This window comes from Onychomys torridus, chromosome 6, assembly GCF_903995425.1.
Source record: "Onychomys torridus chromosome 6, mOncTor1.1, whole genome shotgun sequence".
Lineage (NCBI taxonomy): Eukaryota > Metazoa > Chordata > Mammalia > Rodentia > Cricetidae > Onychomys > Onychomys torridus.
In genome coordinates, this window is record NC_050448.1 from 37918886 (window position 1) to 37983786 (window position 64901).

General features: G+C 42.5%; 1 protein-coding gene across 1 annotated transcript; it reads right to left on the bottom strand.

Annotated features, from left to right (window-relative positions):
• Positions 1-25294: 25294 nt before the first annotated feature.
• On the bottom strand, positions 25295-59395 carry Mindy4b (MINDY family member 4B). The gene is made up of 12 exons (XM_036189955.1): positions 59289-59395; positions 59030-59063; positions 57139-57306; positions 48983-49102; positions 47858-47949; positions 45703-45868; positions 45013-45078; positions 41792-41862; positions 39678-39750; positions 38893-39054; positions 27067-27247; positions 25295-25437 (listed from the first exon to the last, which is right to left on the bottom strand). The coding sequence occupies exons 1-12, from the start codon at positions 59393-59395 to the stop codon at positions 25295-25297; spliced, it is 1383 nt and encodes a 460-aa protein (XP_036045848.1).
• Positions 59396-64901: the final 5506 nt, after the last annotated feature.

The window sequence follows — 64901 nt, forward strand, 5'->3', positions numbered from 1 at the left end:
TCTCCATTTCCCCATGGATAAATCTGCCCCAGATTTTAAGGAACTTGGCATGGGAGTGCAGTGATGTCAAGTGGCAGATGTACTCCACAATTGCACCCTATCCTTGGCTCTCCTTCCTTCCTCATGGGCTCCCCTTTGTCCCTTATTCCTGATTTGTGGAGTTATACTCCCTAATAAAAGAAAAATGTGTAATGTTCTATCTGTGATAGTTTGCTGTGAGTATTTGACTTAATGACTTATAGCAATGCTCATTCAGCAGAAGCCATATTTTGCAAATTCCAATATTTTCCTGTCCTAGCGTTTTAGGGCATGCTGAGTTCTTCTAATGCTGGGTGATGTCAGTATTTGGCAGCTCCCAGGAAACCTCAGTCATCAGTGTCCTGTGACTCCACAGTATACTATGTCATGAAGTTCATTCATTGCATTTGTGACTTACAATGTCTTCAGCTTGCCAGGGGTTATTAGGATGAATGTAGAAGTGCATCTGCTAGGCCTTTGTCTTGTAGAGTCTCCTTTGGAGAACAATGCTTCCTCAAATCTCATGGCCATCCTGTCAGCCACCTGACTCCATTCTCTTCTGAGTTCTCTCCACAAAAAAAGGCACGGTGGCAAATAAGGAACCACATGAGTACTTCTTTCTCTTTCTCCAGAGGAAGCCTTAAGTTTTGTAAAGACAGAGAAGCAGAGCATTTCAGGAAGCCATTCAAGCACACATTTCAATTTAGATCTCATTGATCCCATGTTAGCAAGCAGGGAGAGAGTTATTAGAGTCTGTGGCTCAGTGCTTCCCGCCCTTGCCTCTGTCATAGAGGACCTTTTGTGTGGGGGAGTGGACAGCCAGGTGGACACAGGTATCAAGCACTCCTGATGACTTTCAGGAGTTGGAGACAAATTTTTTGGCATCAGGTTAACATCAGGAGAGAAATTCCCTCTCCTGCCTCACTCCACAGACATTCCCCTTCAGTCAACAAAGAGAACAGGCTCAAGCTTCATAGGACTGTAGAGCTCCCACTTTAAAGAATACTCAAATGAAATGTCATTTATCACCTGCTGACTAGTCTTCTTTTAATCCAAAACACACATGACCAGATTTTAAGAAAAAGATAAAAGATCAGCTGTAGTCATATACACCTAATATGGTTGCAGGGACTTCGCGGGAAGCTAGGGTAGCGAGCATGGTGCTACCGCATCTAAAACTTTGAGGGTCCTGTTTGTGGCCGTGCTGTTCTTCTCTGTGCCATTTTGATTGGCACATTCATTTCACACTGTCTCCTTCCTAAGTCCCAGGTAGGCGTGTGCACCCTGAGCCTCTTCCTGCCTTTCTCTTTTGTGCCTGTTGTGAGTTACATTGCACAGTGAAGAACAGTCTGAATTTCCTCATTCCTCATATCTCAGAGGTTGGAAGTGATTCTCTACAAACAGAAGGGTCTCTCTTAAGTGGATGCCTTCATTAAATCCTTTCCTTCAGGGCTCAGGAAACTGTGAGGAAGAGGAGGCAGAAAGGTCATAAAAGACTGAGGGAATGAAGGATATCAAGGAAATAGTGTCTTCCAGACATAACAGGGCTCACACACATATAAGATTCATAAAAACTGTGGCAGATCCAAACCAGACCAGGTCCCAGTGCTAAAATGGGGAAGTAGACACAAGCTCCCATCCCAGCCAAGAAGTGGTCTCCAACTGACAGCTGCTCACCAACGAAAACTTAATTTCCCATTGGAGTCTCACTGGGTTTATAAACCACACTCAAGGGCAGGCCCCAAGCGCAGCAGTAGATGGCCAGCACAAGACAAACTCAAAGTTGTTTTTGGAGAATTGTTTTTATTTTTATTTTTCCTGTCTCACATTGCTTTGTTTGAGCTATTTACTTACTTTTTAACCTTAGTGGCCCTCTGCTTGTACATTATGATTTCTGATTTTGAGTTTTTATGGGTTTTGTTTGGGTGTGTCTGCATTTTTCCTGCTCTTTCTAGCATTAAACCTAAAAATTGTGATGAAAAAGACCAGTTCTACAATTATCCAATTAAAGCAAGTTTCATTAGGTATTGGCCAGGAAGATGGACACTGGTAAGGTCCATACCCAGTATTTCCAGAGAATGATCCCGATATAGGTCAGTCAGGTGATCATAAGGGAAAACCCCCACAAGGCTATTGTACTTCCTGCCTTCATCCAATCAGGGATAAGCATACATCCTAACATACTTCCTGCCTACATATCTTCCACCTACGTGTGATCAAGCACATCCTGTGCAGTTGGGGAAACCACCCTTGTTTAGTGAAATGAATACACATGACTTTTTATTTCACAAGAACCACAGCCCCTAGCATTCCAGAAAGTTATTTGTCCCTGGGCAAGTGGGGCTTACAGGTCAACTTTTGCCTTCACACCTCCCCCACTTAAGTTATTATAGCGGTTACCTGCTTTTGGATCTAATAACCATCAGTTTAATGGCACCCAAATGGAATTTATGTATCTAGTTAAGGCTTTAATGATGCAAGGGCCAAGTAATGAGTAGAAAGAGAAGGGCCAAAGGCCCTGTGATGGCTGACATCCAAGTTACTATGTGTCTTACTTAGGGTTTCTATTGCTGTGAAGTGACACCAGGACCATGTCAACTCTTAGAAAGGAAAACATTTAATTGAGGTATAAGCTTATAGTGTCAGAGGTTCAGTCCTTTATCATCATAGTGGGGGACATGGCAGCTGGGAATATGGCATCACACAGGCAGACATAGTGCTGGAGAAGGTGTTGAGAATTCTTACATCTTGACTCACAGGCAACAGGAAGTGATCTGAGACAATGGGCAGTATCTTGAGTACACACACACAGATACATATACATATATATATATATATATATATGAGACTCTAAAGCCTGCCTCCATAGTGACACACTTCCTCCAACAAGACCACACCTACTCTACAAGGCCATACCTTCTAATAGTGCTACTCCCTTTGGGGGGCATTTTCTTTCGAACCATCATACTATGATGTTGGGGCCCAGCCCTGACCTATCAAAGGGTCTCTAGAAGTGGGGGAGTGAGGAATTCAGAAATACTAGGAAGAAATATAGGCATAGACAAAGAGAAAGACAGAGACACAGGATAGCTTTGGAAGGGCCCTGGGTCAATACCCAGCAGCCTCGAGTTTATTTCTAGTGGAATATTTGTGTACTAGCAAGGGGAGAAGCAAAAGACCTCCTTTCAAGATTAAAGCACAACATACAACCAAGTATAGACCTTTTAAAGCACCTGGTAATCACACCCCAAGGCAAAGCATCTTGTGATTAGGCCTTGAAGTATGAGACACCTGGTAACCGGGCCTTTGCACCCTATTATGCAGCCTTGGAGAGCAACATAAGCTCTGACCCTCTGACCTCGAGTCAAACCACAAGTTGGAATCTTTGTGGGTTCCTACACTATGAGAATGGCAACTAGTGTTTTTCTGCAATGTTGTTTTTGAAAACAGCCAAATTATCTTTAATGCTTCTTAAGTGATTTGCATAGAAACAACAGTTTTCTCATAGAGCCATATAATATCTCCTGTTCTACATAGGGCAGGTCAAATGCCCCATCGCATTATAGAACTTTTTCAGCTAGGGAATCTACCTTTTGATAGATTTGGGCTTATTTGGTTTCTACAGGTACTTTTCCTGGTATGCCAATAGGGACTATAGGTAGTCACTTTGTCTGCTATGCCAGGAAGTTTCCTTATGACCTAATATTACAGCCTGTTGAGAATATGAGGTGGCATACTCTCCTTAACTAGTTCCTGCTGAAATTAGGACATAGTTGTTAGGCTCAGGAAGGCTGGAATGCTAGTCAAAGGCTGGGAGGGAATTATTCAGGCATTGAGGCATTCACCAGGAGCATCTGGTTCACTGACTCAGCTGAAGAGACAGGGAGCAATCATATTGGCTAGATGGATTCATATCAGCTTTCAGAAAGTCCAGGACTCACAGCCATTTGGAGTAGTTTGTGGTCTGCAGCTGACTCCTGGATGGTGTCTGTCAGCCAAATGGAAATCTGCTGAAACAGATATAGACTAGAGATAGAAGTTAAAGAAAAATCATACATTTGGAAGTTTTAGGTCCATAGTCCTGTAGTTGGGGAAGGAGAGGAGTCTCAAGACCAGGGGGGTGAGATCATACCCTCAGGAATAGGCAGGTGGAGAAACTTAGGCTGTACTAATCTGGAGTCTATTTGACTTATAAGAGGTAGAATCAAATCTTATGACTCCCTTGCCATCCTCTTCCATGAATTTTCTGTTTAAAGGAGAGATTTAGATATGTTATGTTAGCATTACCATCCTTTGTAATCCGTACTGAAATCCAAATTGTAGAAAAGCAGTTAACAGGTGTCATGCCTTTGAGTCATAGGAGAAGCTTTGGGTTAAAAGCATGAACATTTTCCCGTGCCCAGAGAGCTGGACATGTAGATTTGATAGGGATGTTTTAAGCATGACGAGAAGCGCCTTCAAGTCTATACTTGGAAAACAACCAAAGGAAATGAAAAATCTTTAGTTGTGACTGACAATAGCAGTCAATGCTTTGTCAGCTTATCAGACTCCATTGGTCACCATTGAAACTCCAACCCTTCAAAATAGTTGTTATGATATTGGGATATCCAGGTATGAGCCAATGGAGGGTGTGCCTACTGTATGCATGTTCTTCTGGCCCAACCAGGTGGTGATTATGTGCTGTGCACACATTGTGCACTCAGGTAGTAACGCTGATGTACTGCCCACTCAGTTCGTGATGGTTGGGCCTCTCCGTGTGCACCCTGGTTTCTGCTTTGTCAGATGCTAACACTGACTGTCTAGTGGTTGTCACTCCTGGCCAGTGCGACTACCCTCCAACCTTCCTGGTACTTTCCTGCTACTCTTTGTCCTCACATCTACACGATCAGCTCACAGCTTTGTCACGGCGCAGAGTTAACTCTGTCATAACCACCAAGACATAACTGCAGGCTTTCTTGGTTACCTCATACTTATCTTCTTGTCTGGGGGTGGTCCTAGGTAGAAGCTTCTTGTTGGAAGCCATTCTTACAGCTTGGTCTGCTACAATTAGTTGCTTTAGAAGCAAGAGTATGTGAATGGGCAATAGTGCAGTATACTTGTTTCTCAAAGGCTTTTGGGGGCCCATCTGGCCTGCCGTCATTGGCCCAGAGCCCTGTTACCCATCTTTTATGTTTAGCTTGGTTATCTTACACCCAGATACAAGTCCTCTTTTGTCATCCTCAGAGTTCCAGAGTTTGACAAGTCAACCCTTAATCTTCCTTTTTACTCCATGGAAGCATGAGTGACGTGTGGTTTCATATGGGCTGTCTTCCCTCTATCTACAGAGAGTTGTCTTCTGCACTAGTGGTAAGACCTTCATGCCATATGTTCATCCCATGCTCTGCTGCACAGAGAGGCCTTACTGGGCTTCTCATCCAATCTATTATCAATCAAGCCTATGCAATTAAGTGCCCATAAAATCCAGAAGGAACAGTGTCTGGTGAATTTTCAGATAGCTAAACATGGATGTTCTATGCCTCTCCTCTCATGCCTTACTCTGACAAATTTTCATTTGTAGTGATCTTTATAATAAATTGGTAGATGGCAGTAATTATTCCCCTAGGTTCTATGAGCTGATTTTTTTTCAAATTAATTGAGCCCATAGAGCAGATTGTAGGACCAATGATTTATAGCTAGTTGGTCATAAGCACATGTAGAAAAATCTGAGCATTGCAACTGGCATCTGATACCAGATCCAGGAAGGTCCTGTTGGAAAAGACTGTTGTTAGTGTTGCACAAAGACAGACATGACCAAAATGAAAGTAACTGGGCAAGGCATTTTTTAAAAAGAGTACGGCATGACCCAAATGAGGCTAGCTTGCACCCTGAGCCAGTTCCCTTAAGTTTTTGTTCTAATGCAGGTAGCCACTATGTCTCCTTACACTGATGGGAGCTTCACTTCACTGTCTGATGTGATTGGCTAATCAGTGTTGTGGAATATTCCTTTACACTGTGTGAAGATGTGTCACTGTGGTTGATTTAATAAAAAGCTAAGCAGCCAATAGCTAAGCAGGAGGGATTTCTGGACAGAGAGACCTCTGGGAAGAAGAAATGGAGCATTGCCAGCCAGATGGAGAAGAAGAAGGATAGGGAGTATAGAGAAAAGGTAGCCAAGCCACATTAAAGAATGTAGATTAAAAAGTATGGGTTAATTTAAATTATAAGAATTAGAAATAAGCCTATGCTAAGGACAACCTTTTTTAATTAATAATAAGTCTCTGTGTTGTTTTGATGAGCTGGTGGCCCAAAGAAAAATCAGACTATAATGGCACCCAACATCCGGCCATGTATATCCATGTAAGGCCTGAGAAAGCTTTAAAAAAAGTTCAGAAGACAGTGTCAAATGCTTCCTAATGACCACAATCTCTTGGGTAGGCTTAGCCTACAAAGACTAGAGAACATGATGCCCATATTCCTAAGAGGTGGGGTGGATAGTTTTTGGTCATTTAGTGGGTTATGAGTGTTTGTCATTGTTTAAGGAGTTTGGTTTGGTTACAAGTTGGTAATGGTTAGCAAAAAAAAAACAAACAAAAAACCCAAAACCCAAAACAAAAAACTAAACAAAGGAGAATAAATTCAGGGATCTCTTTCTGAAGCAAAAAATGGGGGATATAATATAGAAATGATGAGATAAAAGGGTGGATTATTGAGTCTACTTTTGAATAACCACTAGTCTCAAGTATTTTACATTGGTATGGAATTTTGTATATTAATACATATTAAAGGTTATTTTTGTTAGAACACACTGTATATATATTTATACTCTTGTTTAAGGTATTGTACCTATGCAGCTCATTTAAAAATACAATGTAAAGTTTTAGTCCTTGAAAACTATTTAGGATAATAGAAAAATATAGATTAATAGTTGTCTATAATAATCAAACTATTAGTCATGTTAGGTATGTTTTCAAGGTCATATATAGATATATTTTTGATAGGTGATCTTCAAACACTTCAGAGACCTACAGAATATGGCCTTTAAAATGTCTTAATAACATAAGGCTTTTCATGACAGTGAGACATGCCTGCTCCTGGCCGCACAAAATTACTGCATAAAAGGATAAATGTGCCTGGAAGAATCTCCATATGGAATTTACTTTCTTTGTGGCAAAAGCTAGCTATCTGGGCAATAAACTACCCTTGCCTCTACTGCCAACAATATGCTATCCAAATTGGACAAGCAGGATGCAAAAGAAAGCAACTGCCAAACATTGCCAAGACAGGGTAGAACAGTTCTTCAAAAATTCCTGCTTCACAGAAAAGTCTAGATCTGTAGGTTGAAGATGGATGCCCCAACATTATAGAGGGACCTTGGGATAACTGTCCAGGTAGCCAGCTGTTTCTGTTGTTTCTTAGTTTTGGAAGTTGTTTGCTCTGCACTTCCTGTTTACTCAAATAATATTTTATCCTTGGATCTCTGATGGGGATTGAAGACTAGATAGTTATAGTTGTACAGTTTTCCTTGTTATCAAATTCAAAAAGGAAAAGTTCATAAGAGATGCAAAGTTCATAAAGTTGAGAAACATAAAAGCTTAAGTTGTTTATCTAAAAGGATGTTTTAAGGTTTAAGAAGATATTTTAGTGTTGCTAGAGTTTTCCTGCCTGGCCCACAGTCAGGACAAATCTTTCTCACCCACCAGGCCCATAGATACTCAGAACCAACCAAGTAAACACACAGAAACTTATATTGCTTATAAACTGTATGGCCATGGCAGGCTTCTTGTTATCTACTTCTATCTTAAATTAACCCATTTCTGTTAGTCTATACTTTGCCACATGGCTTGTGGCTTACCATTACCTTACATCTTCCTTGTCATGGCGGCTGCTGGCAGTGTCTCCCCCCCCCCCAGCCTTGATAAAAGAAAAGGTTGAGAGAGATTTGTCCTGACTGTGGGCCAGGCAGGAAAATTCTAGCAACAAATGGCGCCCAACAGGTTGGCAAGAATTTCCACCTAAAACCTGACAAAAAAAAAGATTCTAAAATGGAGCTAAAAACAGCTTCCTAGTTGTCTTTCTCAAGTTAGCAGCAGCCTGCCAATTTGAGCTACTATGGTGGATTCCTGGCATGCGCCTTTGACCAGCAGTATGGCGGGAATGAGGCGTTTGCAAGTGGCACATTATACTGTGTGGTGGGTTTAGCCTTTGCTAGTTAAAAAAAAAAAAAAAAAAAAAGGTTTCTGGGTTATGTGCTGCTTTGATAGAACTGCTTCTGATAGTTGATGGTACACATGGCTCCAGACCCAGAGCTGGCAGTAAACTGTACCACCACCACTTTGGGAAGCTGAGGTGGGTGGTGTCAGTGCAGTCTTACAAAGATGGATATTACACAAAGAATCTGGTTTATGTTGTCTTTGGGATTTTTAACTACAGAAAAAGATTTGGTGTGACAAGCCAAGACCCCCTGAAAGGTCTCCAATGACACCATGGCCCAGATGATCCAACATCCAGAATGGTTTCAAGGCAACTGGCTCAGAGGTTTACCCTCACAGACTACTCCATAATCCTAAAATTTTCTTTGTGTCCCCATAAGATACTGCACCCCCCCTCCAGCAGGAAGTAGTAAGAAAAACTACATCCAAATTCCCAAAATTATCAAGCTGGCTTTGGAGATGGAATTGGCTCACTCCTTCTCTAAACCCAGGCATACTGGGGGGAAAAAAAAAGGTTGCGAGATTCTTTTGCCCCATTTCAGAAGAACCCTCTGGTATGAAAACCAATATTTTTTATTTAAAACACATTGATTATAAATGCAATCTCTTTCTAAAGATAAAAAGGGGATATAGTATAGATATGACAGGATGAAAGGGTGGATTAATGAACCTACTTTTAAAGAGCAACAACTTGCTTGAAATGTTTTACATTGATATAGATTTTAGTTTATTGATACAAACTTAAAGTTAATTTTGTTATACTGTATGTATATTCTACTCGGTTTAAGGTATTATGTTTGTACAACTCATTTAAAATTGTAATGGATAATTAAAAAATAGATTAATAATTAGTCATCTATGATACTCATACTCGTAGCCATGTTAGTTAAGTCTTCTAGGTATACATAGATATATTTTAGATAGATAGGTAATTTTCACATACTTCAAAGACCTACAGAATATGGCATTTAAAATATTTTTAAAAATTTAGACTTTCTGGACAGTGAGATATGTCTGCTCCTGACAGCACCGATTTACTTCAGAGAGGAGGATGGGCATTGAAGACACTTCATATGGAGTTTATCTTCACCTTGTCAAAAATAGCCATTTGGGCAAGAAACTGTTCTTGCCTGGACTGCTTGATCCACTAGACATGCAGGACCCATAGGAAGGTAACCACTGACCTTTGCTTGACAAAATGGTTCTTGAGGTTCCTGCTTCACAGAGGAAACTGCCAGACATTCTATAGGACACTAAGGAAAGTGACCAAGAGACTCTAGCCCTGTGGACTGAAGACAAATGCCCCAACTTTACAAAGGAACATTAGGTGACTGTCCAGACTGCCAGCTGTCTCTGTCTACCCTGCAAGACTCCTGAAGTTGCTTGCATCCTTCTCCCAGTTCTCGGGTAATATTATATCCTTCTGAGGTCTTTGATGTGGTTGAAGACTAGATAGTTATAATTTCTTCAGTTATGATAAAAGATAAGTTAGATATAAAACCTTAGACTCACAAATATAAGATAAATAGGATATCTTCTTTAATATTGTAACTGTATTTCTCGCTTGATAATAGTTTTGTTATATGAAATTTTACTATATAAAAGCTAAAACCTTGCTTTTTGAAAAAAGAAAAGGGGAAGTGCTGTGGGATGTTCTGTATATCATATGTGTTGCTCTGATTGGTTAAAATAAATAAAATGCTAATTGGCCAGTAGCCAGGCAGGAAGGATAGGTTAGGTGGGACAAGGAGGAGGAGAATTGGGGGAAGGCTGGGTGGAGAGATACTGCCAGCCGCTGCCATGAAAAGGAAGATGTAAGGTACTGGTAAGCCACGAGCAACATGGCAACTTATAGACTAACAGAAATGGGTTAATTTAAGATAGAAGAAGTAGATAACAAGAAGCCTGCCACGGCCATACAGTTTGTAAACAATATAAGTTTCTGTGTGTTTACTTGGTTGGTTCTGAGTGTCTATGGGCCTGGCAGGTGAGAAAGATATGTCCTGACTCTGGGCCAGGCAGGAAAACTCTAACTATATTTTAGCCAGGTGGTGGTGGCGCACACCTTTAATCCCAGCACTCGGGAGGCAGAGCCAGGGGGATCTCTGTGAGTTCAAGGCCAGCCTGGTCTACCAAGTGAGTTCTAGGAAAGGTGCAAACCTACACAGAGAAACCCTGTCTCGAAAAACATATATATATTTTAGGATGGTAATACAAGTGACTAAGATAAGATAGATAACGAAGTATTTTCTCTAAATTTTCCAAGAACAAATAGACTGGACCTGTAAATGTGATTCTTACCTGATAATTGTTCTTTTTGTATATAGTTTTACTGTGTTGGAGTTACAACCTTTTTTTTTTTTTAAATTTAGACAAAAAGGGGGAAATGTTGTGGGATATTCCTTTACACTATGTGAAGATGTGTCACTGTGATTGGTTTAATAAAAGCTAAATGTCCAATAGATATGCAGGAAATATAGGTGTGACTTCTGGACAGAGAGAGCTTTGGGAAGAAGAAAGGTGGAGTTTCCAGCCAGTCAGAAAGGAAGCAGGATGGAGGATCCAGAGTAAAGGTAACTGAGCCACATAAAGAATGTAGATTAAGAAATATGAGTTAATTTAAGTTATAAGAACTAGTTAGAAACAAGCTTAAGTTAAGGCCAAGCTTTTATAATAAAAATAAGTCTCTGTGTCATTTCTTATGAGCTGGCTATACAAAGAAAAATCCATCCTCAAATCAGTCCAAAAGGGAAGGATGTGATAGAGAATGAAGTCTCAGGAATGTCTAAGGGCTGGGAAAGAATATCACAAGATGGGGAAAGTTTATAGAATATTGGTCTTTGGCAGGCTACCTAACTTTGATAGAAAAAAAGAAGAAAACATTTCTTGCAGTAGTTCCAGAATTAATCAGGATCAGAGAATTGAGACACAGAAAAAAACTGCTCTTGTATTGAAGATTCTATCAGGAAAATTAACTGGTTTGAATTTCCATGACTATGGAGAGTTAGAATGTTAGTAGTTCAGAGCCAAGTTCATTGCCCACCTCTATGTTTGACCTAATATCCATTCTTGTGAGTGTAAGGTAAAATTCTTTCAGAATATACAAATGGACCATTAGCTTCCACCAACCCAATGGTTAAGAATGTCATCATATAGCATTCGAGGCCACCAGTAGGGATTTTCCTGCTTTGCCAGAACTGACCTACTTGATATTCCCACCATTGTTTTTGAGAGGTGCCTTTACTTATGACTTTCTTTTGTTCTGTTACCATGTTGCAACATAGTATTTGGAATAATCTGAATCCATGTCTCTAGTCCATAGTCACTTATATTTGGCACCACAAAAAAATTTATATTCCCTTTTGTTCTAGTTATGATTTCTATTGCTGTGAAAAGACACCATGACCACAGCAACTCTTATGAAGGAAAACATTTAACTGGGGCTGGCTTACAGTTTAGTTTAGCCCATTGTCATCATGGTGGGAATCATGGTGGCATGCAGGTAGACATGGTGCTGGAGAAGTAGCTGAGAGTTCCACATCTGGATCCTCAAGAAGCAGGAAGAGAGTAATACTGGGCCTCATTTGAGCATTTGAAACCTCAAAGCCCACATCCAGTGACATACTTCCTCCAACAAGGGCACCCTTTTTAACAGTACCACTCCTGATGAGCTTATGGGGGTGGATCATTTTCATTCAAACTACCACACTTTTGAAGTGAGATCAGTACTTTTCATCAATGCAGGACACCTAATCTGTATGTTGCTGTAAGAAGGATTACTTACCTGCCAGTGGGGAGAAGTCCTCACTTAATTGGTGTCAGGAGTCTTCTGTTGACTGTGGTATGAAAATAGAGGAAGAACAGAATGCTGCTGTGGATATCGCTCTGTGTAAATAAAGTTCTGATTGGCCAGTGGCAAGGCAGGAAGTATAGGTGGGACAAGAGAGAAGAGAATTCTGGGAAGTAGAAGGTTGGAGAGAGACACCGCCAGCCGCCGCCATGAAAAGCAACATGTAAAGACACTGGTAAGCCACAAGCCATGTGGCAAAGTATAGACTAACAGAAATGGGTTAATTTAAGATAGAAGTAGATAACAAGAAGCCTGCCACGGCCATACAGTTTCTAAACAATGTAAGTTTCTGTGTGCTTTCTTGGTTGGGTCTGAGCGACTGTGGGACTGGCGGGTAAGAGAGATTTGTCCTGACTGGGCCAGGCAGGAAAACTCTAACTACAGAATGCTGGTTTTTTTGTTTGTTTGTTTTTTTGTTTTTTGTTTTTTGTTGTTGTTGTTGTTGTTGTTCTTGTCACATACTTTATTTTCTGGGTCTGTTAAGTTTGTGTATAACTAAGTCTATTTCTTTACTTGTTCCATCAGCCTACACCTGAGAGCACAGGGTAGAGGGCCAGTCATTGCCAATAGCAAAAGGTTGTTTGCTCATGAAACATTACTACGTCTTTGAAAAAGAAAATATCAGTCTATGGAAGAGATGCCAGGTTGGTTTTTAATGTATATGACTATCACTAGGGCCTCTACAAACATTGCTGGACAGGTATTGTGGTCTTGGTACATAACACATTCTTTCTATTGCCTGTATGTTCTGGCTTTGGAGTATGGCACATCAGTGAGCAACGTAAGGAATAAAAGTATTCTAAAGGCATTCCTGTGCTCCTCCCTTTGGCTGTCAGACAGTGAAACAAGTCCAGGGAATTGGAATTTCCCCCAACAACTCATGTTGGGAGAAGGAATACATTGAAGCTTGGCTCCAGCTAGAGGAAAAACTTAACTCCCAAAAAGAGATCTCATGGTGCCACAACCTGGTAGACCATCTTGGAGGATGAAACTCAAGTCTAGATAATGATATGTGTTATGTGGTCATGGGAGGCAACACCATGCTTTGACTGGGGCTTCTTAACTCTGCATAACTCTAGCCTTCTACTTAAACACTCACCATATCCTATGTTAGGACTCAGAGGATGGACTTGGGAGGCAGCAAGATCTCTGTACATTTCCATAATGTGGATTGAATAAATCTCCATTTTTTCTACTGTTAACTATTGAATTGACTCTTTTTATTGGCATAGCAAAGATGAGTGTGACCAAGCCTGGGTCACAGGGATTCCAGGGGCATGGACTGACCCTAACTCCTGGAGTACATCCATGCTATTCTAAATAGGACAGTCAATCTGAACATTATTCATTACATGCATACATATACACACACTATCCTGTGAACCATCCAATTGCTCACCATCCCTAAGAGGCCAATTAAAGATATAACTAATCGGGAAAAGCACAGAACAGAGATCTATACACTGTGGTCACACTGGGAAGAGGAACAAAGAGGTCCAGTGACTCTCTAAGATTATCTTTGGGGTCCTGACATGGAGTTTAAGTTGGAATAAAGGGCAAGTTGTTAATAATCAAGCAGTCCTGATTAGCATATGGTGTCACTAGTGACTGATCCATCATTGGTCCTGCTCCAGTCTCTCAGTCACAGTGTTCTGAAAAGTGCTCAGGACTGTGGGAAATCTCTTCCTAGGAGACAATTTCCTCTTCCGGCTGGCACTGGGATTCAGCATTTTTCTTCTCACAATAGTGAGATTCCTAGAGAAAATCTAGTTTCCTGGGATCTATTGTTTCAATAGTCTGATAGCCATAGGTAGGGGTACAAGTGTCTCCCTCTCGAATATTTTCACTCCTGCTAGGATGTTTCTATCAGCACCTTTCAGAAATAACATAATTTTAAAAAGATTTATTGAAATATAATAATTTGCATTCTTATAAAATCACCTCTTTAAAATGTACTGTCTGATGTTTGGAGTCCTGAAATCATTATCTTAACCCTATTTTATTTTTTTCATATATTTTAATCATGTTTTCCCCAAAGTAGCCAGCCACTGTTCTCAGAGGTCAGTAATTACAACCAGTGTAAAGGGGAAATATAGCCCTAGACATTGGCATGGAATGCTGCCCTGCGCTTCTTCTTCCCTCCCTTTCTTTCCTATGCAGTCTAATGGCATGTGCCAGCTTCTTTCTTCTCTTCAAACAAACTGGTGCAGACCCATGTCAGCCCTGTGCTTGCTACTTCAGTCTCTATGAGGTCACGTGAGTCTTGTTCAGGTTTTTTTTTTTTTTAATAGGGATTTGCTCTCTTGGTGTCCTCCATCCCCTCTGGCTCTTGCACTCTTTCCTCCTTCCCTTCTGAGGGGTTCCCTGAGCTCTGAGGGGAAGGATTTGATGGAGACACCCCATTTAGAGCTGTGCATCCCAAGGTATTTGGTTTTACCCTAGCCCTCTGGGCTACCTAGTCTCTGGTTCTTGGTGTCAGGTATGGGTTCTATATTGTGGAGTAGGCCTTAAGTGATTGGTTGATGACTCCGACAAGTTTTGTGCCACCATTGCCTTAGCGTATATTGCAGAAAGGACAGATTATGGATGAAAGGTTTTGTGGCTGGGTTGATATTTACATTTCTCTTTTAGTAACCTTCAGAGTACCCTCCCGTACCAAAGATATTAGAAGATAGAGTGAATGTTCTATGTAGGCAACAGCTCAACCTCTCTATGTTTGATGGATTGTGTGGGTATTGTTTTCAGCAATGGGGCCTTGCTGTCCATTTGTGGAGAAAAACCTGTAATGTTGGCAATGACTGTGTTGTTTATGGGAATTCCATGAAACCCCTTTGGCCAACAACTCAACTGGATGTAACCCAGTTATGATGCTGGAAGCTCCATTTGGTGACAAGAGATGGCCAGCTGGGACTCTATCTCCTTCATTATTTGGAGACTTCATTGTGATTGTTTTCATATATTTTAGGAGGTTTCTACTGTACTAGAATTCCATTACCACTCCTCAAATGTCCCTCAATTCCAGCTGTCTCTCCCCACATTCCAGAATCTCCCTCAATTTCATCTCCCCTCACCACCTGCTCCTACTGTTCCCCTTACCCCTATCCACAGTCCACCCATAAAACCTATTCTAATTCCCCCTCTCAGGGAGGTTCATGTGTCCCATAGTCCCTCTATATCTGACCTCTCTGGGACTATGGATTGTAGCTTGGTTATCATTTATTTAAGAGCTAATATCTACATGTAAGTGAATATATATCATATTTATCTTTCTGGGTCTAGGTTACCTTACTTAGGATTGCTTTTTTTTTTCTAGTTCCATTCATTTGCCTGCAAACTTCATGATGTTATTTTTTTAACAGTTGAATAATACTCCACTGTGTAAATGTACAACATTGTTTTAAATTCAATCTTCGGATTATTATTATCCAGTTTCTGGCTGTTATGAATAGAGCAGCAATGAATATGGTTGAGCAAGTGTCCTTGAGGTAGGATAAAACATTCTTTGGGTATATGCCCAAGAATGATAAAGTTGGATCTTGAGGTAGGTGATTCCCATCTCTCTGAAGAACCACCACACTAATTTCCATAGTGGATGTATGAGTTTGTTCTCCCACCAGCAATGGATGAGTGTTTCTCTTATTCCACATCCTTGTCAGCATGAGCTGTCTGTCACATGTTATTGATCTTAGCCATTCTGATAGGTAGAAGATGAAATCTCAAAGTAATTTTGACTCCCAGTTCCCTGCTATTAAGGATGTTGACCATTTCTTCAAGTGCTTCTCAGCGTTTCCTCTATTGAGAATTCTGCTTAGATCTGTACCCCATTTTTAAATTGGATTATTTGTTTTTTGATGTCTAGTTCTTTGAATTCTTTATATATTTTGGATATTAGCCTTCTATCAGATGTGGAGTTGGTAAAAAACAAAACATCTTTTCTCATTCTGTAGGCTGCTGATTTGTCTGAATGATGGTGTTCTTTGATATGTAGACGCTTCTCAGTTTCTGAGCTCTCATTTATTTAATAGTTGTTGATCTTAGTGCCTGGGCTAACAATGTTCTGCTCAGAAAGTCCCCTGTGCCAATGAGTTCAAGGCTATTCCCCACTTTATTTTCTATCAGGTTCAGTGTATGCAGTTTTGTGTTGAGGTCTTTGATCCATCTGGAGTTGAGATTGGTGCAGGGTGATAAATGTGGGTCTATTTACATCCTTCTATGCACAGACATTCAGTTTGTCTAGCACCATTTGTTGAAAACGCTGTCTTTTTTTTTCCAGTGTGTATTTCTGGATTCTTTAGAAAAAATCAGGTATTCATAGGTGTGTGGATTTATATCTGAGTCTTCAGTTTTATTCTGTTGATCAGCATATCTGTTCTTATCCCAATAATATGCTGTTTTTTATTACTATAGCTCTGTAGTACAACTTGAAGTCAAGGATGGTGATACCTCCAGCGTTCTTTTGTTGTTTAGAGTTGTTTTAGCTAGCCTAGGTTTTTGTTTGTTGTTTGTTTTTCCATTTGAGGCTGAGAATTGTTCTTTTAAGAACTGTGAAGAATTGTGTTGGAATTCTGATGGTGATTTCATTGAATCTGTAGATTGCTTTTGGTGGGATGGCCATTTTTGCTACGTTAATCCTACTATTAACTCAACTCCAGATGGATCAAAGATCTCAACATAAAACTGCCTATACTGATGCTGGGTGGTGGTGGCACATGCCTTTAATCCCAGCACTCGGGAGGCAGAGTCAGGAGGATCTCTGTGAGTTTGAGGCCAGCCTGGTCTTTAGAGTAAGTTTCAGGACAGGCTCCAAAGCTACACAGAGAAACCCTGTCTCAAAAAAACAACAACAACAACAAAAACAACACAAAACAACAACAACAACAACAACAAAACCCTGCAGAACCTGAAAGAAAATAAAGTGAGGAATAGCCTTGAACACATCAACACAGGAGACTTTCTGAGCAGAAATCCTACACTTTTACTGTGTTAATCTCCTTGCATGACCATGAAAGATCTCATGATTTCCCATCTTGTGATCTTTGATATCTTCTTCAGTTTCTTTCTTCAAAGACTTGAAAGTTTTAGCATATAAGTCTTTCACTTGCTTGGTTAGTTACCCCAAGATATTTTATAATAGTTGATGCTATTGTGAAGGTGTTGTTTCCATGATTTCTTTCTGTCTGTTTGTTGTTTGTATCTGTGAAAAGTACTAATTTTTGTGAGTTAATTTTGTATCCAGCTACTTGGCTGAATGTGTATCAGCTGTAGGAGTTTCCTGATAGACTTTTTAGAGTACTTATGTATACTGTTATATCATCTGAAATAAAGATGCTTTAAACTCTTCCTTTCCAATTATTGCCCCCTTGATTTTCTTCAGTTGTCTTACTGCTCCAGCTCAAATTTCAAGTACTGTATTAAACAGATATGGAGAGAACGGACGCCTTGTCTTGTTCCTGATTTTAGTGGAATTGCTTTGAGTTTCTCTTCATTTAAGATGATGTTGGCTATGAGCTTGCTATAAACTGCCTTTCTTACATTTAGGTATGCCTTTGACCTGTATTTATTTTCCTCCTTCTATTCCTATTATTCTTAGATTTGGTCCTTTCATGGTGTCCTAGATGTTTTGTGTTAGGAGCTTTTTAGATTTAACATTTTCTTAGATCAACATGCCCATTTCTTCTATCGTATCTTCAATGCCTGAGATTCCCTCTTCCATCTCTGGTAGTCTGTTGGTGAAGCTTGCCTCTGTAGTGCCTGTTCGAATTCCTAAACTCCATTTCCAGAATCCCCTCAGTTGGAGTTTTCTTTATTGATTCTGTCTGCATTTTCGGGTCTTGAACAGTTTAATTTTGTTTCCTTCAACGGTTTGTGTTTCCCTGGATTTGTTTAAAGGATTCATTCATTTTCTCCCACTGTTTGTATTTTCCTGGATTGCTTTAAGGCACATATTCATTTCTTCTTTAAGGAGCTCTATCATCTTCAGACAGGCTGTTTTGAAGTCTTTTTCTTGTACTTCAGTTATGTTGGAATACTCAGGGCCTGCTGTGGTAGTGTTGCTGAACTCTAGAGGAGACATACTGATCTGAGTGTTTTGATTGTGTTTTTATGCTGGCGTCTAGGCATCTGTGATTGGGATAATTATAGATCTAGGTGCTGATTTCTTATCTTGTCTTTTTTGGGTGGGTGTTTTGTTCCTTGGTTTCTGTTTTCTCTCTGGAGAAACAGAGAAACAGTTTAGGAGAATGTGATGGTTGTGTATTGCCTGGTAGGAAATCTTCTGTGAATCTGATAGCTATCAGGTAAAATGTGTTTCTGGGTATTCCGGGATGACACTTAGGAATGGGGATAGGCTGGATAGACTTCCTGGAAAGGGTCATTGGAAGGAGGAGGGTGGAGTGTTTAATCATGATCTGCTTCTTTAGTCTCCTAGGAAAGGGGGTAGACAGTGAAGAGGTCACTCCAGGTCAGCTACATGCTGGTGATGAGATTGGAGCATTGCATCTGTCCCCCTGCCCAGCTGCTGTGTTCTCAGTGAATACCTGCTGGTGTTGAAGACTGGGGTAATGGGATGAGTTGGGGGAGGGAAGGCTGGTGGAGAAGATTCTTGTGATTCATTGTGGATGAGGTCAGAGGGGAAAAGGAGACCACAGAAGATGTTCTCTATAGAGATGAGACAGTGGAGATTGGGACTGGAAGAGCAGAAGGAGAGGAGAAGATTGCAGGTGTCTTACCTGTTTCCCTGGCAGGGTTGGCTTTTGTGTCAGTGGTGGGCGGCTGGAGTTGGGGAAGGAAGTTAGGAGGGGTAGATCTGTGGGATCCACATGATATGGGGTTTAGGGGAAAGGAAGCCTGGGCTAGGGGACAGATCCAATGCTCCAATCTCGTCACCAGCATGTAGCTGACCTGGGGTGACCTCTTCACTGTCTACCCCCTTTCCTAGGAGACTAAAGAAGCAGATCATGATTAACTTTTGTTGAAGAGCTTGGGTTAAGAGTGAGAGATTGGGTCTGGAGGAACAGAGGGAGAGGTGAAGGTCTGAAGTCTGTCTACTTGGTTCCCTGGCAGGGGTGGCTTTTGGGTTAGCTGGGAGAGCCTGCTGGATGTGGGTCACAACCCAATTTTAGAGCATCATGGTCATCTCCCAAAGAGGCACTACCTGCCCCTATCTTCCCGCCTTTCACATCTCTGACCACCCTCCAGACCTAGGAAACAGACAATCAACTTTTATCATCCACTTTTGTCTGTTACAGTGATTTGCTACACACTAGCTTGTGTAATGTGTGATCTTTCACTTGGCGTAACTTTTTCAAGTACATCTATGGGATATCCAATTATCATGTGGTCATCTATGTATGTTATTCCTTTTTTATTTCCATTGCATATTCCATGTATGGGTATATTGCATTTTTAAAACATATTTATCGTGTGTGTGTGTGTGTGTGTGTGTGTGTGTGTGTGTGTGTGTGTGTATGTGTGTGTGTGTAACTTGCCCACCTTTACTTGGATTTGTAATACAATTGAAAATGTCACTCTTACAGCTCCACCTTGTGGACAGTAGTGAAAATACTTTCTTTGTTGTTTGGTTCAGTCACTGAAGGAAAGAAAATGATACGAAGTTTTGCAGACATTTATCATTTACCGGCCACCCCAAGTCCTTATTGGGCAGAGATTTGAGATGAATACTTTAAAGTCGACTAAGCTATGGGGATAGATGGTGATGCTCCACTGTAGGATCCAAAGGTCAAGGCTATCCTCAGCTACAAAAAGATCAAGGCCAGCCTGGGATCTGTGAGACCCCACACCTCATCAACAAATAAGTTAGCAAATGAATTTAGTGAAACTGGATGCTATGAAAATAACTGGTTAAACCCACTCAAACTCGGTCCTCTCTGATTTCCAACACAACCATTCACTAAAATACCTTTATTTAGATTGTTTCTGGTGACCACTACTAATGCCTTAGGGTTTTATGACATGATGCATTACCGCAGTCCAGTTTTTCATTTATTTTCATGAGATCAGGCTCTTTTAGTTTCCCCTGAGTGCTGGGGACTGAACTCCAGGCTGAGTTCACGTGAGGCGAGTGCTCCACCACTGACCTACACCCCAGACGCAGCTCAATGTGTTTGTTAATAGCAAGCCAGGTGGGCAACACCTGGAAGAGCATGGCTGCTGCACTTGGGCTTTGTTGACCTCATCTTGGGTCTGGGCTGCTTTTCTCCATCTTGTTTTCTCTTTGACTAGTGCTGTGTGTGTCCCTCGCTCATGTCCTCTAGGTGGTCACTCATGCTCTGTTCTTCAGACTGGCTTCTGTGGGTATTTGGAAAGTGTTTTCTCCATGTGAAATTAGTCAAGCTCCCTTCCCTGCTCCTTCCCTCCCTCTCTCCCTCTCTCCTTCCCCAAAGAACAGCAGACCAGAATATCTAAAAATTTAAACACAATGCAATTACCATGCAGGAAACACCCATATTCTACTTGAGGTCTGTCTTCCTCTGAGAGGTCCCTTGGACTTCTTACATCATTGCAAGTCCCAGGTATGTTGCAGGCATGTGTTGGTCCAGGCCCTGTGCAGTCCAAACCAGTTCTAGCCAGTGGGGAAAGCTTCTCTTTCTTCCTCTCCTTCTCTCCTTGCTTACATCCACCTCCCCCTCTTCGGGGAGGGAGCAACCTTTCACCAGTTACCAAACCAGAAACTTAGAAGTCACTTCTCTTCCATCTTTCACTACTTGCCCTCCCCATGCAGCCTACCTCAGCTTACTCCTTCTGTGTGCATTCCTCAAGGGACCCACTTCAGTCTCCTGTGGCTGCCCTCAGTTGGCTCTAATCATCCTCACCCATCCTCACCCACGAAGCCAACAGCCAGCCAGCCAGTCTGGGCACGCACTCCAGGCTCTTGCCAGTCTGTTTTCACACCAAGGCATTTGTTCCAAATGTAAATGCTGCCAGGCCTATTAAAAATCCTTCAGGATTCTAATGCCCCCTTGTGCAGAATGCCACCTGGTGGGCCCTCTCCTACCAGTCCAGTTCTTTCTCACCTGCTCTTTACCTTGTTCTCTACCCTTCAGCCCTCTGGCTTCTCTGTTCTTCTGGCAACCCCACCATGGAGCTTCATACCCACTTGTTCGTCTCCCACTCACCCAGTTACCTCTGCTCAGCCTTGCCACCCCAGCCTAGCTGACTCTTCCTCAGAGATAGCTTTCCCCAAACTTCTTGTAGGACTGGCACACCAGACTCCCTTCCCTGTAAATACTGACCTCAGTTTTCAACTTAGAATCATTAAGGCGGGTTTTTGACTCATGCCACCTCACCTCCTCAGTCCCTGAGAGGTGGGAGGAGGGAGGAGGCCTGCTGATCTTACTGTGTGTTTGGAGCTGCAGCACAGTGCCTGGGGCACGGGGTGGCATGGTCCCTATAGAGCCCTGTTACACACCTGGTCCCCAGCTGCTGATGCTATTTGGGGGTGTTCTAGAAACTTTGGGAATTGAAATCTAGGTAGATGGACTGGGTCACTGAGGATGTATCCTTGAAGCTATATGTTGCCCTATCCCCCTTCTAGTGTCTTGTTCACTATGATATGAACTGCTGTGCTCTGGTCCATTGAAACCTATGAGCCAATAGAAAGAATTCCTTTAAGTTGTTATCAAATATTTTGGTCAACGTGACAGGAATACTAGAAAAGTTGAATGAATGAATGAATGAATGGATGGATAAATAAAAGATGATGTCTCGCCGGGAGGTGATGGCGCATGCCTTTAAGCCCAGCACTTGGGAGGCAGAGGCAGGCAGATCTCTGTGAGTTTGAGGCCAGCCTGGTCTACAAAGCAAGTTCCAGGAAAGGTGCAAAGCTACACAGAGAAACCCTGTCTCGAAAAACAAAACAACAACAACAAAAAGATGATGTCTCAAAGGCAATTATGACAGTTAATAATATTGTTTGTTATTCATGTGTAAGTAAGGTCAGATCCAGGTGTGACTGAAGGTTGCATGTGGTCTGGACAGCTCAACACAATTCCCATCCAGTTATTTCTGCAGGATAAGGTGCAGGAAAGCCAGGCTTGCCTACCTCTTGCCTAGTCCTTATACTTAAGCTTATACTTGAGAAAAAAAAATAACCGGTATTTCTCCTCTGATAATAAACTATTATTCTGAGGAATATACTAGGCTAGGTTTCTCTTAGTTAGGGTTTATATAGTTGGGATAAAATTATGAGCATAAGCAACTTGAGGATGAAAGGATTTATTTTCATTTACAGCTTGTAATCCATTACCAAGAAGTCTGGGCAGGAACTCAAGTAGGAACCTGAAGGCAGGAGCTGATGCAGAGGCCATGGAGGAGTGATGCTTATTGGCTTGTATCCCATGGCTTGCTTAGCCTTCTTCCATAGAGCACTCCGTACTACCTGACAAGGGATGGCTCCACCTATAATGGGCGAGGTCCTCCCACATCAATCAGTTATGAAAAGAAGGCACTAATAAGTGTGTACATGCAAAGCTTAAAGAGATATTTTCTCAATTAATGGACCCTCTGCCCAAAAGACCCCAGCTTGTGAAACACTGACATAAAACTCTCCAGAACAAGGTTGATATTTCCAAAAGAAAATATTTCCATCTCCTTATCTTTTCATTCCCACTTAAAGGCATGGTCAGTTTAGGTCACTATTCAGAAAAGTTAATACATTCATCTTCATGGAAACAGTCTTTCCCCTGTTTGAGAAGCTCATGGGAAAACAATAAAGTCATTTCCTTCAAAACACAAGATGTTTAAAGGTAAACTGATAGCTCAGGAAATGTAGAGCTTGTGGGGAGGATGAGAAGCCCTGAGTGAATGGAGTTCTGAGTCAATGTGTGTTGTTGACATGGGCATGATCATGTAAAGGACCACAGCTTTAGACCAGAAGAAAATGGCAGAGCCTCCCCACCCACTTAGGGTGAGGCTCAGAGAGATGGCAAAGTCTTTCTGTGGTTGGTATGTGGATGTCAATAGTGTAGAAATTGCCCATCATGCTTTTTCTCCCCTAGATACTGATGGCCTGAGACCGCTCCCCTACAGAGACTGCTCCTACCTAGATTGGCTAAACCTGTCCCCTTGACCAGCTGTATACCATAAACCCCACCTTCTCATTTATCAGGGCATAGTAACCCTGCCTCCTTGTTCAGCTGTGTGTAATAACCCCACCTCACTATTTCCCTGTGTGTAGCAAACATGCTGAGCTTCCATACTATTGAGGTTCCTCTATCCAAGAGCCCAGTCCACCCATCCCAGCTTTTCTGTGTGTCTGTCTTCATTTCTCCATTTCCTCACTACCACAGTCAGATCCATCCCTGGAGCTATACTGGGTGCAGCAATAGCTAATTCTAAATAACATATCTCCATCTTAAAAACAAATCCAAATATGAGTGGGTGCTTCACTTCAAGATGAAATAAAAACTCATTTACACAGAACATTGACATGGCATACAAAGTGAAGAATACCTTTATGTATAACAATTTTTACCTTTACGTATAAACATAGGAACTTAATCTTTCCTTCATTTATTAACAGAATTTTGTTCCAGAGATAATTTAACATAAGTTACAACATATGAAACATGGCAAACTAATATAGTTATAAAAAAGTAAAAATTCAAAGACCACGGGGAAAAAAATCAAAGAATAAAGTCATGGGAAGAAAATAAAGGAACTGGGCTATTTCCAGCATGCTGTTGGAAGGAGTGTTTTGAATGGAAGATGCTGGTATTTTCTCAGTGGTCATCACTGCCTTTCCTTCTGCAGAACCCTGCATTTGTTTGTGTAGCAAGTGTACCTGTGCCCAGCCATACAGGAGGGACCACAGTTGATCTCAGAGAGTCATGAGCCCCTTGAGGATCTAGACTGTTCTTGAGACAAAAGAATGTCCTTATTGCTTGGGACTTAGTGGTATCTCTTGGACTAGTTGCTTCCTGACAGTTAGAATACTTTCTAAATATGCCTTCAAGCTTTCCAGTCACCAACTCCCAGAGAGACAACTCCTATAACAAACTGAAATTTTCTTTAGACCCAGACTTTCCCCCCAAATACAATGTTGTTAATACCAAATGAGACCAGGGTCTGTAGGGCTCCACTTACTTGTATGATGTATTTAAAATTCTGGATGAAAGTACTAATGATGAAGATACCATGATCAGCAATCTGAGCCATTGGCTTCCTCTTTTGACACAATTTATTACTCACTTTGAAGCTTTCTTCTCCAAATTCATCTCAGGTTATATACTATTCTTGAATCAAATGAAAGGGCATTTAATAAATTAATGTGGACACTGAGTGCAGAGACATTGTTCCTTAGAATCTGACCTTTGGTTTCCATATCCAAAGCCCTAAATCTGTGAGCCAGGAGATAGGGTGTGGGGGTGGGAAATTGTCTAGAGGCTTCTCCTGTACATCTTCTAGAAAGAATATATGTCTAGTCTGTGCATCTCTTCAGAAAATGTGTAGGCATTTAGCATAAGAGAGAAAGATCACATTCTTTAAGGAATTCTTTTCTCCCTGAATGCTGAGATGAGATTTTATTTTTGTACAGTCTTATTTTGTGTAGGAGCAAGACTGTCTCAACCTATGTTTATTGTTACAATTTATATCTAGTTTAGGAGAAAGAAACAAGCAGAATGCTGGTAGGAAGAATGTGTCTCTCTGCCTGATGACTTGACTGCTTGAGTCTTCAACCCCCACCCCCCAAACACACACACCCGCCAGAGCTCCAGCCCACAGGGATTAGCCCCCTCTCCAAGCAGGAGGAAGCTCATCTCCACTTTCCTAAGAAGAATCAGCTAATGTGGCTGTGTGAGGTATGCCCTTGGAAAGGAACCCGCCCTTACCGGGAAGCCTTGAGGAGACTTGAGCTCTTGCCATTGCTAAAAGCTGATGACATATTCCTGATGACTTCATCCCCAAATGAAAGTGAGCTCCCAGCTTCAGTCTTAGTGGAGTCTCAGAAAAAGAGCAGTTTGGAAAACACGAAGAGGAGAGACCATGTTTTCTCTTCTGAATTAAATGAGGGAAGCACTATGCAGACCCTGGGATAAAAACATTCTCATCAGCACTCAGAACGACTGCAAAGGACAGCCAAGAGAAAAATGAGAAACTGCCAGCAGTATTTTTCAGTGGTGCTCATGAAAGGGGAGTGTAGGGATTAAATGCTCACCCCTGCACTGGGCCCTGTCATTCCATTTGTTCTGACTGGTCAGACAAATTTCTAGTTTTCTTTTTAGAAAAAGGGAATTGTTCCATTCCAGTCGATGGTAGCCTCTCTCCATTTAGTCCTGATTGCCATTTCCAGGGGAGAAAACCGTCTTCCTGATGCATGTTTTTCCTCATGGTGCTCCCCTTCCCAGTGATGGGAGTGAGTATCTGGGGATGGAATGGCAGCATTGACATCCAGGCCCATTGGTCTATTCCCAAAGCACACAAGGAAAGGAGACAAGGTGGGTGGAGCTGGCCCAGGAAGCTTTAGAACTGACTAAATGGGGGAGATTCTTGCAGATGGTGTGTCAAAATACCTATTCAGAATTCATCTGTAGGAGCTAGGCTTGCTGTGTGCTGGGATGTGAATATTCATGTCATTTAATGCAACATGATGTGACACATAAGATCAAGCATTTGTCACTGATATTACCAGGAAACAGGTGAAAGGAAAGCTCCTCGCTTTTTAAGAAGAGACGTTCACCTGGGGGTAGAGTCTAGGAAGGGAATCTAGAAGTTGTTTTCGAGGCCTAGGTTTGTCTCATATGAGCCAAGTGACATTTGAGGAGTACTTAAAATACCATTGCTGTGCTTCATTCATTCATCTAGTGGCTAAACATAGCAACTGCACAACTAAAAATAGATATTAGAGTCTTGCTTCATATGGCTATTTAATGCTTGTGTTGCATACGCCCTCAACACAGTACTCAGAATAGAACACGTGGGATGTTTGTAAGCTGAAAAAATGGAGCTTACTTCATAGGTAAGATAAAGTAAAAATGGTAATAGATATTATGTAGCCAATGTCACACTAAAGTAAATGAGTTAATAATACGCATTTCTCATAATTAAAGAAAAATAGGAGCTATACAAATGTTTTTAGCACCATTTCTAAATGAAGTGAGAACAACAGAAAGTGAGTTGACCCCAGGCTTATGATGCTAAATGCAAAGTCAGTCATGGACAAAATCCCACAAATGGAGCCAAGGTTGCTGGACAGAAGTCAGGTTTGTCCACTGTTACAATCTTGTCAAAGGTGCCAATATTTAAAGACATCTTAATGTTAATCATTTTTCCTCATGAATTTAATGAACGGGAGTTGTAATTGAGACAAAAAACAAATAAACAAACAAAAAACAGTCTGTCTGTCTGTGTTTCTCCCAGGACCTGCTAAAGGTTTGCTAGAAGTTATGTGCAGGGGATTCCCTGCATCTGGCTCATAGTTTGCCCTCAGAAATGTCTTTTGAATTAATATGAGCAGAACTGCATTCTTACTTCAGCTGCTCATGTCACTGGATGATTGCCTTGTGTTTGATTGTGTACAGGATTGGCCATGTGGAACTGTGTCTCTTTGTGTACAGGATCGGCCAGATGGAATTGTGTCTCTTTGTGTACAGGATCGGCCAGGTGGAACTGTGTCTCCTTTGTCTTTGTATGCCTTTCCTGGGGCGTTGGACACCTCAAACTTAAAGACAGGGCCCCTGGAGAAAGATTTCTGGAAATCTGACTCCTCAACCTTTATATTTTATCTTATCTAGAATTTATTTTGCCTTGTTCTTTCTAAGGCTAACATATGCGCGCGCGCGCACGCACACACACACACACACACACACACACACACACACATTTTAAAGCCCCCTGTGACAATAGATTTAGGCCTTGGCTGGGGCTTCATTTTAGAAACTGAGTCTAGGTATGTCTTGCAGTGGTAGCACAAATAACCACACAGCTGTTAAACAACGACAGCCACATCTCCGAGTGCACTAAAGCACACACTTGGGAGTCTCAAGTGCTCACCTATTGTAAGACGCACAGGCTTTTTCAGTGAGGGTTGCCCACTGTAAAAGTGCAGATCAAAGACACGCTCCATTTTCCAGTCTGATAAGAGCTGCCTGTTTATGCAGAAAAGGATGCTGTAATTTCCACTGATGTTGCACAGCCAAATAGGAAATGTGGGAGTCTTCAGCATGCTGCCCACCTGGTAAGGGAGAGGAGAATGCAGATGAACATCTAGATCTTTCTGAATAATGAAAGATGCTGACACCTTCTCCTGGTTAAAAAGAAGTTCAGAGCTTCTTGTTGCACATGTAGCTTGCAGGCCATTGTATGTGGTATAAAATTCAAAACCAAGGCTTTATAGAGAATAAATTTACTCCTATAAATGCCTCACTTTGCTCTGAATGGACTGTACTGTTTAAAATGCAGTGGCCTCAGGGAGGAGGCAAAGCTTTTCTAGTTTGGCTTTAAGGTGAGGTAATGTAAAGTGAACTATAACTATAAATGTGGTAAATGAGAATGCCAATTCTGTCTGTGTCATTGGCTAGTGTAATTGCTCCCAGTGTAATTCCCAAGATTGGGTGATGTTCCATGCAGCAGACATCAACTTTCTGGTAACACTAACCATTTATATTGAAGGGAAAAAAATCTTCTAGGAAATGTAAGAAAGACACACTTGTGCACACATAGACCTACAAGTTGGCCTATAGATTACTGGTGAAGACACATACAGTAGAGTATACTGTTGGTGGGTTGGAATTGAGAACAGTGAAGAATTCATCCAAGTTAGATAAGAGTAGAAAAAGGCAAGCTTAATGCAGTGGCAGTGGGCAGAGCAGCGACAGAATGGCCTGACATAGGATAATGGACTGTTCCTGTTTGTATATGGGAGCCATTCTCTTTTTGGTTTCCTCCAGCTTCCTGCTATGCAAATAAGGGACCATGCATGGCAGTTCTTATTGGTCAATACTTGGCTCTAGGGTTTACAGGATAGCAACTCTGTTATAAGGACATGGTTGATTTTGACTGGTTTTTTTTAAAGTGGTAAGATAGATCCTCCAGAAGTTGATACCAGTTGTAATATACAGTTCAGTAGACCATGACACTGTAACATGTTGCACTGTTGATGGCCTAGAAAGTTTCCAGTTGTATTTTATGAAGTCAAGGGACTCCTCTAGTGTCCCAGACTTGTTTGTTCTCCACATTTGTGCTTGATAGAGTAGGAAGGCCAATCTTGGGTGTTGGGACTGAGAGTCTTTTCTTAAGGCTGAATAGGTTTGTATTATCACTGTTCTACCTACTGTAGCCATTCTGTCAGGGCACTGTGGGAGGCAGTCATGAAGGGGAAGTTGGCTGGTCCACAAATAAATGCCTGCTGGCCTGTTCTAAAGGCCCTGTTGACAATGGATTGTCTACTGGTATTGGCTGGAATCCATGCCTAAGCATCATCAGGACCTAGATTTGTTTGATTCTAGAGAAGACAAATTTGACAATTCAGTTAAAACTTTGAGCACCAGACACAGGGATCAGGTAGATGGCAGCCAGTGGTTTCAGAAGAAGGAGTAGCCAGAGGAGCCATTCAAAGTGTTTTTCCCAAGACAGCCAGCCCTGGGAAGCTCTCTTTCCGATTTTAATGGCTTGGCTTTTGAGTCTTTCTTTTTTACTATATCTTAAACCATTTTTGACTTGTGTGTATAGTCTAGAGCCAGACAGATGCCTCCTTGAGCAGCCATTACTAAATAAACACCATAGCAGTTTAGGGGGAGGATGGACCAACTCAGTCCTGTATGTTTGAAGAACATTTGAAATGTAGTCTAGAGGGCAATTGAAGCCAAAGGTCAGAGACAGGGACCATAAACAGTTACTAGGTCTAAGGTTCTTGACAGATAGGTCACAGGGCAGGTGGCTAGCACCAGCACTGGGAAGTTCCCCTTCTTTTATGACCTGTGAGGAGAAGGGTTTTCTTAGGGCCAAGGGCAGTGGCTAAGGCCTATTGGGGGAGACTGTGAGCATTATCCATACTGAGGCCTGATTTGGAGACTGCTCTTCTGGACCATGTGAGGTTTCAAAAAGAGGTTTAGCCACAAGTCCACACAGAAATACAGATCTAACAGTCAGTACCTGCCATTACCAGAAAGGAACACAGTTGTTATTTATGCTCATATCTGAGGTTGATTCTTTGAGGTAGTTGGACAAGTGTCACAGAACTGAGAGTCAGGATGTACTTGGATAAAGAAGAAGACATCCATGAAGTCTGGGACTAAACCAGGAAGTTCCTGGGTATTTGTCCTGAGAGAGTATAAGATTTGGTTCAACATGATATTGAACAGCCATGATGGCTCTAGGCCTTGTCCAAGTTGGTTGAGTATCATCAAGCCTTTGTCTATTGATGTTTCCAGGATTTACAGTGGCAGTGTAGGCTGGAGGCCAAAAGTTATGAAAAGAGGCTATGGCCATCACTGGGCCTCAGTGATGGGGTATTGGGAATACCTAGAAAAGGAATTAAGAACTTTGAGAAAAACTTTCAGGGGTTTCAGACAGCATCATCCAAGCATAATGATATCCCAGACCTTAGGGAAAGGTTTGAAAACTGACTAGATACTTGTGTATCTGTATTGCTGTTTCTGAGAAACTTCACATTCAAGATTATTAAAGTAACTTGGAGTCCTTGTAAAATCTAGGAAACTAGAAAGGGGTCACAGGTGTTGGGGAGGGGGAGACCAGAGGCAGTATGAAGTGAAAAGGGGAATATTGGGGATGCAGGTGTAGGTGGGGAGAGGGGTGGGAGGGTATGGTAGAAAAGAGTGAAGGGGGGTAATCAGGGATGTTTGAAAAGGTCCATATGGAAACTATTTTATAATATATGCCCACATATATGTATGCTATTACAATTGCTATTGGATACCCACCATAACTTAATGGTGAGAGCCTATTGCTTGAAGATACCACATACTTTGGTCACAGGACATAAAAAACATTAAGTTAGAACTGACAATAAAGCTTCCTCCCTGATGGCTAGCTTTTATAGTTTTGGAAGGTATTTATGGAGGCTTCCAGTGGAGTGGGGGATGGTCATTAACAGTTCTACCTAGATGTGAACCTGTGGGTTTCAGTAATGACTCAGGTGGCAAGATATCTCAGGTATAATAGTGGCATGAGTGTTATATGGTTAACTAACGACTTTCTGATAGGATTTAAGGCCTGCTCCACAAGAGGAAACACATGCCTGGTACTTTAAATATGACCATGAACCCATGGTTGGAAGCTTGAAGCCCATGGAGTGAACCAACTGCTATTATTTTGCTAAATGGTCATAGTATCAAACTGTCTTCTAAATTCGTAACTCTACACCCATAGACGAGTGCAGATCTCAGACATGGTCAGAAAATTTCTTTGTAGAGAGGTTGGTGATTAATGCAAAAACTTACAACTTACCAAAGCACAGAAAATAAGTGTCACTGGAGTGCTCAGCCACCAATGAGACATTTGTGTCATCTCTCCCTAGCCAAGGCTCAGGGACCTTTGAGGAAGGGGTGGAAAGATTGTAAGAGCCAGAGGTCAGGGAGGGTTCAATGGAAACAGTGTCTTCTGGACATGACAGGACTTCTGCACTTATGAACTGACAGCGGCAGTAGCTGCCAGGAAAAGATCTGCTGAAGATCAGGCTAGTCAACATTATAGCAGGGAGAGGCTCATGAGCCCCAGCCCCTGACTGAGAAGCTATTGATAGTTGATGGCTTCTGGGGGAGGGGCAGTCAGTTTTCTTTAAGGGTTTGGCCTCTAGTAGGTTGGCCATACTCCAGTGGGATTAATCAAAAAACAATATTTTTAAAATGTTTCTAAGGGCATAATTTTTGGAAAGTAAAAGTAAGTATGCTGTGGAATAATCCTTCTGTATACTGTAAAGATTTGTTACTCAAATTGGTTTATTAAAAAGTTTGACTGGCCAGTAGCCAGGCAGGAAGTATAGGTGGGACGACCAAACTAAGGATGCTGAGATGAAGAAGATGGAGGAGACACCACCACATGCAGAGAAAGCAGGAAATGTAAAAAATGAGGAAACAAGCCATGAGCCATGTGGCAGAGGGTAGATAAGAAATATGAGTTAATTTAAAATGTAAGCATTGGCTAGTAACAAGCCTGAGCTATCAGCTGGTCATTTGCAATTAATATCAAGTTTCTGAGTGATTATTTGGGAGTAGCTGCTGGCACAGGAAAATTCCACCTACATAAGTATACCCTTACATGTTTTCCCACTATCTAAACTTAGTTGCAGAAGAGGTAACTTCATGGCCTCCCAATTATATACACAGCTTCTCCAGAGATGCATAGTTGTGTTTAAGAACCTGGCTGCATCTGAGTCAGGCCTTCAAGTTACATAACCTGCTGGTGATGACCCTGCACCTTCAACAGCCCCTGGGTGTCATAATATTATAGTGCATTTCATAAATGATGTCTGTCATTTTTAAAGGTACATTTTTCAAAAGAAAGCTTTTCATCATTAAGATTTAAATATTAAGGATGATTTTTTTTTTAACTTGAGGTGGTGGCACATCAAGTTATAATTATAGTACTCAGGAGGCAGAGGCTGGAGGATCACAAGTTCAAGATCAGCCTGGGCTGCACAGTGAATCCTAGACTAACTTGAACCATAGAGCCATGTTCTTAAAATAAAAACAAGGAAACAACAACAAAGCACCAAAGCATCTGTTTTTTTTTTTGTTGTTTTTTTTTTTCTATTTAAAGAGACAAACATGAGCTACTTAGAAAACACCATGATTTATTTCTGCACGAAGTTGGGAAGAGTAACTGGCCTCAGAACTTATGTTCCTGGAGTGGAATGGTCCTGCATTACCCTTCCTTTCAATCCTTCAGTGCTGTTTGTTCAGGAACCAATTCTATTTTATGGAAAAGCAAGCTTTGAAAGATAATTACATGTGTTATAGACCCAAGCATTACAAGCTAATAACTTGACACCCCCCCTTCAGTAGTTCTATTCAAATTGCTTTGTTTTCTTTAAATTCTTCAGTTGTGAGCAAACTGGAATTAATTTTGTCTTTAAGTGTTTCTCTTTTGGTCCTAGAAAAATTTTACTATTGTTCTTAATGTGAGGTTCCTTCCAGTGAATAGGTTAAGAAGGACACATCCCTAACCCAGCCAGGACACACTCACAGCACACACTCTTCTATCGGCATGAAAATTGGTGCCTCTAATCAAAGGGTAACCTGAAGGTGCTGGCTAGTTTTATGTCAACTTGACACAAGCTAAAGTCATCTGAGAGGAAGAAAATGCCTCCGTAAGATTGGCCATAGGCAAGCCTGTAGGCATTCTCTTAATTAGTGGTTGATGTGGAAGGATCCAGCCTGTTGTGGGTGGGGCCACCCCTGGGCTGGTGGTCCTGGGTTCTACAAGAAAGCAGCCTGAGCAAGCCATGGGAAGCAAGCTAGTAAGCAGCACCCCTCCATGGCCTCTGCATCAGCTCCTGCCCCCAGGTTCCGGCCCTGCATGAGTTCTTGGTCTCGACTTCCTTTGATGAGGAACTGTGATGTGGAGGTGTAAGCCACACTGAATAAATCTCCCTGTCTGCTTTCCCTGTCCATTTGGCTCTTTTAATGGGCTTACTGAGGATGGGTGGCTGACCCTGGCTTGAGCCACAGCTGTCTATGACCCCCAAGTTTGAAAACAGCAAGGCCTGCAAAAATCAAAACAAAGCACCTTCTGGTTGAATCTAGTCAGCCCTCACCCCAACCCCTGCCCTCTTCTTGGCACTCCACATGCCCCCATTTGACTGACATTTTTCAGTTCAAGCATTTTAATTGTTTTTGGATAGACATGGTTTACCAACCGCCCCTCCCCCTTCACAGGATTCTAAACATATTTTATCAAGATTCCACCAATTCTGAATTTGTGCATGTTGCCATGGTAAGAAGGAAATAAAATTTGATGCAGTGGTACTATAAATAAAATACCTTTCTCCTTAGGTTCACTCATTGTGTAAGAAGCCAGGTCGCTTGAGTATTACCTTCAGCAACCAAACCCTCTGGAACTCAACCCTTTCTTTAATCCAATGAAAAATGATAAGGACAGGAAAGATGGACACATTCTGTCACTAGAGAGCAAGAATTGAAAGGTTTTCTTTTTGTGCCACTGGTACAGTGGTACTTAGGAAGTGTCTTTGCATAAGGAGCTTAGCATTGCAAGTCCCAAGGCCCCAGGCTGGTAATATGAGTAGGAGAACAGTGTCAGAAATGGTACGCGTTCTTCATTGAGCCCTGGTGACAATTCCCATGCATAACTGTTAATGGCCTGGCTTTCCTCTCTGCCACCTGGAACCCACAGTTGATCTAACTTCTCTGGCAGAGTTTGCAGGTATGTTGTAAAAACAAATTAGATCATGCTTGCAGGGTGTAACCTTGGTGACTTAGTGGCAGAGCGTAGTGAGTATGCTTCATTGGTTATTTTCAAGGTTGGATTTCTTCCCATCAGGCTCTCCAAAGGGAAGATGTAAAGAGAGAAAATGGTACCATTGGGATGGAAGCAGGCGCTGCCAGGGCTGCTGTGGGAACGATTCTGGCAAGACCTAAATGACTTTAGTCCCTTCTAAAGCTCAGAGCTGATTTCTCTTCCCACCGGCAGGTATAATGATCACGTGAACCTCCTCAGGCTTTCCAGATGGTGTTAAACTCAAACTGCTTTATGTTCTCACTTAGGTATTGGAGCCTCACACTAAAACTTGTACCTTCAAATAGAAAAGTAACAGGGAGGCTTCAAAATAGTGCCTCGCCTCGTGGGTAGCTGGCTGCTTCCTGCAGGGTCTGTCAGTCTGGTGGGCTCTGATGGGAGCGCCATCCTTTTTTTTTTTTTTTAAATCTCACCCACTGAGCTGTGACACTGGGACAGAAAGATGTGTGTGTTTTTGCAATCTCTGCAATTTTATCATGGAGGAAGAAAAGACTGACTTGGGAAGACAAAGGCAGAGCTACAGAATGGGTTTCTCCTCAGCCACAGAACCCAGCTGTCAGGCGGCATTCAAGTTGCCTTCTGAACTTAGAAGCCTCTCTTCTGCTAGGTTCTCCTCATCGGTGTGTACACATACTATTTAGATCTATTGCATCCACCCTGGACAGGATCCACCAGATGCCCTGAAAGCAATACACACTCAGTTGCACAAATATGGGTCTCATTCAGTGCCATGATGCCTTGGAGCAGAAAAGGAAGGGCCCTGGCTGTGAAGGGTCTTTGAGCCAGTGGCATGTCCTGAAACCTTTTCATTTTCTTTCTCAAGCAAATGCCTGCTTTGCAAGGTGTTTCCATTCCAGGCTAGGATGTTGTGAAATATTTGACTTTGGGGTGGACTGAAGTCAGCGCAGATGGGTACTTGGTAAGCACACGTCTAAACACCACTGAGCTTGTTCTAACAAGGGTGAAAAGTGTTGATACCTGACAGCTGTGATCTACCTGTTGGATGGAGGCAAACACTGTAGAAAGCATGTGGCCAAGGACCTGTGATTCATGAACTCGTAACAGCTTTAGCTTTAAACTACTCAACTGCCATACATTTTAAAGCCCCTGCTGCTGTCAAAATGTTAGAACCCATCACAGTGCATCTGTAGCAAATACTAACGGTTGTAGAAGATCAATCTGCATTTACAGCTGATTTTGAAAGTGCTAATTATAGCATACAGTTCCAAGAACTAGTATTTCTATATTTATAATTTATTGGAAAATGACTGGCATGAAACAGCAGAGACTGTGAGCTTTGAGTGTAGATAGAACAGGACTCACAACCCTGCTCTGACATGTAACTAATCAAGGCTTTGGGACAAGGTCCTCTAACTCCCTGTGGCCTTTCTAATCTCTTAACTGAATGGTTGTGCAACCAACTGGATTTAGTTTTGAGTTATAAGTGGAACAAGATGTCATTGCTAGGAGAAAGTCTGGCAAAACTAAGAACGAAGCCACTCCATAATACACCCCCAACTACTATCCACCAGGGGTAGTGAGGAATATACATAAGTATGTGTGCAAAATTACATCAATTCTTCATGAGCTGAGAATTGTTTTTGTCCTGATACAGGGAGATGTTATGGGAAGAATGAAAAAAAAAAAAACCACTCATGTAAAATCAACTGTGTAATGTGCGTGTTTTGTATATCCATGTTTCAGAAGCTTAAGTAAGATGACTGTCAGCCTGTAGCTGCTCTATAACACATTAAAAAAAAAAAAACCAAACTCCAAGTGCATCACAGAAACATCATCATAAACGTCCTCAGGGTTTCAGGCCATTAGTGTACAATTTGAGGCAATTTTCACTGAGGGCACATTTGCAGGCATCTCCCTGAGGAAAGAACACTGAGTCCAAAAAAGAAGGATGAAAAGTCACATTAGTCACTTTCCCCAAAGCTGGAAGCATTTTAGATTTGATTTCAATGTAGATCTTAAAGTGACCCCAGGCAGTCTCCAGCCTCTGCCCTACTTGGAATTGGCAAGCAAGCCTTTGGATGGCGCCCTGTGGTCTCCTACATCGTGCCCTCTCCCCAGCAGGAAAGCTCTTCTTTTTCCCCACTATGTGCTGTGTGCGCTCAACTTCCTTTAAGGTCCTTGAAAACATCCCCTTCTTATTAGAGGATATTTTAGGCTCTGCAGGTAATTTTCTTTTAGAGCATAGTTTAGTGCTGGATCCCTGCACATTCTTGACTCTGATGCACCCTACCTCTTCGTGGTGGCATTTTCTCTGATGTGGTCCTGTTCCTCAGACCAGCTTAGCAGCTGCTTTGCAAACACCTGTTCAATTTTAGCCTCTGATAAAGCTGGCAGCTTGTTCCCAAAGCCTTGTAACTGTTAAAAGGGAACAAAAGGCTGCCCACCTCGACAGCACTGATGAGGCGAGGATATGCTGTTTCTCATAGATTCTGTTGAAATAGCTGGCTTCCCCGTTCTTCTCATACCATGGATTTAATCACAAAGCCAGAAGACTTTATTTAATTTCCTCCTTCCTTTAGAATGGTAATTGTCATCTAGGAACAATTCTGCCCTCACTCCCAGGGGACATCTGCAAATGTTTTGGGGGGTCATGATGGGGGTAGAGCACCTGGCATCTAGTGGGTGCTGCACAAGAACTTGCAATGCTCAGCACAGTCCCACAACCATAGACAAGTATTCATAGTACCCAAAGATGGGAAGCGCTACATGGGCAGAGGTTGCTAGCCCTCACTGACTGTTAGGATCACCTGTGAGATTTGAGTTCATGTGTCCGGTGTCCTTCAGACGAAGAACACTATTTGGGGTTCAAATGGCCTTTCACTTATAGAAAGAACTCCATGCAAAATGAAAAGGCAGGTACTCTTGTTGAAAACTTAGCAATGCAGAGCTCTGTGTGCCAATACAAGTCCCTCACTTATGAAGTTAGCGCAGTTTGAGGAGGTCCCAGGCATCGATAGTTTCCAGAGCTTTCTGAATGGGCTTAGTACGCAGTCAGGTTGATATCATTGCTAACTAGCATTTATCACTTGTATTGTTCTAAAACAGCAGTTCTCAACCTGTGAGTCAACACCCCTCTGGAGGTCAAATAACCCTTTCACAAGGGTCACCTAAGACCATCGAAAAACAGATATTTACATTATGGTTCCTAACAGCAGCAAAATTACAGTTATGAACTAGCAGTGAAAATAATTTTATGGTTGGGATCACAACATGAGGAATTGTATTAAAGGGTCACAGCCTCAGGAAGATTGAGAACCCACTGCTCTGGAATAATCAGCATATGCTTCCTGTGGCCCACATAGGACTCATTTTTGTATTGGGACACAGATCCTCCCAACTAAGTGATGCTGAGTGAGCCTAGCTGACTGAAGCATTAGAATGCTATTCATTGACATCTGCCAAAAATCTCATATGTGCACAGAACATTTTGACTTTCCATAGGGATTAAGATTCACTATTCTGTTTGCTTCACACCATCCTAGAGCTCAGAGATTGGGAGCGAGTCATTAGTTATCCGTTCAGAAGGATAAAACTGGGCAGGTCTGGTCCCTGCTGAGGACTCCAATATCTGTTACTTTTCTACCTCTGTAGGACCTACCTTGCCTTTGCACCAAGGCTTCTAAACATGGGAGGGATTGCCCATTGCTGGCATGTGATATAGAAGCCAGTGGCATGAGAAGAAAGTTTTAAAACAAACGTTTATTTAAATGTATACAAGGGGAAAGCAATTGCTTCGTTTGTATCACCACAGCAGTAAAGGTTAGAAACGATCTTAAAACTGGGTTGATTTAAGGAAAAACATCAATAGTAGCACAAGCGATGTAGGGGCGTGATGCAAGTTATGAACTTCAATACTGTGAAAGAGCCTTGTCATAAAAGATGAAACCCGAAAATTATTGCATTTTTGTGTTCCACCCTTGGAACTTGATCTAGCAAAATTTCTCCATGTTTTGCAAAACAGAATCTTAGCACATTGCTGAGATCTGAGACATATAGAATGTTAGACCATAGATATGCAGTGATTATGTATGGCTAACAGAAAAGCAAAATACGGAAAAAGAACCCTTACCTCCCCCTGAGTTTTCTTCAATATATTTATTGAAGTCTAAAGTGAACCCCAGCTTTTCTAGAAAATGTGATTAGGGACTTTATGACTATAATCCATCTGTTCTCATCCAGGATGTATCAAAGTCTAGTCTTTACCATTCATGTAGTGGGATTCTTTGCGGCCATTAAATGCACTAAAGGCTGGATTCTTACTAGCACACAAAGATAAATGAGAGAAAGGTTCCAGGAGAGTAACATAGGGTTACACATGAGGAAGAAAAAGAGAAGAAACATTTCTGAAAAGACAGACCACTGGGTTATACAGTTAAGGAACAATAAGGAAACTTTCAAAACTCATTTGTGCATAAAAGCTACCAGCCTGCCATGGTCAGGTGCTATTTTCTTGATGTCATCCAGACACACGCATGAAATGCTGGGTTTGTGAATAACACACACATAGTAGCAGGACACAGGTAGAGTGATGGGTGAAGCTATGGTTTTGAAGGCATCTTGTGAGAAATTCTGTACACATGAAGTGGGAACAGGAGAACTGACGGGCAGGCTAGGTGGCTGAGCAGGGCCTTGTTTGCCACCAGGATTGGGAGAGGATGCACATGGGCACCTCCATTGGAGGGAACTACCTTCCAGGTAGTGTCATGGTTACTCCAAAGAAGCGCTGCTTTCCACAGCCCTTGCTTCTCCCGGGTGTCAGGATGAAAAAACCATGTTGCAATACCTCCTAAGCAACTTCGGTCCGTGGTCTGAGAAAAGTGCCCTTTCACTCTCCATCCTTTATTCTCAGCTTGTCCATGGTTTGCTTTCTGGCTATCAGAAGTTGTATATCCCCTGAGCTGAAGACGTTTGTGACAGGCATATCAAAAACGGGGTCCACATTCTAGTATTTAAAAGAATACTAGAATACAGGAAGCATATGTATTCTCATTTGTATACATAAAGGATTGGGAGGACACCAACTGCCTGGCAGTACTGGGGCTGTGGCTACCTGGAAACTTCCATCCATCTGTGTATTTCAAATACTTTTTCAATAAGTGTTCACATGTGGCTTTCATTATATATAATTGGTAGGCATTAAAATATGTGAAATAAAGTATGAAGAGCATAGAATTGGATGCTTCCATTTAGATCCTCAGTGTGTGTGTGTGTGTGTGTGTGTGTGTGTGTGTGTGTGTGATGGGAGAAATTATACCAAAGGTACCAAAAGGGAAAAGAGGTTCAGATTTGAATTAACATAGACACTTTTAAACATGGCAAATACTTGCATTCCAGTTATAGAGTTGAGAGTCAAAACACACTAACCTGCAAGAGTCGGTCACCCTCAGAAGTGTCCTTACCCCACTGCAAGTAGCCAACATCACTGCGTGTCAGGACTCCGTGTAATGTTTCCTCAGACCTTCCTTTCTCGAAGCCGTTGAAGACATTTGGACTTGCTCTCCCAGTCAAGATCATGTTTATAACTGCCTAGATTGAATATTTTGTTAATATTTATGCTTTAGTAGCAATGAAATGAAACCATTTTCTTTAAAAAGTATTACAGAAATGGTCTGGGATGCAGCTCTTAAGAGCCTAGATTCAACCCTTAGCACAAAAAGATTAAAAAATCATTTTAAATGCCCATGTTTTACTAAAAGGAATGCAGCTATGCAAACACAGTCCTAGAAAAGCACATGTGTGATATGAAATTGGTAGAATTAAAACCACATTTTTAAAAAACATTTTTCCCGAGTCTTAACCTAGAACTCATCCCTCCCACCTACTTACTAGTCAGGTTTTCTTCCTTTATGTTTGTTTTAAATGTTTCCATTGTTGTGACTTAGGAACATGGAGCTAAAATGTTGTATGCCTTCTGTTTTGTCAGATCTTAGGGACACCTGGTGAGTCTTGTCAAGGCATCTCTGTTTCTGAGATCTCTGGCGTTTGTGGGTAATCTGGGGGAAGGACTGTGGAAACTAGAGGGCAGGGTCTGATAGCAGTATTTGTTCTTTCAAAGACAGCATGAAGAGGTTTTGCTCAAGAAGAAAATGGACTTACTTAGAGAGCAAGCCTGATTCAGAGTCTACAAAAGAAACAGTCTTTCCTCCTACCTGCCTGCACAGGATGCTTCCAGCACGAGACTGCAAGAGATGAGTGGTGGTGACATCCAGGTCCTTCTGAAGCCTGCAGGATGAGGGTAGCTGTCAGCGTCCAGCTTGAAACAGTGATCATATCAGGGAATACAACAGGAACAAGGCTAGTGCCCCTTGCTCATGCCCTTCATGTTTCTACATATCCAAGGACTAGGACCAGGGTTTCAGGGGTGATGGAGAAGCTACAGTTTGGATGGTGAAGTAAGGAATAAGTGGTAAGGAAGGAGGAAGAAGACACATACATGTCCTACAAGAAAATTCCTGTGTATGCTCTAGATGGATTCCAGGCTCACTAGAAAGGAGGCTTGTCCTATACGACCGATGTTTGCTGACAGTGTGACACATGACCACACCAGCGAGTGTTGGCTTAAAGCAGGACTGAACAGACTCATCAAGTGGAAGCCAGAGTGGCTGCAACTTTGTTTCTTGGCTTAAAGATCAGAGACCAGGGGTTGGTCCTACTCTTGACCATTGGTCTGTGGCTCTTGTCAACTGAGAGAAATACAGTGCTGAGATGGAAACAGTATGTGTTCTTGAGTTGACTTATTCAGAGATTGGAGGGCATGCTCTCTGTAAATGACACGTAACTGAGGATAGTGCTATTCAAAGTATAGCATAAGAGAAGGTGGTATAGATTTGAGCATTTAAATTTTAGTAGTAGCTAAGCATGGTGGCACAGTGCTATAATCCCACCTATCTGGGAGACTAAGGCAGAAGGATGATGGCAAATCTGAGTTCAACCTGGATAATTTTGTAAGAACATTCCTCAAAACCTAAAATGAAACATTTTTAAGTGGCTGGGCATTGTAGCTCAGTAGTAGAATTTGCCTAGTGTTTGTGATGCCCTGTGTTCTAATTTCAGCATGCATGCACATGCACACACACGCACGCACGCACGCACGCACGCACGCACAATTTATGGTGATGCATTTATTTAAATACATGGTTTTAGTTGTTAATCTTGGGGTTAAACGTTAGGCCTCATACATGCGAGTCAAGTGCTTTAGCACTGAGGTAGATCCTTAGTCCCCTTTTGATAAAACCATGACACACATATGGAGTCAGAGGACAACTTGTGAGGATCCATTCTCTCTCACACTCTGAGTTCTGTGGCTCACACTTAGATCCCAAGGCTTGGTGACAAGCGTCTCTTACTTGCTGTCCCATCTTGCCAGCTCCCTAGCCCCATTTCACTCCTTATTTTGAATTAAAACCCCACTAAGTTGCCCATTCTGGCCTTAAACTAACCCTGTAACCCAGGCAGACTTTGAACTTGTGATTCCCTTGACTCAGCCTTCTGAGTGACTGGGTTTACAGGCCTGTGAAGGCAGGTCTACTACATCTTTATCATAGTAAATGACTCAAAGAATTTGCTTATTTATTAATATTGAAGATACTAATGGGAAGAATATTAATGTTTAGAAACAGGTCTACACTTAAACCCGTGTTGATTTAAATGAACTCACTAACCAAGTAATGACACAGCCTGTACAAACATGATTGTCACAAAAGACAAGTTTCAGGAACACTGCTGCAGGTCTTGAAAATCTTCCTGCCCAGGAGCCCCTACACCTTGTCTGACTCTCAAAATCTTGTGTTTCTTTCAGAGTCTGGAAGAAAGCCTGCCTCTTCCATGAAACTACTGTGCATTCTGGAGGACCCTTCCTCCTCTGGAATCCACTAGGACTCATTATCTCTATGTCACTTTGGGATGTCAGGTGATGCCTGGCTTTCGTCTACTATTTCTGGGTATTTTTGCTGTCTTCCCCAGAGTGGAACCCACAGAAGATGAGCCCCTCATCATCTCTTATTATACTTTCCATGGTGCCAAGAACAGAGCTTTGCATAGCATATACAAAAATTAGACATCTGAGGGTTTTTTTGTGCATAATAAGATATTCACAAAAGACACCTTGACTACTCATACAGGTGAATCAACTAAAGAAAAAGACACATGGGCAGAAGACCAACCACTGGATAAAATAGAGAATGAGAATAGTTTCCTACCAAGTTCACATCTATGTGATCCCAACCCTGTTGACAATGCCTGCATGGACATTTGTGAAATTTACCTCTCAAATGTTCTGGAGAAGACTAGGCTGTAGAGGAACAGGATGACACCATGGCTTCTTTCCCCTTTGAACTATGAAAAACAAGACCGACACCTTTGTTTAGAAGCACTGTGGATAGAGGGCACACATGTGGGTATGACTTCAAGGTCTTAGGTCTAAGAACAGACCGCCTCCTTCTTAGTTTCTAGAAGAGTGAAGGCTCTCTTCTTCCCAGTCACTCCCTTCTTCTTCACTTGAAGGTCACCCATGGGCCAACATTCTCTTGGTCTTCAACTTAGCCTTTCTTTCTTCTCCTTCTACTTAGTGATTCTCTTTAAATCATGGCTAAGATGGAGGACCCTTGGTGCCACACTGAGCTGACCTGCTTTGCTGAATGTCTTTTCTAGTTACCCCACTGAGTTCAGAAGCAGCAGGGGACTCACAGAAAGAGCTTGACATTGACAGTCTTCATCAGCATCTTTAGTTTTAGTATCCTTTAGTTTTATCTGCAACTTTCACAACTACTATATTCTCTTCCCCTAACCCCCGGGATTTGTTGCAAAGGTTTAATGGAACAATGTATGGTACACATCTTGGTTCTTGGAACATTCTACATCCATAGACTCTGTCCCTCTTTAAGGCTGTTCTACCTAGAACTTTCAAAAGGTAATCTGTGACCCTGTCTGATCAAATCCAATCCTCTCCGGGGCTAGCTTTATCTTAGCTTTCTCCTCACTGCAAAGCAGCCCCTTTGCTGGCTTTCCAGGTATCCAGGCCTAAAGCCTCCTTTGAAGGCACAGCAACAGGAAGGCTTTTGACAAGACACATTTCGTTTTCTTCATGGATTAGCATGTCTACATGTATATCTGTGTCCTGGTAGAGCACAGAACCCTCAGGCCTGAGAACGAGTTCCAGAGACATAGGCAGAAGACAGGACTTCAAATGAGTGTTCTTCGGGGTATAAGAGATATGGGAAGTGTGGGGCCTGAGGCTAACTGGAAAGCTGTTGTGTATTAGTTACCTCACTGCTGCTACAATACCACACACAGACTTGGTGGCCAGAAACAACACTGAATTATTATCTAAGGCTTCAAACCCAGCATGTGCACAGTTGAAATGATAGTTACCAACCTGGGTTCTAACGGAGTTCCTAGCCTAACCCCTGGAGTATGCCTTTTTCTAACTTGAAGAATCTGTCCTCACCTCTTCTTCATGCCCCACCACCTAGTCTTTTCTCTATTCTTATACCTCTCTAGCCTTCCTACCTCCTTCTTCCCACTGGTAATGACACTGTGGTTAATTAGGCACACAGTACAATCCAGAATCCTCCCCCATCTCAAGATCCAGAGTCATACCTGTCAAGTCCCTTTTTACCAGGTTTAACTGTCCATCACCCTGTCAGCTCATCTGTTGGGATTAGCAGCCTGTCAGTTAACTGAAGATGTAAAAGAATGTAAGTTCAGTGTCGCCATCTTTTCTGGGACAAGTTCTGATTCCACAATTCCTTTGTGGAATTTCCCGATTGTTTTTTGACATGTACAGATTCAGATGTGAAGAGGTGTAAAACTAGGCAGGCTGGCGCTCAGCTCATGTGAGACAGTGTATTTGATTTCCTAGGGTGGCTCTCACACTTTATCAGAAAATTGAATGTCCTAAAATAATAGGAATCCATATGCTAACAATTCTAGGAATTGGAAGTTTGAAACCAAGGTTCAGAATAGGGCAGTGCTCTCTGAAGGCCCTGGGATGGGACCCTTCCTGAATCTTCACACATTGCTTGCCGAAGCTATTGGCACTTGTTGGCTCACAGGCCTATTACCCAGACCTCTCTCCATCTCAGCTATGTCTCATGGCACGCTTCCCATGAAGCACTCTGCAAATTTCCCCTTTTACAAACTATCAGCTATTGAATTCCAGCTCACCTGATCCAGTCTGACCTCTTCCGAACTTGACTACATCTTTAAATGACTACATTTTCAATCAAGGTCGCATTCCTGGGAACTTCAATCTGTGTTTTTGCAGGGCAGGAGGAAGGGGCCTAGGACCTCAGCATTTCACTTGATTGAGGAGGTGGGGTGTGGGGAGGTGTCAGCTGACAGCGGTCATCCTCCTGCCCACAGGCAGCCCTCAGAGGTCTACGCTGAAACCTCTGTCTAAATAAAATGGGGTACAGGACAGATGCAATTGACAGTAAGTAGAATTTGAACAAGGTCTGTTGATTACAGTCTTGTAGCCAGAAGGTTTCTCTGGTCCCGCCTGGAAGGGAAGCTCCCCTCACTCCGGACATGGTGCCTGCATCTCCTTAGTGTGGCTGTGGTCATAGCTAGCTTGGGTTGGCTGACCCAGGTGGCCCTCATGCCTCCCCACCACACTGCATAGTCCTCATGGACTTAAGACATTTTCTAATCATGCCTGCCCAATTCTTAGTTTTCGATGGGGGAAACATGTTTGTAGCCTCAGCTCAGATCCCTGACCGAAACCCGCTCTGCATTACTTTAACCAAGGTAATCTACAGTGTGGATATAAGTACCCATGCCTAAATTCTCTGCCTCTATTGCCTTTGCAAGGAGTTTTATAAATCTCTGTTCTGCCCATGTACTCTGCAGCTCATGGCTTCAAGGTTAGCCTGCTAATTATCCTCTGCTTACACCAGAGGTCTTTTGTTCTTTAGAAAATCCTGTTTCACTTTCTTCTCCTCTATAGAAGAGCCTTTAAAAAGCACCTTCCACTTTTCTGCCATTCTTATCCACTACTTTGTCCCCCCTTTACCCAGGCTGGAGAAGAAGCACTGCAGAGGAGGATATTGTGAAGGTGCCCTCAGAAGAGGTGAACGGAAGCTGCCTTTGCAAGGCCCCACACCACTTCAAGTCAGTGTGACCTGTCTTTGACACAGCTTAGTTTGCCTCCATTTTTGTTTGCTATTCACGAGATGAGGTAAGCCTGCTTTAACGCTTTCCTGCCCTCCAAGGAAATCCTGGTAACTGGCCTGAAAGGTGCTGTTTTCTAGGATTGATTAGCTGAAGAAAGGAGGCATCCATGAGTGGCTGCTGTGTGATCTGGCCTCTTTCCAGGCTGTGAGGAGGGAAAGGCAGGCTTGTCTGTCTCTTGTTCTGCCCTTCCTTAGCCCTCAAAATGACCTGGTTTTCTTAACAAGCACCATTAGAAAAATGCTTTTTAAAAAATGAAGATCTCGGTAAGATCAGTTCCACATAAAGGGATTACCTCAACATTTAAACACTTACACATTGTAAATGATCATAGATGAATTTCTCAGTGGCTTCTTTCTCTGAAAATTCAAACAGCTGGAGCTATAGATGGGGAATTGAAGATAAAATGAAAAGGAAGATGAAAGGCATCCCTCTCTAAGAGATATCATTTCACTGTTATTACCTAAAGGGAGGTTTTTGTTTCATTATAAAATCACACTGCAGAAAAACTGACATCAAACACAAGGCCACATAAAACATACATGGTAAAGCTGGGTGGTGATGACATCCCTGTTATATCCCTCAATTTGAGTCACTATGATATCTCAAATCATAAAACCACGAGCAGGTATTTTTTTCCCCTGATAGAGTTTAACTGTCTTTATGATAACAGGTAGAGAAATGCAGCTAATACTGACTTCAGAGGTGGATTTTTGTTGTTGTTGTTGTTGGTATGCATCAAACCCAGGGATTAGCAGAACATTTTACCACTAAGATATTCTAAAGTCCACCAGACCAAACGCAGTAGCTTCTTGACTCAAGTGAACTTTAGGAGGAATTTGCTATTTTGGCCACCAGTCACTACAACCCTTGGTGACTGCATCCTCTGAAGGTATCTTTGGCTCATTCAGGTCCTCAGTGGGGCTGGGCTTCCACAACCATGTCATGTGCACACTCAAGCTCCACTGGCTCTTTAGCTAACACAGTGGCTGGAGGGCACCTTACCCTCTCAATGAAATTGTTGCTGGAGTAGACAGGAATCGGAGTGCTATGGATGTCTCCAGTGACAAAACAGATGATGGCCTTCTGAGCTGCTCCTGCAGTCCAGAGGATGTCAGCCAGCACGGCAGCTAGAGCTTGCTCCTGCTCACGCTGGCTTAGGTTGCATAAGCTGCAATGCGGGCAGGGGCGAGGGAAGAAAACAATGGAGTGAGCAAGCTGGCCTCTGATGTTTATGTCCTTATCTGAGTATGGCGGACAGCCTACTGGCTTCCGTCTCGGCCTGCAATGTGAGGGTGTTGCAGGACAGTATGATCTTTCTGCTTGGGCTATAACTGCGGTCTTCATGGCAGCACATTAGTTCTCTCAGCAACACCAGCCTGTCTCATCCTATACACTCCCCTGTTGTGTCTCTGAACTCCAAAATGGCTCACCCTGAACGTGCTGCCAACTAACACAGTCACTTTTCAAGTCCAGTCCCAAACAATCCTTGTGGTTTCGCCTCCTACACGTTTACTTTGCAAAACCTGTTCCCAGATGGAACCCCAAGGACCCCCTGCACATTTCATTCCCGTGCCTTTCCCTCTTCTGTTTTCACAACCCTCTTTCCACCTGCTCATGTCTTAAAGAGGTCCACGTCAGCTCACCCTTGGCCATTGCTCACCTCACTCAGTACTTTGCATGTATTACCTCATTTAATCCACAAAAGTGCTCTATGGCAATACTAGATTTGTTCCTATTTTAGAGGTGAGGGAGTGACAAACAGAGGCTGAGTAATTCAGGCCATCTGGGTCCTGAGTCTCTGCTTTTTACTACACAACTCAGGGCATCAGTGTGCCCTGAGGACCTCCAGCTTCTCGGGGAAGAGGGAACAATCTTTATTCTGCTCCCCCCCCCCCAAATGTTAACATTTGGCTCACAGAGAAACCCTGACAAATGCTTGTTTGTCTAGCTCTTTGATGGAACAGAACTGCAAAGCCCGCACAGACTGAATGACAGAAAGACAATGTGCTTATCGGGAGGAGAGGGGACTTGTGACAGGGAAGGTTCAGGAAGGCTACATGGAGCAGGGCTCCCAGAGCAGTGACTTATTTGCCTGTATTCAATGTTTTGGCCCAGCCAACTGCTGGGCTGTGTGCTTATGCAGTGAATGGCTGTGTGTTTTAGCTCAGATCTCTTGTACTCTCCCATGATGGGTTTGTCTCCCATCTACTTGGGGTCCTGCTCCTTGTGACTCCTACTTTTCAATTTTTCTAATGGTTTGGAGTCACTTTGCCCAGAAATGACTAAATGATACAGTTTCCCTTTGGGGGGCCCTGGCCAATGACTGGCAGGGGTGGGAAGTAGAGAAGCCCTGCCTCTCCACGGAAGGTGGGCAGACTGAAAAGCAATGTGTGTTCCCTAGCTCTGCCTCCCACCTCACTGAGATGTCTGGGGACCACCTCCCCCCTTTGGAGCTTCTCCCTTCTTGTCCTGTTTCCTTGTCCTCTTATAGAGGTGTCCTGAGGGCACCCCTTTAATAAATCGCTTGCATAAAGAATTTACATCCTGGGCTCTGTTTCTACTGCACGTGGCTATTCCTGGTCTTAGAATGTACTGCACTTTCAACTCCTATTTTAGGTGATAACTTGTCTTGCTGGAGGATGATGCCTTTTTGATGATTTATAATCCTCTAATATCTAACATAGGGATCATGAGAGAGGTTTGCTACTTTCTAAGTGTCCGCTGATTCTGTAAGAAAAAGGCAAGTACAAAACATTGCTCCATTTCTGCAGGTTGAGTAGGAAGATGGTCCCTTCGTTTGCCAGTTTCTGCATCACTACTTGAGTCTCCTTAGGGATGGGAGGTTGGGCCTTCCCATCTAATGTGGAAACGTGAGCACGCCTGAAACACAGGGTTTCACCTGGCTTGGCAGGTGGTCTGCAGTAGGACATGGAATCTGCCAAGTTTATTCTGTAGGTGAACACTGCATGTGACCTCAGGAGAGCCCTCCCGGGGGGGGGGGGGGGGAACCAGCTCCTCTGGGAGAACCTGAGCCATTTCTGTCTTCAGGGATGGACATTGTTCCTGAAGCAACCTGAGAATTTCATCGCGACTGTTTAGCATATGAAGATTCTAGGTCATTGGGCCACCTTTTCTGTGCTAACCGCAGTCCTCTTACCTGTGAAGGGTGCAGTCTTCTCGCTCTCTAGAAAACAGTAAGTGTTTGATGATGGAGCCTTGTACAGCCATCTGAATGCTCTGGGCGCCTCCCTGAAGTGGGGAAAAGTGAAGCAGGAAGGCTGGAGCTGGGCGCTACCACTCTAGAGCCACCATTACAAGAAGTGAATCTTAGAACTCGCTGTCCTAGCCCACCTTCCCTTCCTGCTGTCTCCCGGGGCTCAGCAAAGGGACCCACTCCTCTGTGTCCCTTCTCTGTGGGCTACGGCTGGACACCGTCACCAAGCTAGAATCTACAGTGACGAGCTTCCTGCCCTCAGCCTGATGCCTGGGGATCAAGGTCCTCTCCTTCCTGCCATCACTGTGCCTGGCTTCACACCACACTTTGACATGGGAAGGAGGCAAGAAACCAGTTGGCTGGCTACCCAAAATTTAGGTGTGACTAGTGACTTCTGACATTGATGACTGGTATTTTGAGCAAGCCAGAAAGAGTTTCTTGATTTCCTTCTGCCTTGTGAATCTTTCTGGGGGCTTGAAATTTGGAAAGAAGTAGCATAATGAGAATTGAGAATGTTATATTTTAAAAACAGGGCGAGCAAGAGACCTTGGTGGGTTGGAGCCAAGGTGCCCCATGGCAGGTAAGAGACAGAGACACACCATGCAGACAGTGCTCACATGGAGCACAGCTGCCCCTGGGGGAGATGGGGGGAGAAAGGGAGGGAGGGGGAGGGAGGGAAGAAGGGGGGCTGAGCAGAGAAGAAGAGAAGAGAGAAGGCGGTGAGGCCCCACCTTTTATGAGGGGACTTCACACATGTGCAGAGAGACCACGTAGCAATGAGCACATGAGGTTGTCAGGACCCTGAGCCGGCCAAGGCACTGCCTGTATATTGGCCAGGTCCTCCACGGGAGGTCTGAATGCTAACAGAAGGGTTGGAGGAATGAAGAGATGCTGACTTGGTTAGAGCCTAAGAAATATTTGGTAACATTAAAAAGTCTTTTATCCTTTATAGTTACACATTCATTTCCACATTTGACTATAATGACACGTGTACCCATAAAGAAGCATAGACCAGCAAGATGGGATTAGGAACCGGAAATAACTGAGCCAGCTGCCGCCAGCTGTCACCTTTTCTACTTGTAAAGCAAAAGCCAGATCAGAGAAGGGACGGTGAAACTTGAAATGTGCCTTCCTCCAGTCTCTGCCCAGGACATCGACAGTATTTCCAAAGAGACTTCTTTGTAACATCTGAAAAGGAAGTAAAAAGAACAGTGAAGTAAATGATGCAGCCCAAGGTAATTCGTCCTGGACGCAGCCCTCTTGGTGAAGTCATCCAGCTTTGTTCCCATCCATGTTGAGATTCACCTCAGACTTGAGTTCCAGTTTTCATTGGGTAAAGTCCTGGGCAGAACTTTCACATCAGGTTTTCCTAGGCCACTGTCCTGGAAATTTAGTATGTCCGTGTCTCATTTCCTCTGTCAGCCAGCTCTAGTGTGTGGTCCAACACAGGCCACTGCTGTGTTCTATGCCTCTTGCCCCATTATCTGACTCGGTAATGTCCATTTCTCCCATCACTGAGATCTCCTCTCTTGACACAGGGGAGGAGATGAAACGGCCAGGACATTCCCGTTCTTAATACAATAGTAAGTGATTTCAATGATATTCACCAAGAAATCTCGGCTATTTTCCTGGATACTTTATAGTATACTGAGATCTGTGAGGGACTTTCCAGAAAACAAAAACCAAGTTGCTATTAAAACCCATGAAGCACAAGAGGGGGGGGAGGGTGTGTGTCTACTCTGTAGCCATTGTGACAAACTGTCATTTTGGCTCATGGTTTCAGAAGGTTTGATCTTATCTGTTTACCTGTTTAATCCCATATTTGTGGGGGAAAGACATGACAGAGCAGAACAGGAAGTGTGGATAGGGGAATGTTGGAGGATGGCTCTTTCCTATTTACCCTCTTACTCCTGGGAAGCAGAAACGTGAACGTCAGGGCCTCCAGCACATGAGATAGTGTTGTTCACATTCAGGAAAGGTCTTTCATCACAATATATTCTCTGAGGAAGCCCTCACAGGCATATTGCAAGGTCGACCTCAGTCTCTTAGGTGATTCTAAATTGAGTCATATTGATTATGAAAATTAACTATCTCACTATTCATATTCAAAAGCTTAACAGTCACAGCATGTACTTAATATGGCATGAAATTTAACTACATTAGAAGCCTAACACTCCAAAACTCTGCACAGGCTATAATATGTGACATTCCACAGGATGGTAAAAGTGCCATAAAATAAAAAAGGGAGGAAAGAATATTGAAGTTGCATTACTCAGAAAGGCTTTGTGGCAGTGGCCAGATTTGAACTAGGCTGGTAAATGCATGTGTTGAGAATTTTATGTGTTCCAACATGGGACTAAGTTTGGAGCAAGTTACAATGACTATACTAATTCTGGGTGTAGGTACTGTTACTTGGCGGGATCTGTAAATACCTGGGAGGCAAGACTGTATTGTTAACTGACCAAGAATGCTCACTAAAAGTGGCTGGGGTCCTGGGCTGTGTAAAGAGGAGAAAGTGAGCTGACCGTGAGCATTCATGCTTCTGCTTTCCAGTTTGGGGTTATGGCCAGCAGCTTCTACTCCTGATGTTTTGACTTTTGCACCATAATGTGCTGCCCTGATGAGTGGAGACAAACCAACCCTTTCTCCTTGAGCGGCTTCTGTCAGGGTTTGTTTGTTGTTTTTAAATCACGGCCCATGCTTCCTGGCTGTTTTGCTCTGTCATGATATCTCTACCTTGATAGAATAAAACTATCTGATGCTATGAGCCAAACTTAATCAAAGAAACTAGGACACTTAGCATCCTCCTTTTGTCTAGATTGGGGGGCTGGAGGAAGAGAGGGGAGGCACTTGCTAGCAGAGGAATGGGGTTGCATCCATTCCTCGAATATGTCCCCCACTTTGATTCTGCATGTTCCATCTTCATGCTTTCTTTTGTTTTTGTGTGCATATCACTGCTCAATTAATGTTTTCATTAGATTAGGCTGCTTTTGGTAATTTAGTGAAGGCTTGTTGTAAAAGGATGCTTTTACCGTTTCCTCTAGTGAAAAGCAAAATCACTGTATCATCAAAGAAATAAAATGGAAGTTGAATGGTGTTAAGGACAGTAGCTGGAGTGTGCTACTGTGTCTTGGCTCTGCATCATTAGTGAGGGGGCAGGTTTCAAAGAGGAGTGGTTTATACTGTCCTTTGCAGAGTCTGTCCCCCCTGGCCTGCAGAGTAGGGAAGGGGATAACTTCCTCCAGGATATTATTGATGCCACATCCCTAGGAGCAGAGGTTCTCATATACACTCAGAGATAGAGTCTGAACAGAGAGGAAGATAGGCTCACATCAAAGGTGTCCTGGATGGAGGGATGAGTTACTGGGAAGGTGGACACTGAGAATGGAAAGCACCTGTGGCCATATCCCAGAGGGCTTTAAAGTTCATCCTGAGGTGTTGGGAACCAGTTACAGAATATGAACAAACAGGCTCTAGAGCCTGGTCCAGAGCCCTGGTACCTTCTCCTAGCTTTGAACATAGCAGGTCCCTTGGGTTTGCAGAAGAATCAGGAGAAGCATGAATCTGACATGCTCTTTCCTATGCCAGCCCATGGGCTGGTTTCACAGCTGGAGGTGATTTCTGTCCATCTATGTGCCTACCTTCAAGGAAAGATTATCTTTATAAAGACTAGAAGTGTGTACTTTTCCTTGGGATCCAGAGCTGAGTAGTGTCTTAAAGAAAAACTCTCTGAGCTGGTTCTTAGGGCAAGGGTCTGGCAAGGTAAAAGTAGCAAACATGCCCAGCAGCTGCTCTTGGAGATACAAGACAAGGAGCATACTGTGGCAAAGAGGCCACTGGCCCACAGTGTGTACATGAGAAGCATCACAAACCAATAAGTGTTTCCCCCCAGATACAGAGCTTAAATAGCCCAAAAGAAAGACTTTGATAAGCCTGCCTCCATCTTAGACTTGAAAGCCATCTTATAGTAAAGACAAACTAGGCTCATTCCTGTTTATGATTAAATCTCTATTTCTCAAAGATTGAGCTGTGACCCACCTGTAACCTTAACTACACATTGTTCTGTTCTGCCTGTTCCAGGAATGTCAAGCATGTCTTTGTTTTAAAAGGTTATTATGACCACCTGTTGTTATAACCACCTTGTCATGACTACCTTGTTATGACCACCTTGCAACCATGTCTTTGTTTCAGGGGGTTGTTATGACCAACTTGTCATGCTTGTGTTCTACTCCTGTGACCCCCACTTATTTGCCTGCCAACCCCCCCATTTGGAAACCCCCTAATCCTGAACTATAAAAACCCTTATCTCATCCATGTCCAATGCTGATGTCTTGAATCTGCCTTTAGAGAGAGAAAAAGAGCCTGTGTATACAAATTTTAAAAAATCTTGCTTTAACTAATCATTTGCTTTAATTAATTTGGCCATGACTTGGGTAAGTGGTCTTTCTCCTCGAATCCGTGGGATTAACAGTTTCCAACCAAAGGACTGAGAAGCTCCAACTGACTCCGACCTCCCGGACCGTGGGAACATTCTCATTTCCATATTGAAAAGTGGGACAGCTGCTCTCATGCCATGCCATGCCACTTGTTGAAGGAGAGGAATGGGAAGGGGCATTAGGTACCATGAGTGATATGTAAATGCAGAATGTCACCATCCACAGGGATACACTGCCTGCCAGTGCGAAGTTGTCTATGCAGTGTGGAAGAAAGTCCCACCACAGATGGGAAGATACCGGCGGCTGGCAAGAAGAGGGAGGAATGAATAGGAAAGGTTGGGACTAAGAAGACTCAAGATTCACATTCGATTTCAGACTGTCCCTGAGCTCGGCCAGATTTCCTGTTGCTGTTGCTGGCTGCCACCCTCAACTTGGCATCTCCTTGCAGTTGCACCTCTGGGGTACCCAGGAGCAGGGGGCTGGAGGACCCCTAGCCAGTGTGACAAAGATGACCTGTCTTACTTGCATAATATTCATTTTCATATGAGATAGGACTTATAATAAAATTAACTGACACACCCTTAAGGCTATCTATACGCTGCACTGCCTGGGAACTAGATACGAAAGGCTGTAAAAGATGATTCTAATGGTTGTTAATACTCAACACAATAAAGCACAGTTTATAGTGTCTCCGTCTTCACTTGCTAGTTTTCTAGTATTTGTAACATACACATTCAGGCAGCTGCTCAATCACTCTCCCAATATCCAGTATCCGATTTAGTCAATCACTATCCTTACCTGTTTGAATGTGTATGTGTGGCACTTGTGTGAATGACGATCACTGTCAATGTCACATCCATCATCCATCATATAGCACATAGAGCCAGGAGAGAGAGGACTTTGTTACAAATACAAGACTATTTACAACCATGGATGCATGGGGTCAACCACAGTTTTTTTGTACTTATATGGGGTCTCGGGGCAAGTGACTGTAACAGGGCAAGACAGTGCAAAAATTTCTCCATTTTGTCTTCTTGCTGAAGTCCTTTCAATTTTAACTAGAATCTGACCTCCTTGCTGGAGAATCCTGTGGGAAATTACTCATTCTAGTCTAGGAGCCCAAGGTCAGGATTTCCTAGTTAACTTAGCCTTTTTGTGCAGAACCTCCTACAGATAACCACTCTTAGCTCCTGCAAAGCTCCTTACCCTACCTCTGCAGCTGCCAAGCAAGATGCCAGGATGTAGGTTTTGCCTTCAAAACCCTGTGCTCTGGACACTGGGGGGTCACACCTAGCTAGATCCTGGAATACCTGGGTGTGATCTCAGCTGGCTCAAATAAGACTTTCAGATGGCTGTGAACTGTGTCATTTCTGGTGGGCTCCCCATAACCCAGAGCAGGAGTCATAATGTATGACCTCTAGATGGGAGGTAGTGGGGTCTGGAGCTAGGAAAAGGAGCATTCTCGCCTTGCTTGACTTTCTTCTTTTCCTCCCGTTAGTCTCTGCTCAGGGCCCCCCATTGCTCAAACCTAGAAGAAGCCAGAGAAAAGGCTTCTCTATTGATAGGGCGTGTAGAAACCCTACAGTTCAGGTTCACGGGCAGAGAGCATGACGGAAGGTGCATAGCAGATTTCACTAATGGGTCCTAAGATGCATCAGAAGGATATGTAGAGGCAGAAAATCAAGAACCCCCTGTCTATGAAGCAGACCTCATGCTGGTGTACCAGGCTCTGCTTTCTTACACCAAAGGACACACCTGCTATCCCTCTAGCAGAGCCCAATGCTGATCTCTTGTTGTCACTTTTTTACCATGAGATTTACAGAGAGTATTGCAGCTGTATCAGGGGTTTGTTTATCGTTGCCAATAAGAGATCACCAGAATATGTTCCAAGCTGAGTGTGGGAGAAGGGTCTGGATGTAGATCTGGGACCACAGGGATGGAGGACTATTGGACAGGATTGGGTAAGAGCCCGGTGGTCACAACTCCTTCTGTTTCATCAGGGGTCATCAACTATCTCATCCACCAAGCCTGCCATAGAAGTCAGGAAGGAAAAACTCTAGTCTGAGACAAAAGGTGAGAAACAGGAGAGGTGAAATAGAGCAGGTGGGCAGGTTGCTGTAACCAACCCCCATTTCCTAGGGGGGTTCCCAGCCAAGAGACAGCCTGTGCCCTGTCAGAAAGCATCACGCATCAAGAGCAGCAGAGCCACACAAAAGACATTCAGAGAGTGTTTTGACTCAGAGGCTCTGATAATTTGCCAGGCGGCTGCACTCCCGAAATGCTGATTAGAACTGGTCAAGCTTCCAAGACTCCTCCCTGGAACAGGCACATTCAGAATCCCAACTGTGGCCAAGTCCCAAGGTGTGTTTAATGAATGATGCCCTTATTCAGAGGACACACTAGCATCTGGGCCACATAATGGGAATAAATCCAAATTCATTTTTTAAAGAAAAATCAATTCTCTCTACTTCTGGGACTTCCTTAACACTCCATCAACTGTGTTTCCACTGCGCTGGTCTGAATCTTTTGTTTTACAGCCCTTTTCCAAAGAGAAAGAACTGCCTTGGGGAAGGGGGGAGAGCCCCTGGCCTCTGTTTGTTTTTGTTACTGAGAGGAGCTTTTAGATCTGCCTTCTCCTGCCTCCCCAACACAAGGCTCCCAAACATCTGTGAGTGCTTTTTTTATTTTTAAAATTTGTGTGTGTGTTTTTAAAAATAGACAGTACATTGTGCAGCTCAAAAACCAGAGTACAAAATGTGTACTGTGAAAAAAAGGATCCCTCCCATTTGTCCCCCACCCCTGCCTCTGTGGCCTAGGAAGCCTTGCAGAATTTACCTCTCTATTTACAGGCAAATACCAACATAGAATCACAATTTTCTCTCTTTTTCACATTAAAAAGATAGTCTATTTTTCAGACATGTAAACTTTAAAATGATAACCTACATAGAAATTTCTTACAGATGTCAAGAACATTATCTTTATTGTATCAAGTAAAATGCATATACAAGCTGGGTGACCCTCATCCAGAATGCTTGAGATGTCATGGGTTTCAGATTTTGGAATATTATGTGTGTATACTCGTGTGTGTGTGTGTGTGTGTGTGTGTGTGTGTGTGTGTGTGTGTGTTAGGATACCTTGGGAACAAGGCTCAGTTATGAATTTGAAGCTAGTTACAGTTTATATAAATCTTAAGCCCACCACACAAAGGCATTTGATATGATATTTAGTGTGCCTGTTTTTTACTGCAACATGAGGTCAGGTATGGGACTTTCCTCCTGTCACGTGAGTGCTCAAAACAGTTTTGGGCTTTGGAACATTTTAGGCACCAGGCAAATTCGCTGTAACTTCGGAACTATATATATCACAGTATGGACTTCATAACCTCTGGGGCCTACAGCACTCCCAGGATTACCCACCACGGTCCATTCCTTAGAAAGAGAACAGCTTCCTGGAGATGTAAGGTACAAGTTGAGACTCCATTTCAGGCTTCACAGCCAGCCATGAAGTAGAGCATCTTGGGTCTTATGAAAGGTCTGCTCCCTGCCTGTTCTCCTGTGAGCCAGGGAGATAAATGAGGGTGTGAGGGAGACGGATCTGCCTGTGAGAAAGCATACCCAGCCTTAGTGCCCAAGAAGTGCAGTGCAGATTTTCTGTGATATTCTGTGTGGCATTTCCAGAATATGTTTTAGTTCCCTGCTCATTGTGGGCCCTGCCAGAGTGCACAAGTTACAGCTTCAGTATGTGGTGGGTCTGACCACACAGCATGCGCTCCTGCTCTTTGTCGAAATGCTTAGGCTGGTTTTGGTTGTCTTTGCAACTGTCCAGGTGCACATGCCTTTGAAGGAAGTGCTTCTGCTAACTCTAATCCTTAACCCTGGAGGTTCTACGATGTGGCACAGACATTCAGGGATGAGGGAGTGTGTGGGGTGTTGTCTTGGAGGCCCCAGGGTCAATATGATTTAAAGGAGCCTATTAGAAGACAACCTAATCAGAGAGAGCTCTCTCCCCAACTAGCACTTTTTCCTGGCTTAACCTGACCTCACTTACCAGTTTTCAGTTGTGTCTTTGACCATGACAGAAGCTCCTTCGGACTCTTGCCGGGACCTTGCTTCCAACCCTGCCTTGTTCGGCCCTATAATGGGACTCTCTTTTTATTCCCTGGCTAAGCTTCTGTCCAAACCCTCACTTTCACTTCAGATGTCAGTTTCTTTGTTGTTTGTTCCGAGACAGGGACCCTCTGTGTAGTGGTGGCTGTCCTGAACTCACAGAGATCCTCCTGCCTCTGCCTCCTGAGTGCTGGGATTAAAGATGTGGGCTGCCACGCCTGGTCTGTCGAGTTCTTTTTAAGTCTATGTATTAATTGATAGCTCCCCAAACTGTCTCCTGAGATCAACGCCTTGTTCTAAGACCAGATCTAGCAAATGTCTCTAGCTCTCTCCTGCCTGTCCTTTTCACACCTCTGTAGCGCTCATCTGTCACTTCGAGGGCCTGTCCTAGTGTATGCTAAATAACGAACCATTAGAATGTCGCTCTTGCCCTCCCTCAGATAGAACTGTCAGACTGAGGAAGTAAAGAGACAGAGTCTGTGAGGAAAAGACAGTCACCACCAGTGTCCTTGACAAATACCATAAATAAGTCATTTTAATTATATACTCCTTTTACCAATAGCAGCCATCTGTGGCCTCATCTCAGTAATGCCCTTACGCAACAGGAGATCCAGTTCCCCAGTGTTGTTGGCTGGGGGACGATCATGTTTCATTTCATGTTTAATTGACAAGCTATACTTACTGTGGCCATGGCTGGGGAGATGGGAAAACCATTCAGTTCTGAAGAGATGGTGGAGAGTTTGGGGATAGAGCAAAAACTACTGCATGGCAACTGTCCTCGTCCCGTGGGCCGAAGCATGCCGGATTCGTCTTCAGTTTCCTCAGCACGTGTATGGTTGCCATCATGATTCTGTATGAAACGACACCCACAAGTACAAACAGCTAGTGAAGAGCCAGCTTTAAGTCTCCCAGTGCTCCGAAAGTGTTGTCTCCCTTTGAAAGATGTCTAAAACTGAGATAAACTGCAGCAAAAGGGCTGAAAAGGTCCGATGTCTGTGTCAAGGGGATTTCTCCTGAGCCTTATGGGACTGGGAAGGTGGAATGTAACTATGGAAACGTAATTAATGCTATCAAGACCTTGACTTGAAATTATGTTTAGAGAAGAATGCAAATGTTGCCAGGTCTCGTTTGGGGAGGGCAGCATTTTGTAAGTGCTGAATGAGGCATCGGTCTAGGCCAGGTTATCCTTGTTATCTTGTTAACCAGACAGTCAAAGAATTGGGTTACCACCCCCCTCTAATTCTTTCTGATTTTTATTCCCCCTCAAGGGACTGTGATACTTAAAACACCCTTATCTTTTTTTAAAAAATCTATTTTTATACTTGCTGATTGATGCTTGTGGCATTTCTGTGTTAGTTAACATCAACTCTTTCAATGTACTCATTCCTGAACAGTGTTATGAAAACAGCTTTCTGACCATGAAGGACATGCCTTCTTAGTGTTTCTGTACTCCTCGAGGTGAGGATGCTTTCTTATCTCATGAACACAGCATCGGAATCGCAGACACTGATGGGCTGAGATGAATTTTGTAACCCAAATGGAAAATCGTCACATTCATACCAATGGGCTTACCCAGCCTCTGTAAAACCATACCTCAAGATTTATTTCCTCCGTCCTTTCAAAAATCATCTTATCTTTGGGTGTCCTATCTCCCCAGTGGTAACTATCAAAATTTAATATTTCCAGAACTAAAGTAGAATCATTATCTCCCTGATTCTAATTTAGACTATGGCTAAGGGAGCTTTAGAAAAAAAAATAAGGCTTTGGCTCACAAGCTACTCACAAGAAGGAAAGTGCTTTAGCCCATATAGTTTAAATACTGACAGTTCATTTGCTTGATCACATATATTAGTCCCAGGAAATATCACCTTAATGGTTTGTGCTGTGTTGGATCAGAGATTGAAGTACATCCTGAAATTCAAAGTCGTTTACCTTCTTACATTTTTAGGCTACACAGATTTTAAACATCTTTCATTTTACATTGTATGATCAACTGAAATAGCCTTTCAACACCCAAATATACTTTTATTTCCATTATTTAAAAATGGCAAGGGAAAACAAGAAGCCAATAAAGATGATTATTTTTAAAGCTGCTTTTCTTTAGGGACATGACCACACTCAATTTTCACAATGCAGTTTTATTTTTACAAGTGTAGGAACTTTCTATTCTAATATCACATTTCCGAAAATAATAGCAATATAATGTGCTTACTGATGAACAATGGCTCTTACAAGTAGGAAGAGGCCAGGCGGTGGTGGCACACCCTCTTAATCCCAGCACTTGGGAGGCAGAAGTAGGCAGAACTCTGTGAGTTCGAGGCCAGCCTGGTCTACAGGTGAGTTCCAGGACAGCCATAGCTACACAGAGACACCTTGTCTCACAAAACAAACAAACAAGCAAAAAGGAAAAAGAAGTAGGAAGAGAAATTTATGAAGAAAAAAGTCTTCCCACATTAAATGGCAGTGCCTGAGTGACATTATATGCATGGAATAAATGCAAATCATGCTGTTTAATGTGACTGTTTGAAGAAGCAACTAGAGAAACCACACACTGGCTTTGAGAAAGTCATTACCTGAGAATTTGTGTTATTGGTTCCCAACCTATAAGTGAAAGAGAAAACATCAGGTAAATTACTCAGTCCATTCAAACCTCACATCCTCACACCTCCACAGACCCTGCCATGCTAGAGAGTCTCCATCAACAAATACATTTGTGGGAAGCATTTTAAATGTAAGTCTATAATGAAAATGTGTCACACAGTGAGCATAGGTGACTTAAACACCTGGAATCTTTATTTTGGAGATGAAAGACAACATCTTACCTATGATTCTTACCTGAAGATTCCTCTCCATTTGTCAAGAAATAAAATCTTTCTAGTAATTTCATTTAAATCCAACTCTAGAGGACTTTCTTTCTGGTCTGAGATCTCTGTATCCATTTAGATAAAGTAAGGACTTAGAATAAGGAGGCTGTTCAGATGGGAAAAACAGCCTGACAGTGGAGAGGAGAGGAGTCTGGAACACAGCCTGTAGCTCAGGCCACACAATTGCGACTCTGAGCAGATTCCATTAAACTTTCATTAGAGGTGGAGTCTGTGTTTGTATTTTTGTTCACTGTATAGGTGCCATGAATATTTAATCCAAGATAGATTTATAAACAAAGGGATTTCAATTACCTGTATCAAATCATTGGAGATAATGTGATTGATGAGATACTGTGAAGGTGTAATGTCATTGTTTCTTGCGCTAGTGTATCTCCTGAAAAGAGTTTGTGGAGCAGAAATATGCAGATATTAGAAGTGAAAACCACCATAATCATATAAAGAAATTTTGTATAGTCCAAGGACAACATTAGCTAACAAACAGATAGCTGGTGTAGAATTTAGTGGACAGAAATCAGGCGCAAATGAAGAAGGGCTGGTGTGATTTGTATAAAGGAGAAATCTAAAAGTCCTATCTCTCCTTGTTGGCTGGATGCATTGTCCTTATAATAATTGGCATAATAAAAAATATTGGTGGTCATGACCATGCAGTTTGGCTACTGATGCAAAAACAGGGATAAGGTACCAGCAAGTTTTATTCCCTCTTTTTGATTACTGAGCATTAAAACTGAATGTCTGTAGGAGATCATTTTCTCTGTAGACTTTTCTGGACATCAGTTCCATAAAATCCTAAGCATCCAAAGAGGTCACTTAGATTTATTGTAACCAACGTAGTCAGGCCTGAGAAGATTGGTGAATTATATTATTGCAAAGACCTTGAAGCATAGCAAGGCACTAAATGCACAGGCAAATTTAGACTTCCACAATCCAACTTAAGAGCACTCCACCACTGTTTCTTAATTTTGGTTGATGCTAAGCATTTCATATTCACATGCCCTGTAAATGTCTACCAGATTTAGTATTCTGTTGTAAACCTAAGAGGTGTAAATAAATCCTCTCTTATTTCCCCTCTTTAATCATAAATTTTATTCCAAAAAATAAAAGGCCTTTGTGCTTTCCTCTTTATAATTTTACAGTTTCAATGATGGCATCAGTGTTTAATATTTATTAGGCACCCGTAATACAAAAAAGGTAATAAATTGCATAATTCTTGTTCTCAACTAATATAATAATGAGAAATGTTCTCAAAATTCCTATTTAGAAAACCATATTAAAAAAAATAAATTCTAGATCTGCCATTTAAATTATTTAAAGACTCAAAAACCAGGAAAGGAGAACAAATCAGAAGGCCATTTTTCTTAAGACTCATTATTAAATCTGTGTGTTTGGGGCCATGTTTTTGTTCTAACTTGCATAGAATGCTTTGAAGATAGACATAAATCCCAGTGATTAGACAAGTTACCGGGAAACCTGAGGGACACTTACAGACAGCAAGGTGAATGAGATGCTCTCTTTCTCTGCCGGGGAGGAAGTATACACACAGAGGAAAGGCTGTGAGGGAGCACAGAGCATGAGCCAGGGAAAAGGAAGCCTAGTTGCACAGCCTCTGGGCTAGGCTCCTTATCTGTGGGTCATAGGTTTACCTACCAAAAGCTGCCTTGGACAAATTATTTAATCTTTTTTTTTTTTTTTTTTTTGTACATTAGTTTTTCATCTTGGAAATATGAATGGTTTGCTATCTTTGTCTATTGAGATGTCTAATCTATGAACATTGTATAGCCTCTTATTTAGAGAGTATTTATCTTTCAAATGCTCTATAGACTTAATCTAAGATTTGGTTAAATCAAATGATGATGGTCATTTAAGAAGACTCATCATTTATGATAATCTCTTCCTTTTTTTTTGGTTTTTCGAGACAGGGTTTCTCTGTGTAGCTTTGCACCTTTCCTGGAACTAGCTTTGTAGACCAGGCTGGCCTCGTACTCACAGAGATCCACCTACCTCTGCCTCCTGAGTGCTGGGATTAAAGGTGTGTGCTACCAACACCCGACCATGATCATCTCTTGCTTAGCCTCTTTTACTACTTCTATGCCCAAGTTAGATACTTGGGGATAGCTGCATAATTCATGCTCTTATGACTTCCCAATCTTCCTTTTTCCTTTTCAGTTAGGTGATATGAAATATTAGTTGAAGTTGAAATGATGTGTTACATTCATGTATACTGTGGGACGTTTGTTTAATGATGCAAAGATGTGTTGCATTTGCTTAACTCTGTGAAGTTGTGTTACTTTGCCAGTCTAAAACTCCTGATTGGTCTAATAAAGAGCTGAATGGCCAATAGCTAGGCAGGAGAGGGATAGGCAGGGCTGGCAGGCAGAGAGACTAAATAGAAAAAGAGAAGAGGGAGAAGAGAGGAAAGGAGATGGAGTAGAGGATGCCTGGGGCCAGCCACCCAGCCACACAGCCAGACATGGAGTAAGAAGTAAAGATATACAGAAGAGAAAAAGGTAAAAGCCCAGAGGCAAAAGGTAGAGGGGATAATCTAAGAAAATCTGGCTAGAAACAAGCCAAGCTAAAGCTGGGCATTCATAAGAAAGAATAAGTCTCCATATATCTATTTGGGAGCTGGGTGGTGGGCTCCCCTAAAAGAGTAAAGAGTGGGGGGCTATAATTAGGAGCTGGCAAGGATTCCACAGGTGGAAAGGACTGATTCTGGATGCCAAGAATTAGAAATGAGACCTAGCCACATCAGCAGAAGCCACCAGTCTTTAGTGCATTTGGTACAAAACCATAGAGTGAAAGGACTGGATATAAAAAGTGGAGTGAAAAGATGTGACTGTGGGGTCCTGTCCCAGGGCTAGAGGGCTAGGGCAATGGAAGGCATAAGACTACAGTTCTTTCATATATATATATACACACACACCTTTTCCCTACCCACAGCAGACAGTCACCCAGTGTTCCTGCCCCAAGATTGTTTTTGATGCAATGAAGAAATGTGAGTAATTTGAATATGAAGTATAGAATTTTAACCATGAGAAAAGCCAGTGTGGATTCCAAGTGTAGAGGTGGAGTGCATGACATTGTAATGTAGATGAATTTCTCAATGGTCTTATTAAATAAAAAACATGGAGCCAGAAATTTGGGTTAAAGCCTTAGACAGATCAAGGAAATAGGAAATAGCCACAAGCCAACCTTACCTTACTGTCTTACAGCTTCCAAATGGTGCGACTTCCTGTCTACACAGGATTAATATGCCTTGCTTTTCTGCCTTCTCATTGGCTCTCTTAGCCCAGCTACCTCACTTCCTCTTCCTACACAGCTCTGTCACTTTCTGTCTGTCTGTATAGACCTCCAGGTCTCTATGGTTGGTACTGGGATTAAAGGTGTGTGTCACCACACCTGGCTCTGTTCCCTAGTGTGGCCTTGAACACACAGAGATTCTGCCTGCTAAGTGATAAGATTAAGGGTGTGTGCTACCACTGCCTGACTTCTTTGTTTACTTATAATGGCTTTCTTTTTCCTGTGATTCTCCAGGCAAGCTTTATTTATCAAAGCACAAATAAGATATCACCACATCGTAACGGTAACGGCATCAAGATTTGCTCTACTCCTTTGGAAAACAATGACTAATCTTAATAATCAGCCTTCAGGTCAAATCTGTAAGCCTTGGACTTGCACAATCATTTTCATTGGCTTGCAAAACTAGCCCCAAACTTTTTCTCTTGCTGTTTTCATATATGGAAGCAAGATTTTAGAGGCTTTGGATTTTATTTTGAAAGTCTTATTGTTTCTGGAAAAGTCTCTTTAGGAGCAGGTTAAAGACTATTATTGGTGTTGTTATTCATTATTCATATTCATTTGGATCTACTTTCTGATATGGAATATTCTAGATCTATTCCTTCCTAAAACAATTTTGCTAATCTGCATTTTCTAGGAGATGGCTAATGTAGTCTCCTTTTGTTCTTTGGTAGTATTGTGGGGAGGGGGAGGATGCGATCAGGTCCAGGGTCAGATTTCTGCTCTTGTAACATTGTAACCAGAAGTAAGTTACTTAGACTCTTACTTCCTTTCCCATACTCTGTTTGTCTCAGAAAATAGAACCCTAATAATTGTGACTCACCAAAAAACTAACTTTTAATCTGTTTTCTTGTCTTTTCAATGTTAAAATTTAGTTTTTTGGTATTTGTGTTTTCATTATTTATTTAATTTCATTTTCTGAGTGGCAGTGAGAGCCTTGGGCAGGCAGAACTTCAAAGTCCTGAGAGAGTAAATGGATATTGCTTCTAACTCAGTCCATTGTCTCTTAACCTTTGACCACTCAATAATGGCTGTGGGTCTCAGTCATTATCTAAAAGACTTTTAAAGCTAGGGTAGTTTTGGAAGATACATGTTTGGTTTTATACCTGATTCCTAAAAGCTTGGAAATTCCTGAATAATAAAGGAGAGAGATGATCCTTCCCACAAGCTGGCAGGTTTAGAACAGAGGCTAAGCACTGGGAAGACTAAGCCTGGATTAGAAGTTTGGAACTTTTAGCTGAAACCTCTGACCTCTGGGGAGTGAAATTTGTTTATCACCATGGCTAATAGCTCAATTTGTCAGTAATGCCAATGTAAGAACATCCCTAAGAAGTAGGATCTAGGGAGCTTCTCGGCTGATAAGTGTGTCCAAGCACCAGAAGGGAGGAATACCTCCTCCCCTGGGGACAGAGGCTTCTGCCCTTGGGACCTAACCGGATCTCCTCCTTATGAATGTCTTCAACTTGTTCCTTATTTGCATCTTTTATGATAAATATAAGTAAATAGGCTTTCTGAGTCCTGTGATCCATTCTGTCAAATTACCAAGGTGTCTTGGGGACCATTATTTTAGACCTAGTGGGTCAAAGTCAGGGGAACCATTACAGATGGGTTGAAAATGTTGAAAGTTAAAAATGGAGAGGGGATGGTAGCTCAACACTGAAGAGTTTCCTTGTGGGTCAGGTCCTTTTCACTGCAATGGAATACCAATCAGAAGTGACTTAAATGGGATATTTATTTTGGATCACAGTTTTTTGGTAGAGAAGGCACAGTGGCTAACCTGGTTCTCTTTTGTAGCAGAAGTTTGTGGAGCAGATTGTTCGCATCTTGATAGATGGAATACAGTGAAGCACTAATCTAATTATTCTATATCAATAAAAAGTCAGGAGTCAAATATTGGGGTAAGAACCTGAAAGATCAGAGAACAGTTGCTTCCTGCCTCTTCCATTCCTCCATCCAAAAGGTTGAGATCCTCTCTCAACCCTGCTTTACTACTTCCTGTATACTATCTGTCCTCAGTCCTCCAAATCTCTATGGCCAGCTAGTGGCTAGCTCTGCCCTTTGACTCCAGGCAAGCTTTATTTGTCAGAACACTGTCAAAATATCACACAACAATACAGTGCTCAAGACGAGGAATGAGCCAGGCTGTAAACCCTCCCACACTCACAGTGCTCTACTGTCTGTCACCTAGACCCAATGTCAAAAGGGTCCCACCATTTATAAAGCAGTGCCACCAGCCGGGAACCAAATGTTCAAACATATGCCCCTG

What these genes read in the sequence shown, in the direction of transcription:
- Mindy4b (XM_036189955.1), bottom strand. Translation starts at nt 59,395, where the DNA reads ATGGATACAGAGATCTCAGACCAGAAAGAAAGTCCTCTAGAGTTGGAT. An exon ending in TCTATGATCATTTACAATGT is followed by an intron (nt 41,863 to 45,012) that starts GTAAGTGTTTAA and finishes TGTTTTTCATAG; the next exon opens with TTCAAAGGGGAAAGAAGCCA. An exon ending in GAAGCATCCTGTGCAGGCAG is followed by an intron (nt 39,055 to 39,677) that starts GTAGGAGGAAAG and finishes TATTCAATCTAG; the next exon opens with GCAGTTATAAACATGATCTT.